The sequence below is a fragment of the Dermochelys coriacea genome, chromosome 1 (assembly GCF_009764565.3).
Source record: "Dermochelys coriacea isolate rDerCor1 chromosome 1, rDerCor1.pri.v4, whole genome shotgun sequence".
Classification (NCBI taxonomy): domain Eukaryota; kingdom Metazoa; phylum Chordata; order Testudines; family Dermochelyidae; genus Dermochelys; species Dermochelys coriacea.
In genome coordinates this window covers 136,439,926-136,512,014 of record NC_050068.2, presented here as the reverse complement: position 1 = coordinate 136,512,014, position 72,089 = coordinate 136,439,926, and the positions used below count along the sequence as shown (strand labels likewise).

General features: G+C 41.8%; 2 protein-coding genes across 8 annotated transcripts in view; both read left to right on the top strand.

Moving 5' to 3' along the window:
* The window catches only part of VEGFD (vascular endothelial growth factor D), a 34,270-nt gene extending 5,788 nt beyond the window's left edge, over positions 1-28,482 (top strand). The window contains exons 2-7 of the mRNA XM_038402354.2: positions 16,356-16,566; positions 20,191-20,381; positions 22,144-22,292; positions 23,263-23,360; positions 26,094-26,289; positions 27,803-28,482. Of these exons, the coding sequence (XP_038258282.1) occupies positions 16,356-16,566; positions 20,191-20,381; positions 22,144-22,292; positions 23,263-23,360; positions 26,094-26,289; positions 27,803-27,929 (972 nt within the window). The 3' untranslated portion in view covers positions 27,930-28,482. The remainder of the gene's footprint in view (positions 1-16,355; positions 16,567-20,190; positions 20,382-22,143; positions 22,293-23,262; positions 23,361-26,093; positions 26,290-27,802) is intronic.
* A 19,557-nt stretch (positions 28,483-48,039) lies between these two features.
* On the top strand, positions 48,040-66,277 carry PIGA (phosphatidylinositol glycan anchor biosynthesis class A). Of its 7 annotated transcripts, XM_038402335.2 has the most exons (7): positions 48,530-48,662; positions 50,386-50,793; positions 51,016-51,170; positions 54,499-54,631; positions 58,314-58,446; positions 59,728-59,934; positions 62,247-66,277. In XM_038402335.2, exons 2-7 carry the CDS (start codon positions 50,456-50,458, stop codon positions 62,508-62,510), a joined length of 1,230 nt encoding a protein of 409 aa, XP_038258263.1. In that variant the 5' UTR covers positions 48,530-48,662; positions 50,386-50,455; the 3' UTR covers positions 62,511-66,277. The 7 variants fall into 7 exon arrangements, with proteins under 7 accessions (XP_038258221.1, XP_038258236.1, XP_043360109.1 ...); XM_038402293.2 differs by lacking the exon at positions 48,530-48,662 and adding an exon at positions 48,040-48,149 and having other exon boundaries at positions 50,386-51,170; XM_038402308.2 differs by lacking the exon at positions 48,530-48,662 and adding an exon at positions 48,076-48,145 and having other exon boundaries at positions 50,386-51,170.
* The last annotated feature ends 5,812 nt before the right edge of the window (positions 66,278-72,089 follow it).

Below are 72,089 nucleotides of genomic sequence, written 5' to 3'. Positions count from 1 at the left end.
GGCTCACTAGATGTAGAAACAGCCTCCAGAGCACAACTGGTATATCCATTCCTGTGGCATGGCCCTCAGCAGTCCACCCAGCTTGCTCTGCTGCACAGTGTGGAGAAAGGAGGCACGGGTCTGCCTTCAATATGATCTTTATCCCCAGGGGCACATAGCTAGGCCACACTGGCACTGTCTTTCAGACAAAAACTATGCATCAGTGCAGTGCCATCTTTAACCCTGCTGTTGAGGTTAGGAAATTGGAAGCGGTGGAGTAAGTGTGTGACGTTAAATTCTGAGGCTGACCTGGTTAAAGATGAGCTTGTAGGCTGCAACACCCTGAAAAACCAAATTCCAATTGAGGAGATTTTACAAATCTAAAACACAGCATCCTAGCTCCTTCTTGAGTGCCAGCTTTGATCAGTGGCTGTGTTCTGCAGAAGATTTTGCCCATCTTTCGTAAAAAGATGAGTCCGTGAATTTCCTATCATATCTGGCTCTTTTCTTGTGGAGGCTACAAGACCTGGCAGCAGAGCCAAGCACAAAATGACCAATAGAAAGGGAGTTTCAAGGCTGCTGGAAAACATTCCCCACTTTTAACTAGACATCTCTTCAGTGTTCCTTACACTTCACTTTCTATAGCAGTTAGCAAACTGTTTGAAACTACCAGTATGAAACAGTGCCTTTTAACGATATTTCTCGCTGTACCTTTCCATGTTGAGTCACGGTGACTGAAGTTGATAGTCACTATGAGCAATAGCTTAAAAATTCTGCAAAATGGTCCTATGCTTTCCCTGGAGAGTGTTTCAGAGTAGCAGCCGTGTTAGTCTGTATTCTCAAAAAGAAAAGGAGTACTTGTGGCACTTTAGAGACTAACAAATTTATTTGAGCATAAGCTTTCATGAGCTACAGCTCACTTCATCGGACGCATCCTCACGAAAGCTTATGCTCAAATAAATTTGTTAGTCTCTAAGGTGCCACAAGTACTCCTTTTCTTCCTGGAGAGTGTGATTTCCCTCCAGTAAGTCATGGAGAAAGCCAGTTTGTTCCTGGCTTCTCTCTCTCATCAACTATAACAGCAACATAGGAAGATTAAAGCAGAATTCTGTTTTATTGCCATCCCACACCGCATCAGTCCTTGACTCTGTTCTTATCAGTTTGGAAAGGAAACTAATAACGCTGTGACCTTAGCTAGCACAGCGCTTGTTCATGAGAAGCAGCTGGGAAAACCCTCCTGACTGCATGGGTCTCAGTAGGAAATGTAATATCTGGAGAGTCCGCAGAACTTCTCTTAATATGATGCGCTGTTGAGGGTAATCAAACACAGGCTGACAGATACTTTCAATCAATCAGCTGTTTGCAATAAAGACAGCAGCTAATTAACCATGGACATCAATCTTGGCCCACAACTGGGAGGCTATAAAACTGGTGGGGAGAGGCTATGATAGATGGGGATTGGAAGACATCTTTAGACAATCATGGGGGTCACCATTCTGCTGGTTGGTGATCACAGTGAAATAAAAATAAGCAAGTAATTTGGACAGAGCAAACATTTACTTATTGATGATCTTCCTCTGCATCCCTTACTCAGGCCTTATCTACATAAGAGATTTGCTTCAGCTGTACCACCAGCAAGCAGTCATCAGTGTTGTTGCACTGGTGCAAACACCTAGAGTAGACAGACAAAGCAGAAACAAGGATAGCCTGCTTGAAAATGGGATAAGCTACTCTGGCACGAATTGGGGCTTGTAGCTAGGATGACCAGGTGACCCGATTTTATAGGGACAGTCCTGATTTTGGGGTCCTTTTTATATAGGATCCTAGTACCCTACACCACCTGTCCCGATTTTTCACACTTGCTGTCTGGTCACCCTGCTTGTAGCAGATTTGCTTGTCTGTCGTGGTTTTGTACTGGTGCAGGTACTCCAGTGGCTTGCTGCAATCCCCAGTGTGGATGAGGCCTGAGTAGTGTTTACTCACATGCACAGTATTGATCATTCGCCATCCACTTGAAGCAGCATATTCTTATGCACTGGTTTAAATCTAGATTTGGTTTTGTTGAAGGCTTTTTAAAAATCATTATCATAAAAACCCTCGCATAGCAGTTGTGGTGTTATAGTGAAGCAACTGGGGACTACGTTTATTTTAAAGCCTTTTGATATGGCAAGTGAGTGAGTGCACTTATAAAAGCCGGCCACTGCTATATCAAAAGGGGCTTTAAAATAAATATTTTCAGTCCTTTAGGGTAACTCCTGCCCTGAAGGCACAGCCATAGTAGGGAGTGGAGGGGTGCCAACTGCCCCAGGTGAGCAGTTGGAGGCATTCTGCTCCAAGGAGGCAGGATTCCTCTCAGAGCTTGCTGGCACACAGTGAAAGCACACGTGCAGAGCTGTCCCTTGGGTAGGGCAAATTGGAGCACTTTGGGAGGGCCCCACTCTTCAATAGAATTGGGACTGTTCTGATATTTAGCCCTTTGTCCAATGTCCCAACCAACGTATGATCGGAATGCCATTTGTCCTGATATTCAGGTGAGGAGGTGAGGTGGGTGGGCGAGCAGGGTGAGGAGGCGAACGGGGAGGTGAGTGGCAGGTGGGAGGGTGGTGAGGAGACAGGCGGGCGGACGGCAAGGAGGAGAGCGGCGGCCGGAGTGGATGCGCTGGACAGACAGTGAGGAGACTAGCGGGGAGGTGAACTGCGGGCAGGCAGGTGAGGAATCGAGTGGCAGGTGGGCTGTGGGGGGGGGCGTTAGGAGGCGAGCGGCGGTCAGGTGCACCAGTTGGATGGCAAGGAGACTAGCAGGAAGGCTGATTTGTCCTGGGCCATGCACCTGCCTAGGGACAGCCCTGCACACAGAGTACTACATCCTTACTCCCCTTGCACTGTGCCCATCCCTTTGGGGCTACTATGGATCTGCCCTGTCTCCCCCATTCCCTTCGGGGTACTGTGCATGCTCCTGAGTGCAAGGTTTGCAGTTTTGCTAAGCTCTAGCACAGACTGTGCAGTGGCAGGGCAGAAGGAGAAAGGTCCTTGCGACATTCCTCTCGACCCAACACTGTGCACCCATGTAAGGGGCCAGGCAAAATTTGGACTTTCATGATGACTATGCAAAGTCATCATGGTTTTGTGTGTAAATAGATAGCAGAGTGAACAAACACAGCATATTAGTTTGCTCTTGTTCGGATTATTCAGTTTGTTGAGCTGCATCTATGCGCCTACTCTTCCTCCCCCAAATACGGTTTCTAGTATATGACTTCTGTCTCCTCAGCTGGTGATACAACACCATCTAGGGTCCTTGGGATCTAAACAGAACTGCAGCAGGTAGACAGCTGGTGACGTGCTATGGAATGGATGATATTTTGCAAGACTGAATGGGCATCACAGTGAGGTTTGGAAAGGGACGATTCCAGGGCTTGTTTTGCAGATGGCTGTATTTCAGCCATAGGCACTTTTCTAGCTGTGGGTTTGAAACACAGCAAGTTTCATGCTGTGCCTGATGACATGCCTGCAGCACCACTGACTGCAATGCTGCTGTTTGCATGGAACTTAGGAGTTAGGTTTGGCTCCTGTTCAAGCGCAAGAAGTTTGTATCCTGTTGGTGTACTCTTTGTAGTGCTGCCAGTAGAGAGTCATGCACACAATTGTCCTTTCATTTGAATTAGGAACGTGATTCAGAAGCTTTTTCCTTTGGATACTTGACTGAACGGCTAGGGAAATATTACTTAAGAAAAATTACAGTTCCAGGAAATTGTATGCATATGGGCGAGGTAACATAAGTTCAGTCAGTGATGGCAGTCACTCTGCATTACAGTGACATTTAGAAATCCTGCTTTCTTGATTGGCTAGTCACAGATCTAAGTCATTTATTAAAGCAACGCAGTTCAGAGCCAGATACTGACAAAACTGCAAAACAACAGAAAGTTCCACGGCATTAAAAGAATATTTGTAATGCATATTCAGAATCTCTAGTTCACTTCTTCATCTCTGGAACAGTCCAAACCCTGAGGCCTTGCAAATAATGGACAGTTACCAAATTGAAATGGCAACACCCTGGAAACATTCATATCCCAGTATAACAGAACATTTTTTGACATGTGTGTCCTGTCACAATATTAAACTAGCTCCTAATATTCTCTGATGCAATATTACTAATTAGTGTCTGGATTGGAATTCTGTACTGTTCCAAGCCTACTAATGTCGATTGGAAAGAAAATATTACAGCATCATAGGAAAGTATGGGTGAATATGGTATTTATACAAACAATGGTCCAAAGAATATCCAAAGAGCTAGAAAGCAGATGGTACCATTTGACTCGTACTGTCTGACTTAGACAATCCCAGTGCGTTTATGATGGAATTCACTGATGCCCCTTCACATCCCAAGCTATTGGATTTTGCATGGGGAACCATGTGTGTGCGTGAGAAAGAGGTATGGAATCCACCACCTCAACTATTGTGGGCAAGTGGGCTGAGACGGGGCAGGTCCCCACCACCTCCAGCCCTGCTTCTTTCCTCTCCCTGCCTCCCCGTAGCTGCCCTTCTTGCTTCTCCTCCCCCATCTTCTCCTTCTCACTGAGCTTGTCAGCTGCTTACCCATTTAGAGGTTTCCCATCCTGGAGCTTTACGAGTCTCCCTCCAGTCTTTCTCTCTGGCTCCCCCAATATAAGTAGGAGGTAGTCTGGTGGCAGTAGCAGCCTCCCCAGCTCTCCTTCTGCCTGCGCAGCTCCTTAGCCCCACAAGGATCTGGACCGAACACTTAGAGGAGGGGGCAGTGAGCAGTACACATACGTTAAAAACAATAATAATTGAGATGAAAAATGGGCCCCAATCAGCCACCAGCCAAGGACGGATGGAATGCAGTTGACATCTTCCCTATTCAGATACAGCCCCTGGAGCCATCCTGAGGGCCACTAAAAGGGCAAAGAATTGCTGGAGCACAGATCCATGCCTGCCACATGCTATCTCTGTCTTGGAATGGTCCCTGCAGCCAGGGCTGTGGTGGTGGTGATCAAGAAGCTCCCCATGGCGGTGGACCTTCCTAGGGGAGAGACTGATGCTGTCCTATGGCTCGTTTGCACCAGTCTAGCTAGAGTATGGGGACAGCGCTGCACTGCTGCACCGGGCCCATTCTTGTTAATTTCATATTTAACTGTGGGACTGCTGTCTCTGTGATTAGCTTCCAGAATGGCATGTGGTTTGTGTTCTTTTGGCTGACTCTGCACTTCAGGAAGAAAACCAAGAGATCTATATTAGAGTGGTGTGAAATGTTTGTTACGAACTCCAAACTCATTGAGAGCTTACTATCATTCATAAACCTCGCAATCTGATTCTGAGAAGTAGTGTTGTTTAAACGGGAGAGCAAACTGACTTCCTAAACCGTCCCCGACTCCTTTCTGCAAGCATACACCCACCTCCCCACCTTTTACTACAAAAGCTACTACTGGCTAATGGGGTGTGGGGGGGAAATATTTGTGAGACTCCTTTTGATAAAATATTAGCAGCACTTAACTGCAGCAAGTGTGACAAAAATTGAATTAACCTGGGTTTATTTATGGCTTTACTTTAAAATCTGGTGAAAATCTGCCGGGTTTTTTTTGCTTAGAGTTTTTCAGTTCATCCAATTCAAAGGCCCAGACTGAAACCCAGAGGTAGGAACCAAAGCACATTACTTTGCATATGTCTCTGAGGGCTTTGATAGCATAAGCATGCTGTTAAAGTGCTAGAAGTCCAATCTGCATTTGCTGTAGCTTTACAAAGGATGCAATTCCAGTGGACCAAATCAATCCAAAATATAGAACAGCTGCTTTCTTGAAATCACAGTGTAACTAATACAGTTTTTCTGTGAAAACACATCACATTCAGCTAACTCAGTAGCCATTTTATGACCATTTTGTAGCTATGAATGCGAAGATTAAGAAGCAGAAGGTTAATTAAACCTCCTACTTCATGGAGTGAGTTACTAGAATATGGGAGATAGGAAGGAACTTTCCCTCATGCATGGGATCGCACAGCTGGAACATGATAAGCATGTTTCCCTGTCTCTGAAGTTTTAGGTATTGGTCCAAGAATGTGCTGCCAAGATTTTAACGAGGGACTCCCTGAAATGTTCCCCCTCTGTCGGTGACACATGTGACATTCCCTGGGTAGAATACTCCCCCTAACACAAATCCATCAATTCCATCCTCCCTCATACAAACTCCAGACAAAACCTGGTTTCAGAGTAGCAGCCGTGTTAGTCTGTATTCGCAAAAAGAAAAGGAGTACTTGTGGCACCTTAGAGACTAACAAATTTATTAGAGCATAAGCTTTCGTGAGCTATAGCTCACTTCATCGGATGCATTTGGTGGAAAAAACAGAGGAGAGATTTATATATATATACACACACACACACACACACACACACACACAGAGAACATGAAACAATGGGTTTATCATACACACTGGAAGGAGAGTGATCACTTAAGATAAGCCATCACCAGCAGCAGGGGGGGGAAGGAGGAAAACCTTTCATGGTGACAAGCAAGGTAGGCTAATTCCAGCAGTTAACAAGAATATCAGAGGAACAGTGGGGGGTGGGGTGGGAGGGAGAAATACAATGGGGAAATATGCCAGGAATTTGTTAGTCTCTAAGGTGCCACAAGTACTCCTTTTCTTCATGGGGAAATAGTTTTACTTTGTGTAATGACTCATCCATTCCCAGTCTCTATTCAAGCCTAAGTTAATTGTATCCAGTTTGCAAATTAATTCCAATTCAGCAGTCTCTCGTTGGAGTCTGTTTTTGAAGCTTTTTTGATTGAAGTATAGCCACTCTTAGGTCTGTGATCAAGTGACCAGAGAGATTGAAGTGTTCTCCAACTGGTTTTTGAATGTTATAATTCTTGACGTCTGATTTGTGTCCATTCATTCTTTTACGTAGAGACTGTCCAGTTTGGCCAATGTACATGACAGAGGGGCATTGCTGGCACATGATGGCATATATCACATTGGTAGATGTGCAGGTGAACGAGCCTCTGATAGTGTGGCTGCTGATGATGGCTTATCCTAAGTGATCACTCTCCTTACAGTGTGTATGATAAACCCATTGTTTCATGTTCTCTGTGTGTGTATATAAATCTCTCCTCTGTTTTTTCCACCAAATGCATCTGATGAAGTGAGCTGTAGCTCACGAAAGCTTATGCTCTAATAAATTTGTTAGTCTCTAAGGTGCCACAAGTACTCCTTTTCTTCAGACAAAACCTGATTAATGTTACATATTTTTTACTCCCAGAAATCCACCCATTACAGACTCCCCCTCCTCCTGCCTGGCTGGCTTGGAGCTGCAGAGACTACACAGTGCATTGCCTGTGTGGACCTATAGCTACAGTGGGGAGATGCAAGAGGTCACGCTGGTAAAGAGCTTATTCAGAGCAGGCTGAATGCTTTAACAGCCTTAGCATTTTGGAGCGTGTTGTGAAACAATTGCTGCTGTCTGTCCATGATTATCACATCACTATGCAGAGGGCCACGCTGGAGAGTTTGGGATATACCCCAAGCACAACTGACACATTTTACATAACCAGTGTGTACAGGGGGGTGTGAGGGGGGTAATCTTTAAGTCTTCCTGCTGCAGAAATTGAACCCAGCTGCATATTCTTGTCAATTCTAGCACTCCATTTGTACACAGCATGTTCACATTTTCAAGGTTACCTTTGCAATGCAAAGAGCTGAAGACTGACTTTTAAAGAAGTAAAGATAAAATTTTCCTTTACAGGGCCCCAAAACTGGCTCTATCAACAAGAGGCTTTTGTGAGCCCCTCCAGTGCATCACTGTAGGGGCCCTGCTGTAAGAATGACAACAAACTATATGTTCTGAATGATACAGTGGAATAGCTTACACTTTAGAAAAAAGTGTTTAGAGGCAAATTTCCTAGCCTATGGCAAGAGAGGTGAGTAGCAATGTTCAAATAACTTAAGTTCAGATTAGTGAGCTAGTGAGTAGCTTCAGAAGTGATTTGGCATAAATATGGCATACCACCGGTAAACTATCAAAGTGGGCACTGATTTACAGTGTGGTCCATAGTTTGCTACTGGTGTGCACTGTCACATTGTGCATTGTCTCATCTTGCAGAGCTGTAAGAGATGACAGCATCTGCTGTGCAAAGTTCTGAAATGGTTCAATGCGGACCATTGTTTCCATGGTAGGTTGAAGCCTGGGAGTTCTTTAGTGGGGTTGGCAATCAGATGTTTGTTTGGGACATTAGCATTATCCCAGAACTCTTTCCAGTGTGCCTCAGAATGGAATGAGGATGCTATAAGAGCTTTAACCCAATCCCCAAAAACCTTGCAAGATTTCAGATGCGTCTTTGGAAGGTTCTGGAGGTAGTCCTGAATTGTTAAGTTCAAGTTGGCCATGGTTTGCCTCTACTCAGAACTGTGTGTGTCTCTCTCCCAATTTTGGGTAGGAGCACATGTGCCACAGTGGGAAACCATTAAACAAGTGTTCATTTTAATCCATCATGGCATGAAGTTGCACATCCAGATATCTGGTAAGCGAGCTGTCCGCCAAACAGGTGCACAATATTGAACAGCCAAATAATGACCATTTAAAGCGAGAATCAGGTAATGCAACTTTACTGTATAAGTATTAAGCCAGGCTTCCTATAACAAAGCAAGAGGCCATCAACTTCAGGATCAGACCATTTCATACAAGACGGCAATGTTAAAATTGGAACTCTATTACTAGGAAGCCAAATTACTTGTTTAGGATCACGTTGGTAATTAGCAAAGTGCTTGATGTGCACATTACTGCAGCTAATGATTATCATGTGTAATGTACACATCAAGTACTTTTATTAATTTATAACATTTATAATACTTATAGGCAAGTACTTCACAGTGGATAGTGTTACAGATGGGAATTCATGTGTCATGATTTCATAGCTGATATAGATTCAGAAATATTGTTGGAATGTCGAGAAATAGAGAAATTTCCATAATGCTACGGAGAAATGACATGCCGTTGCTGGTGATGTCATAATTATTGCAAGCCAGATCCTAGGTTGTCAGCCATATGGTAAAGCTGGACTCTTAATACAGGATTTTATAGGATACCGCAGTTGGTTGTTAATAAGGCTTTGATTTACTTTTGCAAGTCTGATGTTTTCAAGCTGCTCAAGGTTTTCTCTCATAATTTTAGTATAGAGCACTGCAAATGTGAAAGTCACTGTTGCACTATAAGTCTACAAAAAACAGGACGATTCAGCTGCTGGTTTCCCAGACTACTGCCTATCATGCTGACCAATATTGTTCCGTTTCCTTGTACTTCCCCAGCTGCCTATCTGTATCTATCCATTGTCTCTTGTCTTTTACTTAGATTGTAATCTCTTTAGGACAGAGACGTCTTGTTTTGTCTTTGTACAGCACCTAGCACAATGGGTCCTGATCCATGACTAGAGCTCCTAGGCTGTATGGTAATAATAATAATAATTAATAATTATGATGATATTGGAATTCCTCAAATGGCATTCATGCCGCTGCAGAGCCCACACAAGCCTGCCACCACTGCTTAAACCCAAGAGTGGATGGCGAAACAGAGGAGCTTCCACATAATATATGGGTCTTTGTGGTGACTTTACATAAGCTGGTGATGGGGTAGAATGGGAGGGAATTTGCTATTACCCAAGGTTTCCTATTACACAAGTAATACCCAAGTAATTCCATAAGTGGAACTGGGCAAAAAATGTTATGCAAAATATTTTTTGCTGAAAATTTTCAGATTTGGGTCATCCTAAACAATTTGCAGATTTGGGTAAATTTTGGCAAATTGTTTTAGCTGGGTATAAAAAGAAATCAGAAACGTTGCAATGTTTGTCTCCTTTTGAAACGAAACATTTTGCCTTTTCATTCCAGAAAAATGTTTCATTTTGGAATGTCCCACAATTTAATTTTTTAAATGTAAAAACATTTTAAAAACCTCAAAATCAAAAGAAAATATTTCAGTTAATGGGAAACAAACACTTTTGGGACACTTTGTTTCACCAAAAAAATTTCATTCTGTCTGGACACGAAACAAATTCAATTTTTTCAAAAATGTTTCAGTTTAGCCACTGAACTGAAAAATTGATTCTTTGCACAGCTCTACACACAAGTAGCACAGGAGTTCTGTGGCCACATCATCTCATAGGCTCTAGTACCCAGGGGTACCAAGTATCCACAATTCCAGTGGAGGTTGATGGGAGCTACCGGTGCTCCATGTCTCTGCAAACTGGGCCCATAATGGCTATTGACTAATGCATTTTCTGTACATATACATGAAGGAATAAATATGAATAGAAACTAGATTATTTTCAGATACACCACACAAAGACATGCAGCACCAAAGTAACTGGCCATTTCAGTGCAGTGGTGATTAATACACAAATTATTTTAAAGGCTGGATCAGCCAGAATTCTGAGGATAGCATCCAAGCACACTGGAAGCTATAGGACAGATAACGCTAGATAAAAAGATTGTGATTATTTCATCTCATCACCTTCCACATGACTTCTCATGAAGTAACAGTACTTCTACTTACTTACCAGGATGAACAAATTCACATCCAGATTTTTTGTCCCTTTTACATTTTCAAATGTCTGCTGTAAAGTTTGAAATTGTCCAGATGTTCATGCTACATTGTGAGTAGTGCTCTCCCAGGATAAACTGATTAATGTTAAAAGATTTATTTCAAACTTATTTTAAAATGTTTGTAACATGGTATTAACAAGATCTCCACTCTGTTATGCAGATACTTTCTTTGTCGAGATACAGCAGTTGGCTTCTCTTCATAGCTTAGCTACTGAGAAGCTGTATCAGGGTTCCATTAAACAGGGCAATATTAATAAGAGGTATCCCTTTCCCTGGCCTGAGATATAGCATCCATGTCCTGATTCAGGAAAGCACTAGAACGTTTGCTTAGATGTGAAGGTGGTGTGGGTAGGACTTTGGGGAGATGATTTTATCAGTTAAATAAGATTTTCTTGGGTTTTAATGTGTTTGAATATAGAGTGAAAGGTACAAGTGGGGCCATGGTCAAATTAATCAAAATGCAACCTTGTTTTTTAGTTCTGCTTTCTGTCTCTCATTATGCACTGGATAGGCTTCACAATACATTTCCTTAAGTGAAGAGTTGATAGTTGCAGTCCTTAAAGACAGTGGCTTTTGATTTGCAGATACTCTTGTTTCTTTTCCAGTTCCTCACATGAATTTAAGACCTGAGTATGTCTTTCTTTTCTTATTACTTTGCACTCATCTTTTCCCATTTGTGCCAAATTCCTGCATGAGATGCTGAGTGGTCCAAACTCCAAACAAATTAAAAGTGCAAAGTCCATCTGTAACAGCCCAGCAGTTTATTAATCTTAAGCATCCCTGTTAACAGTGTTGATCCTGCTGGGAAAGTGTGAGGTGGGTTCTGCTGACTTACTGGTACAGATGGCTCTACAGAGAGTTCAGATGTAGGGTGTGGGCTGAAAAATCCTTGGGAAGGAAATCTTGGAGCAGATGAGCCTAGGGAGAAGGTGTTATTGATATTTATGTCCTCTGAGTATGGATTGTTTTGTCAGTAAAGCCCAATCTCAGGACAGGGCTGAGTTTGCATTTTATAGATGTACTGTATGGTCTGTGGGCCAGATCCTCATCTGATGTTTATCAGCACTTTATTGAATTCAGTGGAGCTATGCCTAATTCATACTCACTGAGGGCCTGGCCTTGTCTTTGTAGGTCAAGTTGGCAAGGCCTTTGTTCACACCATCTTCTTTTACGTTCCAGTGCTACCTATTTTAGGGTGTTTTAGGGTTCTGGACTCATCTCAAATTATTAGAGAGAAGATAGGGTGGCAGACCCAGACCACTGGTAAACCAAAGAGCCTGGGATCAGTTATGTGAACATAAGACTTTGGTTTGATATTTGTTTTTGGTGTCTTTCTGCAGAACCTCTTACTGCAGGCCATAGCATTTGTGTTTTGTCATTTGTAGTGTGTGCTTTTTGGTATTTGAACATTGTAAAACTTGTCAGAGTCACCATGAAATAGCTTGAAATGTGATTTTGTTAACTTTGGGGTCATGTGTATGAGTCTATCATGACTAGTTTCTCATGACTCTCCCAAATCATTGTCGATGGTAAGCTTTTTGAGGCATGGATAGTGGTTTCATTAGCTGTGTGTACGGTGCCTAGCACAATGGGATTCCAGTCCATGACTAGATACTATCAGAATACAAATAATAACAGTGGAAATGACAGATATTTCCACATCCTCCTGGACTGAGCTTAAGGAAAGGGGAAGACGGTGAGTAAGAGATCCCTCAGCACCAAAATCCTCCAGTCTGACCAACCCACCTGAGACTGAATTACCTGACCACAGGTAAGTCTGATCAGACGCACACCAGACTTATTTCCAAAGGTAGAGCCTTGGCAGAAAGAGTGTCTGACACCAAACTAGAAAGCACAGTGAGTATCAGAGCAGTGTGAGATGGAGGGGGCAGGCAGGAGGTGGTTGCAGAGTGAATTGAAGTGAAAGAAGGTAGAGATGGGGTATCTGGAACAGACTGGGGTATGGACCAGCGGAAGAAGCCATGTCTGGAATGTGCAAAGAGTGCAGAAGGGATGGGATCAGGGCAGTGAGAGGTGAGTGGGAGGTGCCCTCTGCACATTGCTTGAAGTCAGAGATATCCGAGAAAATGCAGCTCCTGTCATCTGCCAAAGCAGAAGGGAGCTCCCCTCCTTTCCCATGCTTTTGGGACTTGATCCTATGCCCACTGAAGTCAATGACAAAGCTCCTATGGACTTTAATGGTTCAAGATCCGGCCCTTGATAAGCAGCACTCCTCAAACCACTCCCCCTCCTCCTGGGCTGTGCGATGAGCACTGCCCTTCTGTTTCAATCAACTTTAAACTTTTGTCCCCAAAGGGAGGCTGTGATGGAGGGAGGAAAAGACATTTGAATAGTAAGCAGGAGGTGGGCTTGGGAAATGCTAAAGCACCCACCTTTTGGGGAGCCTTTCCATGATGTGTCATGTCTAAAACCAGCACAGCTGCACTGTTTTAAGATAAGGCCTTCCGGCCTCTGTGTGTGTGTGTGTAATATGTGTTGTCTGCTGTAGATTTGTAGCAATAAGCTGGCAGGATCTGTCCTCTTCTGCATGTTTTACAGCACCAGGCAACCATATGCTTCATGTATAATATTATTTGAAAGTATTAGTTTTCATGTTTTCACTGTATGGGGTCATTTTTAGAACAATTTCTTTGATGAGAAGTGTATGTTCTTGGATGATTTTGGTATCAAACAATATTCATTGCCTCTATGCCACAAGAAACAGTGCATAATTCTGTAGAATTCCTTCTGTCTCAGAGTTCACAGGGCTATGGATAATTAACAGGTTTGCTGCATTTTCACACTCTCTTTTTAAAAGTTTTTATTTTTGAATGCTCTTAAATTATTAATAACCATGTATACACGATGTGACCTGTATGGAAATAGAAGAAATACAGTCTATTACAATATCCCTGCCAATAGAACTAAGATTTCCATATTACGCTCTCTGAACTGAACTTTTCTGGCTCTTGTTCCACTTGACTCAGAGTGGGAGACCCAACTTGGAAAACCTCCCCAACCTCCAAAGAATCTAGGCTGCTGAATTTTTGTTAGGACTGTGAAATGGCTAGTTAAACATTACCTGAAGTCTGTCTTCCTCTCAATGCTACACAGCCTTGTCCCTTCTCGCGACAGCCTTAAGAAGGCTAGTTCAATCTATGGTTTGAGGGATGATGGCCTTCAAGGTCCCGAGCGCTCTGTCTGTGATCTGGCAAAGTACTTAAGTACTAGCTTAAGGTGTGAGCGGTCCCAGTGAAGTCAAAACATGTTCTTAACTCCCTTAAAGCTAACCACGTACTTAAGTGCTTTTCTGAATAGGGATAGACTTAAGCATGTGCTGAAAGACATGCCCATGCTTAAGTGCTTTGCAGAATAAGGGCAATTATTCTGGAGGGAGCCTTTTCAACTGGAAGGACAATTGTGCATATGGTGGGGCCTTTGAAGATGACGGACAATCTCTGTCAGTAAGTGAAGTGGAAATGGTTATGGAATACGAGATGCTAGGGGCAGTGCTCTTAAGGGAGCAATGGTTTATGTCAGCAGCTGTTGCCTTAGTAGTAAAGTGCTTCAGGGTACCATAGATTAGGATGGGGATTACTGGGGAGAAGAAAATGGCTAAAAAATCTTTCCCACCCCAAAAAGAATCTAATATATGAAAAGACCTGGAACTATTCCATGTGCAGGTACACAGCTGGCTCAGCTGCACTTTAACACTGAGGGACTTGGAACAGTGAAGAGAGTTATACGGGTATAATCAAAGTGGTATGGCTTTCTAGCGTAGACAAGGCCATAGATTCACAGTGATCATGCAGATGTGCTCATTCTTTTCTTTTTATTGTGTTCTTTGGTCTTAGTATTGTCAGCCTTTTTTGCCTGAATAGTAATTTTTAGGAAATCCCTGAGTAAACTCTTTAACACCCTCCCTCCTCCCAAAGAACAAACCAAAAATTCCTCCTCAAACCACTGGCCTTCATGCAAAGTACAGAGCTATCTCTTTGAATTTGCATAATATCATAGTCTCATTTTACAAATTCCCTTTAATTTAATTCTGGTTTAAAAGTCCCAGACACTGTTGATTGGGCTGGAATGACTTATTGCAATAATAAAGGACATCATGGTACTGTTTGAGGGGGTTTACCATTCTATTCCGTTCTACTGCATTTGAGCTACTTATTCATTAACTGCTTTATTATGGGTCTTGCACTCTTAGCGTCTGTGGGATCAAGTAGACAATTTACAAATGGAAAAAAATTGGCAAAATTCTTAGAATTAATTATTTATTAATTTAGCTTTTCTTTCTGCTTTCCTAGATCAGCAGAACTAGGATGGTATTGCAGTTCAGTATTTGTAATAATGATTCACATTTATATTACACTTTGGGGCTAGATTTCCAGAAGGGTTAAAAAGCACTTTTCAGGCTTCACTAAATGTACACAACATCAGAAATCACTTTACTCACCAGTGAAACACAGCAGCCTGTAAGATGAAACATGACCACTGGCCAGAGTACAGAGTAACGCTACATATAGGCTTAGGATAGCAGTGAATAACTTATTTCAAGTGAACTAAGCAGGGAATTTTAGGTAGATGGAAAGTACCTAAAACAAAGTTGGCCAGAACATCCGAGCTAACATCTGTACTCTTGAAAATAAAATTAAAAAAAAATGCCATGGATATTTTGATAATTAACAGCATATGTAGTCAGTCTGTTGGTTTTACATCTTATCCAGAAGACTGCTCCTCATGCAGCATGGTGTCCCCCGACTGTATATGGAGCACTGTCTTAGTACTGATATAGATCTTGGACTATTACCTGCTCAATCACCAATTTCATATATTGGGGTTTCCTTAATGTTCTTTTACTTATAAGAATTGAAGTTTTGCTTATAAGAATTGATAAAATAAGATCCCAGGGACGGCAGCACTTCATCATGTGGCAAAAAATTATTACCATGAGCCCCATCATAGCACAGTATACATGTGTGCACACACACTCGGAGAAATACTGTATGCATCCAGTAAGGAATGCCCACAATAACATGCTAAAGCCATCGCTGTAAATTCACTTGTGAACAATACTCTCTGTGACTACAATAGTTTTGCTTGAGTAAGGTCTGCAGGATTTGGCCAATAATTAATACCGGAAAATAGGTAAGATTGTTGTGAACAGGTAGACTCTCAGCACTGTGCACACCTTGGGTTAATGTCCAAAACTTATCCCCCTTCCTGCGGTTAGCCTTTAACAAACCATGAACCTCAGTCGAAGTTTTCTCCTGAGTTTGGTTTGTTCCTAGGATATCTTCCTGTCTATGGCCTTACACCTGGTTCCCCAGTTCTTTGGAGATATGCGAACCCTTTACCTTCACATTGGTTAGAGCTACTCGGAGTCATCTGTTCTGCTGAGTCAGCAGAAATAATGCTGTAGGCAGGGCACTAATCTTTACATGCGAGCTGAGTCAGCAGAAAACCCCTGTATTTCTATACAGAGTCCTGGAACCTGACACCCTCTCACAAATGGGGGAATTTTATTAATACTGACATCAGGCAACAAGGTGGATTGGGCCCTATAGGTACAATTCTGCCTTTGGGGTGGAAGAGAGTTATATCATTCCAGCAGGAGCTCCAGCAGGCTTTGTGACTCAGGTAAGCGCAATGTCTCCTAGAGCTGCCTCACTGTAAGGAAAGTGCTGTTTTTTGAAAGTATTGTTCTTATATGCTGCATTCTGTACACATTGCAAGTGCACTGCCCTTCTGATGTTCCTCTTTCATCACAGAGGGCATCTCTGTCAGCATTGGAACGGTCAGAACAGCTGATAAGGAACGCAGCCAGTCTGGAAGAACTGCTTCGAATCACTCACGCGGAGGACTGGAAGCTGTGGAAATGCAGACTAAAACTCAAAAGCCTCTCCCATTTAGATTCCCGATCTGCGTCGCATCGCTCCACCAGATTTGCTGCTGCTTTCTATGACATTGAGACACTGAGAGGTAAGTGTGTGGTTGTTCAGGAATCATCAACTTCATCTTCAGGATCACTGAGCGCATCTGTGACTAGGAGTTAAATAAACAGGCATTCTTAGACTAGACCAACTTCAGAGGGGAAATGGTGAACAAGGAAGGCGACATCATATGAAGGAACGTGTTAGGCAACAGCCTGCATACGTCTCACTGGTTTATGGTCAGAGCTGGTTTAGTGCTCTCTGTACACAAGCCAAAGAAAAGATATATGAAATATGGATTTTCCAGTCAACAAAACAAGAGGAGAAGTAAACATGCAGGAATGGCTTGGAAAGGCTGGCTGAGGGGGACTGCCAACAGCAAAATGCTAAGTCCTGGAATTCGCCTGCAGGCAGAAACAAATGAGCTTTACAGAAAGCACTGGAATTCCTACTTTTTATGAGCTGTGTTCTGATACAAGACACCTCATCAGCAGAGAGGTTGCCACCAATATGTATGGGTGAGAGCTACCTAGCAAGGAGGTACTGCCTTGATTTTCTTTAAGAGTCTGAGAAAATCTATCTGGAGAGTGGAAGTAGGTGCTGAAACAAAAACAGACTTAATACCCGAATGAGATGTAGGTTAGTCATAATCTAGATCCGCACTTAGAATGAATTAAAATACAACTCCCTTCAAATGAGAGAATCAAGATCTAATCTAGCTCATTGAACTCAAACAAAGAGACAGTGATTGTTCCTTGATGAAGTGAATAGATATTATATGACAGACCCTTATTATACAAGCTGTGAAGTAACAAGGTGTAAAAGATCTGTTCTTTTTATTGTACAGTCCTGAACTTGATATGATGCGACTACAACCAGAATATTCACTTCCTTGTGTGGAAGCCAGAAAACAGTGATCCTATTCCTGTATGACTTCTAGGATATTTGCAGTCCCTCTTTCACATCTTTGCTGACACTTACACATCTTTTGCTTATTCATTTTAGCTAAACTAAGACTTGGCTGTGTTAGCTGAACCATAATTTGCATCTCTGCCCTGGAGCACAAAGACATAGACCAAAATGCCCTCACTAAATTAGCTTTCAGATGATTGAATGGGATTTAGAGTCAGAGTCAGAATTTAAGGCCAGAAGGGGCTACCAACAGTCTGACCTTCTGTATATCACAGGCCACCAACCGCCACCCAGCTCTCGCACACTAAACCCAACAACTAGAATTAGACCAAAGTACTACAACCCTCAAGCAATTTAACTATTGTGTGCCACAGGCAAAGGACAGGAGGGACCAAATTGCATCAACACCTGAGGCCTCTCCAATGGCAGGGAATTGATTTAGATATGCTTACATGAGCCAAGCAAGCAACCAACAGCGTATGCTGCAGAAGGTGGTGAACCCACCCACCTCCGCACATGATCTTTGCCAGTCTGACCTGGTGGAAAATTTCTTCCTGACCCTGAGTATGACAGTGAGTCCAACTCTGAGCATCTGAGCAAGGCTCATCAGCCAAACACCAGACAGAGAGAATTCTGAGCACCAATCCACCCTATCCTGTGTCCAGTCTCCATCTGTAGCAATCTCTGATGCTTCAGAGGAAGGAGACCAAAAAAAGCAGAATACATTAGCGAAAAAATATCATTTCCTGACCAATGCAGGTGACTGGCTGAAGTTCTGGAGCATGAGATTTAGGAACATAAGACATAAACCAGAGACCCCCCCCCAGGACTACCAAGAGCAGTTGTGCACACCAAAGGCAACCCAGTCACACAATTCCATTCAGATTTATCAAGCCCTGTCTTAAAACTAATTAGGTTGTTTGTTGCCCCCATAATTCCTATTGGAAAGCCATTCCAGAGCGCCTCTCCTCTGATGGTTAGATACCTTCTTCTAATTTCCAACCCAAATTTATTCTTGTGCCAACATTTTTCTTAAACTTCAATAGCTCTTCTCCCTTCCTGGTGTTTACCACCCTGACCTACTTAAGAAAAGTGTTCCCACCACTTGCAGAATTTATTTTAAAGACAATATAAAATCCTAGTACATCATGATCTGAGAACGCCTGGAGGGGATAGTTAAAGGACATGGAATTTATCTATGCACCTTTAAGAATTATGCACAGAAGCATTAGCAGTCATGATCCAGTCATTGTATTGAACTAATGTCCAGGGCCAGTTGCTAGGTTTTTCTATAGAAAACTTGAAATCAACCTTCAGGTTTCTCATTTAGCGAAACAGCAAGATTGCAGACAACTGATAATCCTCCATTTGTCCACACAACGATACAACAGATGAGCCCAGCAAGTGGTACTGGTGCAGTGTATGGCAATAACACCTAAAAGTAACATAACTGCTCAGCTAATAAGGTTAGAAGAACAGTCACCCTCTCAAAAGAGTAGTAAGTGTAAACAGATGACTCAATAGTCTACAGATGTCCTTTACTTGTGCCATCTGGAGGAGCTGTTAGCTTTCTTTTCCCTTTAAACATCTAACTCCAGATACAGAGCTGCCAAATATCCCCACCGGACCCAGGTGAGAAAATAATTTAAATTCAAATAATTAAAATTTGTGGTAGAAAAATCCTGTTAGGTCTTCTTCCCCATCTTCTAAGGCAGAATTATTCCAAGGCCAACTCTATTAATGTTTTAATATGCCCTGAATCACCACAGAATCTGACTGAGCACTTACTAAAATCATACGCATAAACTTACATTTTTCTTCCCCTCTCCCAGTCATCAGGGACTGATCTCTGTCTATGGTGTATGTTTTATTTTAATGTGGTGGTACTGTGTGAAGACTAGGTCAAAGACATAGATGCTCATCACCCCATTGCTTGTCTCTCTTTACTGGTTCCCCATGAACTACCAGGGCAAATTCAAGGTTTTGTTCTTCATCTTCATCTTTATCTTACCTGAGCTCCATGAATATGTAACTCACACATGGAAGAGATCAGAATGACCCCAAACCTCAGTGCTTGCAGAACAAAATGTAAAACCCACTTCTCTGACCTAGTCTCCCTACAACACCTCAGTTTTTCAAAGTGATTAATAGTGGAAGAATATGTGTGCTTGAAGAGTATTTCTGTTATGCAAGTGACATCTTGAATGATTATGTGCACACAGTTAAATTAGTTTGGAGAGCACATTGTTTTCTACTTTAACAGGAAGCCTAAAGTCAGATTCTGATCTTGATACACTGGTATCAAATGGAGTAACTCTAGCAACTCTAATGCAGTTACTCCAGGTTTACACTGCTGTAATGAAAATCAGAATCCATGCCCCAAAGTTCTAATTGCACAATGGCAAATAAATGGATCCTAGGGCCAAGATGTTTAAAAGTGACTGGTGATTTTGGGTGTCCAATTTGAGACATCTTGATGGGGCCTGATTTTAAGAAAGCACTGAGCACCTCCCTCTGAAAATCAGGTTCCTTTAAAGTGCCTCAAGCTGGGTATCCAAAAATGGAGGCACTCAAATACACTGGTCATGTTTTAATGTCTTTCCATATTGGTGAGATCCTGTCCCTATTGAAGTCAATGGGAGTTTTGCCATTAACTTCAGTGGGGCCAGGATTCCACCCCAGACCTGCTTCTTGTGCCTTTTTAACTGAATGCAGTTATTATTTTTTTCAATACTGTTCATAATGATTGTGCTTTCTGCAGTCATAGATGAGGAATGGCAAAAAACTCAGTGTGTGCCAAGAGAGACCTGCGTGGAAGTTGCCAAAGAGCTAGGTACAACCACCAACAAGTTCTTTAAGCCTCCCTGTGTGAATGTGTTCCGATGTGGAGGTTGCTGCAATGAGGAGAGCCTTGGCTGTATGAACACAAGTACAACTTATGTTTCAAAAACGGTAATTGAAACCATTTGTCTTCCTTCTTGCCTGTCACTGGCTCTGAAACAAAGTGAGGGAAGAGGATGCTGGGCCTCTGAAAGCCAGTTATGGAGATACCTGAGGATACAGTTATTCTCTACAATCATAATGATAAGAATACATTTGTACTGATACAGAGTGAATAAGGCCTGGTGAATGATGATTTAGTGCCATTTTATACTCACTTTACACAAGTATACATGATGAAACCCGATTCACAGCAGTGGAGAATAAGTTCATGTGAATGGACTACGGTCTCATGTAGCGTTAATGAGTTTAATTCTTCTTTATTCTATAGTTATTCAGACCTGGGATTTCCTGATGCTAGTGGCTCATGGAGACTCCCGGCACCACTGACCTAATGGATTCTATAGGAAATTCTGATGTGTAGTGCCTCAGAGATAAGTTCTAAATTTTGAAAATTGTGACCAGTGACAAAAGAAAAGTGATTAGTGATTTTCAGTGTCTCATCGTTTGGGTGCCCTGCTTCACATGCCTTAAAGGAGCTTGATTTTTCCAAGTGCTGTGCAACTTCTCTTTGAAAATCAGGTGCCCTCAATACCAATGCCTTAGGTTTTCAGTGCCCAAAATCATAAATTGCTTTTGAACATGTAGGCTTAAATCAATAGGCGGATACTGCTAAGTAGCAACAGGCAGCAAATAACCTGAATTTTGCAGGCAGCACTATTAATTTACAGTTGTTAAAACTTTATGCCTTTATAGAGATGCATTAAATTCTACTTATGAAAAGATTTGCACTGGTACAAAATTCATGGACAAGTGTTTAGAGAGAAAGTTAAAATATTCCTGGAACAAGCATTCTAAACCAGTGGTCTTGATCCACCTCTGTGTTATTCCAGTTGTGTATAAGTGTAATTCCATTGATTTCAGTGGAGTTGTGCTGGAATAAAACTGGAGTAACGCAATGGTGAATCAGGCCAAATACCTTCTATGTAGATGTTTGTTAATCAGTTCTATTTCACATCAAGAGGAGAGCACTCTTATGAGCTGTATGTATACCACAGATGTCTGACCAACTCAGAGGTCTGGGTTAGGCTAGAAATTATTTATTTATTCATGTAGTTATGCTTGGAGCAGTAGTTCGTAAGTCTGTTAAAAAACTAAAGTTTATTCAATTCTGTGAAGTGTAACATTCCTTTAACTTCCTTCAAAATAGCTATTTTCAAAAGCTTTAGAGTACATTCTGTTCTCAAATACAACCATATAAATCCAGAATCATTCTACTAAAGTCAATTAAATTACTCCAGACTTACATCAGTGTTACTGAGAACAGAATTTTTCCCTGAGCTCTTTATTTCTTTACAGAAAAATTGTAGGCTTCATGGCGAAACATCCATTGGAGGTTGAGGCAGAGACAATAAATGAGTCTCTATATAAGTGATTGAGGTTACATTGCTAATGTATGTGGAAAAAAAAGTTCCAGTCATCTACGTTTTTCAGCTTTATTCCTGAAACGTACTGTTGATTGCTCAGCAAATGATATTTACAATATATTATTTTGTTAGCCTTGGGTCGACTAAGCTGACCAGTTCCTAGCTCAGTGGGCATTGCTTAGTTTTCCCTTTTGGTTAACTTAGGTCAGACCTGTGGTGGCTACCAGAAGAAAAGAGGAAGGGCGAGGTGGGGAAATGGCAGTGGGGAGGAAGCTGGCATTTAAAAGATTTTAAGGAATAACAATAGCTGTATAATAGAAACTGAACAGCATATTTCATTCTTCTAGCTCTTTGAGATTTCAGTTCCTTTGACAAGTGTGCCAGAGCCAGTGCCAGTCAAAATTGCCAACCACACACGTTGTAGATGTTTATCAACTGCTCAGCATCACCAATATGCCATTATACGAAGATCTGTCCACTACCCAGAAGAGGATGGGTAAGGCTCTCTAATATTTTGTAAAGACACAGAGTATACTGCATTAACTAGGAAGCTCTTTTATTTTAAGTCATTCACCACTGGGTTTTTTCCATCTTTTGCTTTCCCACTAGTTTTCAAACATCCTGGGTATTCTTCGACTTATAGAGCCAAACTCAAACCTGCTGTAAACAGGTTTAGTCTGCACATATTTGGCAGCCAGATTGAGGCCACAATTCAGCAATTACCTAACTAGAAGCACTTGGGTAAGCCCATTGCAGTTAATGTACCTACTCATCTACTTAAAGTTAGGCCCGTTCCTAACTTGTGCATCATTGGATTGGGACATCAGTGCAGACTGCCACAGTGTTCCTATCTAGGGTAATATGACACCATGCTTAATTTGTAATGAAAGAGGTGCCAGGGCTCAAGCAATTTTTTTACTTTCATAACATGGCAAGCCCAGAGGCGCCCGGGCTATGAACTACCAAGCCTAGAGGTGCAGAGAAGGTGGAAGTTGCCATACAAACTGTAAGAGGCTAATTAAGATGAGCTATTATCATCAGGAGAAAAAAAACTTGTGTAGTGATAATCAAGATGGCCCATTTAGACAGTTGACAAGAAGGTGTGAGGATACTTAACATAGGGAAATAGATTCAATATGTGTAATGACCCAGCCATTCCCAGTCTCTATTCAAATCCAAGTTAATGGTATCTAGTTTGCATATTAATTCAAGCTCAGCAGTTTCTCATTGGAGTCTGTTTTTTGAAGCTTTTCTGTTGCAGAATTGCCACCCTTAAGTCTTTTACTGATTGGCCGAGAGGTTGAAATGTTCTCCTACCAGTTTTGGAACGTTATGATTCCTGATGTCAGATTTGTGTCCATTTATTCTTTTGCGTAGAGACTGTCCGGTTTGGCCAATGTACATGGCAGAGTTCTTGTGAAGTTCTTCTTTTTTCAAATACCTCACCATATTGTTTTTCCTTCTAGTTGTCCCTTTACCAACAAACTTTGTCACAGTGGCTTGATATGGGACAGCAACAAATGTGAATGCGTGGTAGATAAAGAACATCCTGGCAGAAGGGAAGGTAAAAGTAGTATCGTTGACTGACATTTCTGCAGCTACCATCTCTATCCGAAGGGGCTTGATAAAGTTCTCTCCTTTTTCTCACTGAGGTTTCTCTTGGATTCTAAATCCATAGACTGCATTGCCTTATTATCTAGCACTCTAGTTGTAAACACGCATCTCATTCTCTTCTGAGCACTTTTGCCTTTTCATATTAGCAATGGGAATAAGGAATAGCAATGTACTGGAAGGAATTAATGTTGCTGGCAGTCGCTCTAAATTTTCATTGTACACAGATGACTTAGTCGTTTGTTTAGGGGGCTTTCAACTCCGTATCCCCCATCTATTCGACTGTATTCAAGAAATGTTCATGGTTTTTCTGGGTTTAAAATAAATTGGCAAAGATATTACCACACAAATTCGGGGCTACGTTCTACCTTCATATATAGTGCACACATGAAAACCTGACTGAAATCAGTAGGGTCGTATGAATAAAAATGTGCAGAGTGTGGACTTCTGCGCCCAGTAATTCTAGAGTTTGATCCTTCAAACCATTCCTCTCATGATTGGTTCTTATAGGCTAGACATGGCATCAATTGCACTTGAGAGGAAATGTGCTTGAGAGACACCCCTCTGAGGCATAATGCTTCCTGTAGTCCCCTCATGTGTCGGGGAAGGAGGGAATGTTTCACTCAAGCCTTTTTACAGGGCTCTTTGTTCTCTTTCCCCTTGTACCCAGCTAGTTCCCTGGCTGGCAAGTTGGCACTCAGGGTTGAGCTGTGACTTGCTCCCTCTCTCCTAAGTCCTCACCCAGTGCGTGGAGAGAGTTATGCATGCAGGCAAGACCAGGGCAAGCTCTATATGATACCAATGGGGCTACTTGTGAGAGTAAGGCTACTGGATACAAACTGAACAGAATAAAGTTAGTAGTAATGATATGTAGAAGTGACTTCTAAGAAAGCATCCATCTTGGTATAAAACCATACGGTCATTATCAGCTATTGCCTCCTTCCTGTTTTATTGGTGGAGAAGAGTTGAATCCATAAAAGAAATCAACTGAAAACTTTCCTTGGGGAAAATAAACAAACTGCTATAAATCTAAAAAATCTTTCAAGATGAACATATTGAGAGGTATTAAAATCTCCCTAAATACCATACAATATTTATATTCAGGTGGGAAATAATGGAAATCTAATATACCTGGACTACATGGACACAGAAGAAAATCTTGTCTTTCTAGATGATCTTACATTCAACAAAATAAAGAATACAAACCAGTAATAAAAGCAATTTGGCAAGCATTTAAATTCCTAGGCCAGTGACCTAAAATAAAACTGCATAGCTCCATAAACTCTTTCTGTCTAGTACGCTCTCTTAGCATTAATAGACAAGAAAGCAATTTTATTGGGAAACAGATTTGTCATCCTGGATCAGATCATTAGTCCATCAAGTATGGTATCCTGGCTTTATCAGTGCTAAGTATTTGATACTTTACAGGAAGACCAAAGTGTGGGGATGACGGGGGCATCAGGCAAACTCATATTGCACCTAACATCTAGTTGTTTATGCTATGGGCTAACAAAAGGATAAATAGAGTGACTTATAATAACTGTATTATGCCTTTTACTGATGTAAGGCAAACATTTGCAACAATGAACAATCATTTGCTGCAGTTTGACAGTAGCTTAGACAAATTAATTTTAAATAAGACCTTGAGGCTAAAGCAAAGAGAGAATTGAACAATCTACACCAATTAATATATGCCAAGTCTCATCACCCAAGGAAGGGGGTGGGAATCATTTCAGCAGAACCTATGCAGATTTCTGTATCTTTAAATTATATTTGCTTTTTATTTTGTTTGGGTGTTAATTTCTGGTATTAAGTTAACAACAATGGAGGCTTCCCTCAAATAATGAGTATATCCTTTCTGGCCATTGAGGTCAGAGCTCAGATTCCAGAGGTCATAGTCATAGGTTAAATTTCACATTCCATAGGTTAAATCCAAGACCTACTTATAAAATTACAGGAAATTACCATTCCAATGACACATTCTATGCTATGACCTTTAACCAGGATGTGCTGCCAACACTTTACTAAGGGCTCTTATAAAAATGTTCACCTTTTGCCATGATAAATCTCCTGGTATGCCAGGATGTGCATGTTTGCAGAGAAGGGGTGAGGTATTGAGGAGCACAGTCATTTCTTTTCTGCTTTTACCATTGAAACAAAATGTTTTCTCATTGCCCTCATCATATTAACCAAGAAGAGCTGCTTTGCAAACAGACTTAGACTAGGCTGTACCTTGCTAGTATTGCTTATACTTTGTTTCTGAAAAAATATACTGAGTGCATTGATTGAGAAGCATAGTGTTGTGTGTATGTTGTTTGTACTTTGTATGGGATACATGTTTGTTTGTTTTTTTAAATGCCTTAAGTACCTACTGTATTCAAAAATCAAAAAGCTCCTCGCAAATATTTTTTGTAGGCGTCCCAGGGGAGGTTGTTTGTGATGGGGTGATTTAGCAGTATAGGTCTGTCAGAGGCAAGGAAATCATCCCGATCTTCTCTTCAGTCTGGTGGTGGTCTCATCCAGCACATTAACTCATAATAGAAATTCTTAGGACCAGATTCCCTCTTCATGTACACATGCATAAATCCTGGTGGTTTGTTGGAAGTTCCACACATACAATCATATAACCTAAAGCAGAATCTGGGCATGCAGACTTTATTGCCAAAAGATTTGTCTTTTGTTACAGGACTCCCTCCTCTTGCTGAACTGGCTAAGTGTGGACCACATATGGAATTTGATGAAGATAATTGTGAGTGTATCTGTAGATGGAAATGTCCCACCGATTTTTTCCAAAATAAAGAGAACTGCAGCTGCTATTTGTGTAGGGAGAGCCAGGAGAGCTGCTCTCAGAAACACAAGATATTTCATGCAGAAACTTGCAGGTAAGTGTTTCTTTCCTTTCAATTTCATGCCTCTTAACATAGCTGGGCAACATGAAAACCATGTTCTTTTCAATTAAGCGATACATTTGAACTTTGAAAATACAATTCACTTTTGTAGTTTTTGGGGTAGTTGTTTTTTAATGTGTTTGCCAGTTTTCTTTATGGTCCCAATCTATTGATATAGTGTCATTTATTGATGAAACCAGAGGACAGGAAGTCAAGACCCTGGGTTGTATTCTCGACTATCAGATTCTCACTGTGTGACCCAGGGCAAGTCACTTAACAAATCAGTAAAATGGAAATAATACTTACAATATTTACCTTGTAAAGGTGTGAGGTTTGTTTTTAGCTAAAGCACTTTGAGACCCTTGGACAATAGGTGCTACTTAAGTGAAAAGAGGAGTTGCTAATATTTGTTATGTAGTTTCTAAGCACCCTTCATGCACAGAGACGTATTTGTTTCTAATATCTGGGGAACGATTTCTTTAACTATCTTATCTGAAGACAATGTATGGCCCAGAGGGTTTGTGGTGGGATTTGGAGCCTTTCATTTCCAGGTGGTTCAGATTCAGTCCATGTTCCTTGTGACTGACAGTCATTACTATCTGACTGCTGTGAGGGGCCTTTGGGAAATAAGTTAATAGTCTCAATATAATTCATAGTGAACAGGTGTCCATGTGACAAAAAACATCATCACATAATACCTACCATTAAATGAGCATATTTTCTCACCACCTCAGCAGAGTACTCAAGGACTTAATGGGGGTGGGAAATTAACTTTCCTTTCATGCTTAGAGATAGACCCTCTGGGTCAGGGCTGAGGTACCTTGAAGCTGTGAGGGGAAGCCTGCATTGTCTGTGTTGTATCCGTCCTGTCCTGTGGATAAGTAGAGTGCTTCATCTGCAAAGATATCACTTCAGCACCATTTGGGAGTACTGCATTCACATAATTTAAAAGACATTGAACTAGAGTGGCTCCTTCACTGCTCTGAAGGGAACTCAGAAGGAGGCGAGGGGACTGCTAGCTCCACAGTATTGCTCCCTCTCCTGGGATTCTCTGTGATGTGAGGACTTTGCAGGATTTCAAGGTCAAGAGGGTGTGAAGCAAGGAAACAGCTACTCTCTTCAGCATTGCCATCTGGTGGGCCCTTGGGTTTCCACTTAGGAATCTGATTAGAAATTACTTAATTCTTTAAAGTAACATTAACTTGGGGGCACTCTGCTACTGTGCAACTGCTGGGAAATTCAGGCAAAGACATCTTGTTAAAGAGAAGGGATGTCAGCAGAATGATGTGAAAGGGGAAGTACTCCATGCAGATGCCTCTCTCTATCTAGGTTTCCCCTTTCATGTGGAACTACTGGACCTATCCATTCCATGTCTTCCCAATCTCCTCCCATGCAAGGGCATTACATTTTGGGTAAATATGCTAAGATGCTGAAAATGTTGAAGGATATACAAGTGAGAGCTATCACATTATCATGCCCCCTCTCCCTCTCTCTCTTTATTAAACAGTTGTGAGGACAAGTGCCCATTCCAACCCAGAACATGCTCAACTGCAAAGCCAGTGTGTACAAAGCATTGTCGTTGTCCAAAGGAGAAGAGAAGCTCTCATGGGTCACAAAGCAAAGAAAATCCTTGATCTAGCTTTCCCCCTCTCTCCCAAAAACACACTGCTTTGCAAAGTAGCTGTCACTGACTTTTAAATCATTATAAACATGGGACATCTTCCACATTAATCGCAGAAGAATGAATCTAGTCTGCATTTATTTATTAGATTAATCACTAACTATTAGTGGACCCTCTGGGTCATTGATAGCTGTCTTCTAATGGATAACTACAGTAGAAAGATTACCAGCTGTAGGAAAGGAAGAGTGGAAGGAGCCAACTCAACACTGTTATATGGAGGATGAGACTGGTATATGTGTAGTAGAGTGAACGTCACCGTCCAGCAGTTCAGGAATTTGAACTAAATAGTCTTTGAATTCTTAGCTAGTGCATCTCTTTGGTGAAACATTCTTCAGAGCTTCAGTGTACAGGATTTGGCTTCTAATATGTTCAGCACTGAATGATTTAATCTACTGTCCAGCTTTGATTATCATTTTGAGTTTATCATACAACTACTGTCAGATGTGCCATATTTAAATGTATATAAGAAAATAAATACTTCAGTTATTCAAGCTGTTTATTATCCTATGTCATCTCAAACAAATGCATACCAAACAAAAGCAAACAAACCCACCCCACAAAAGGGTCAAGGTATGGCTTCATTGGGTTTGTCCCCACTGGAACTGACCCCAGTTCACACCTAGCTTAGAATGAAGACACTTGGTAAATCTGGTTGTCACAGTAGTTTGAATAAAGGTTTTCATTTCCCACACAGGTGATGGGTTTCAGTTTTGGGGTTTTTTTGGCTCCTGCTGTGGTGTGTTGGTGCCCTACTGGCACTCACACAAATACCAAAATACCCCCAGAGATTTTTTGGGAAGGCAAATTCTGTTGAGGGCTTGTTTTACTTTTAGGCTGTGATGCTGTGGAAATAGAGGGTATCTTCTTAAGGATGGAATTCATTTCACCCACATAAGACCTGAGCAATGGAGCATTACACAGGTTAAGTGTGGGAAAAGGCTGGGAAGCCCAATCATATGAGTCATTTAAACCTGGACTGGACAAGTCTGGAGAAAATAGTCAGGAACAATCCTACATTGGCAGTGGGATGGATTAAATAACCTAACAGATCTTTTCCAGCTCTAAATTTTATGTTTCCATATGCTGTTTTCAGAAGATAGAAGCCCGGGAGGAACAGTGGAAACAAAACTGGACTGCTGAACATGACATAAGAAACAGAAACAAATCTTTGTAATGTGTGGGCTGAGCATTATTTTCTGGATTTGTACAGGCTTAACATTTGGATCTCTTTAAAAAGAAAAGAGCCAAATTCTGCAGTATTTACTCAGTCATGGGACAAATTTCCCATTAACTTTAGTGCATAGGCACGGGGAACTAGTGGTGCAGGAGGTGCTGCAGCACCCTCAGGCTTCCAGCTGCCAGCTCTGTGCCCGGGATCCCGGCCACCGGCCCGACACACCCAGAGTCCCGGTCTCAGCCCTGGGGGTGGGGTGGGGTGGATAGGGGTAAGGGGGCTTGCTTTCAGCACCCCCACTATTAAAAATGTTCCAGTGCCACTGCTTTAGTGGGATTTTTATCTGAGTAAGGGATATTGGATTTGGCCCTAGACAAATGTTCTGAACAGTTACTCCCAGACCCTCTGTCATCTGACTATTGCTGGTGTACTTGTGGATTCTCCTGGACTACTCTTCTCCCTGATAGACTTCAAGTTCATACACATACTCGTTATCGGATAGGTTGTCCTGGCCCCTTCTGCAGGTTCCTCAAGGGGATAGAAGAATGCCACCCCTCCACTTTCCTCAAAATCCAGGGTTGGACATAGCCCCTCAGTTGGACTTGCTGGCAGATTATTATTATTCCAATAGTTATTGCAGCTTTTATATTTCCCCAATACGTCACAGAGCTGTCGGAGAGACTGCACTTCCTGAACACCATGCTGCCTCCCATTTTGGGCCAGGGCCTACATTCACAAAACTTTGTTAGTATAGCATTGTTTGCACAGCTAAACAATTTTTTAAAAAGTCAGGCAATACAATTCTATACCCAACTGACAAGGAAGAGGCCTTGTTAACATTAGGTTTGCTATGATTTAATCCCAAGGAATGATACTCTTGAAAAAAATATTACAAAAATGAAGGCCATGATCCTGCAAAGACTTAAGCAAGTGCTTAATTTTACCAATTCTGAGTCATTCCATTTACTTCCATGGGACTACTGCCAGCGTGCAAAATTAAGCACTTGCATGAGTCTTTGCAGGATCAGGGCTGCCTTCTTGTCCCCCATCCCCATTCCTTCATAATACATAGTATCAAAGTTAACATTAGCAAAAAGAAAAGGAGGACTTGTGGCACCATAAAGACTAACAAATTTATTTGAGCATAAGCTTTCATGAGCTACAGCTCATTTCATTGGATGCATTCAGCGGAAAATATAGTGGGAGTTTTATATACATAGAGAACATGAAACAATTGGTGTTACCATACACACGGTAACCACTTAAGGTGAGCTATTACCAGCAGGAGGGGGGAGGGGAACCTTTTGTAATGATAATCAAGGTGGGCCATTTCCAGCAGTTGACAAGAATATCTGAGGAACAGTCAAGGGCGGGGGAGGGGGAAATTAACATGGGGAAATAGTTTTACTTTGTGTAATGACCCATCCACTCCCAGTCTTTATTCAAGCCCAAATTAATTGTATCCAATTTGCAAATTAATTCCAATTCAGCAGTCTCTAGTTGGAGTCTGTTTTTGAAGCTTTTTTGTCGAAGAATTGCAACTTTTAGGTCTGTAATCAAGTGACCAAAGAAATTGAAGTGTTCTCCGACTCGTTTTTGAATGTTATAATTCTTGACGTCTGATTTGTGTCCATTTATTCTTTTATGTAGAGACTCTCCATTTTGGCCAATGTACATGGCCGAGGGTCATTGCTGGCACATGATGGCATATATCACATTGGTAGATGCGCAGGTGAACGAGCCTCTGATAGTGTGGCTGATGTGATTAGACCCTGTGATGGTGTCCCCTGAATAGGTATGTGGACACAGTTGGCAACGGGCTTTGTTGCAAGGATAGGTTCCTGGATAGTGGTTCTGTTGTGTGGTGTGTGGTTGCTGGTGAGTATTTGCTTCAGATTGGGGGGCTGTCTGGAAGCAAGGACTGGTCTGTCTCCCAAGATCTGTGAGAGTGATGGGTCGTCCTTCAGGATAGGTTGTAGATCTTTGATAATGCATTGGAGAGGTTTTAATCGGGGGCTGAAGGTGATGGCTAGTGGCGTTCTGTTATTTTCTTTGTTGGGCCTGTCCTGTAGTAGGTAACCTCTGGGTACTCTTCTGGCTCTGTCAATCTGTTTCTTCACTTCAGCAGGTGGGTATTGTAGTTGTAAGAATGCTTGATAGAGATCTTGTAGGTGTTTGTCTCTGTCTGAGGGGTTGGAGCAAATGCAGTTGTACCGAAGAGCTTGGCTGTAGACAATGGATTGTGTGGTGTGGTCTGGATGAAAGCTGGAGGCATGTAGGTAGGCATAATGGTCGGTAGGTTTCCGGTATAGGGTGGTGTTTATGTGACCATCGCTTATTAGTATCGTAGTGTCCAGGAAGTGGATCTCTTGTGTGGACTGGTCCTGGCTGAGGTTGATGGTGGGATGGAAATTGTTGAAATCATGGTGGAATTCCTCAAGAGCTTCTTTTCCATGGGTCCAGATGATGAAGATGTCATCAATGTAGCGCAAGTAGAGTAGGGGCATTATGGGATGAGAGTTGAGGAAGTGTTGTTCTAAGTCATCCATAAAAATGTTGGCATAGTGTGGGGCCATGCGGTACCCATAGCAGTGACGCTGATTTGAAGGTATACATTGTCACCAAATGTGAAATAGTTATGGGTGAGGACAAAGTCACAAAGTTCAGCCACCAGGTTTGCCGTGACATTATCGGGGATACTGTTCCTGACGGCTTGTAGTCCATCTTTGTGTGGAATGTCGGTGTAGAGGGCTTCTATATCCATAGTGGCTAGGATGGTGTTTTCAGGAAGATCACCGATGGATTGTAATTTCCTCAGGAAGTCAGTGGTGTCTCGAAGATAGCTGGGAGTGCTGGTAGCATAGGGCCTGAGGAGGGAGTCTACATAGCCAGACAATCCTGCTGTCAGGGTGCCAATGCCTAAGATGATGGGGCGTCCAGGATTTCCAGGTTTATGGATCTTGGGTAGCAGATAGAATACCCCGGGTCGGGGTTCCAGGGGTGTCTCTTGTGCGGATTTGTTCTTGTGCTTTTTCAGGGAGTTTCTTGAGCAAATGCTGTAGTTTCTTTTGGTAACCCTCGGAGGGATCAGAGGGTAATGGCTTGTAGAAAGTGGTGTTGGAGAGCTGTCTAGCAGCCCCTTATTCATATTCCAACCTATTCATGTCATTCGTAAAGCTTCTTTCCTGTCTCTCATGTATACAGTTGGCCAGATTCCCTACAGCTGATGCAGGAATTCAAAAAATCCCTAAACCTGCTAGGCCCCTGATGGCTTGATGGAGATTTACCTGAAAGGACACCATGTCCCAGCACTGCCCTCCCTTGGGCTTCTATGGTGTAGAAGGGTAGATTTAATGGGAACCCTGCTGATGGAAGATGCACTGAATCAGTACATCCATCCTCCTACATCCCTGGTCACCAAAGCCTACTTTTTGAGTGGTGCTGGCTCACTCCTGTCCTTCCAGCACAAGGGAGATGGCAGCTTATTCTTTCTACAGTCAATTCCCATGCTGGCAGATCTTCTGCCACCAAGGTCCTGTGTCAGTGTTTGTGCTGCTGGAAGCTGTCCTTTTCCATACTGCTATCCTATATGAATAGTGAGAAAACAAAACTGGAGCATATTCCCAATATTCATAACATGCCAGATAACAGCAGCATGTGGAAAAGCTGAAAAGTTTAAGCATAACTCTGCAAATGCCAGTTCTGTGGGATGTTCTTGATTATTACAGCCACAAGACGGTCCGGGTGTTGCAAACACCATGGCAAAGACCATAAATCCTCCAAGTCGAAAACAAGGACTAAAAAAAAAACACTGACAGGATCCTTTGTTGCAGATGGAAACACAAGCAGATATGTAACGACGAATTTGATGAGGATTTATAAAAACCCTTTGAGGATATTTTATTTGACAGATACTGAAAATGATCCATTTTGAAATCTTTAATGTACCATAAAAATAAATGCTTTTTATATATCAACTTTCATACCAATATATTATAAAAAGCTTTACAGATTTCATAATAGAGATTTAATATAACAATGCAGAAGACTTAAGTGAGGCATGTAAAACTGATGGCAGATCTGTATTTTGATTGATGTCGTTAGCTCTTCACCTATGACTAAAAGACCTTCACTGCAAAAAGGTTGCTTGAACAGAGGAACATCTCTGTCTGAAATTTGACATGCCTTTTACTACTGTGTTCAGTCTGCATTGCTTTTCAAACATATGGACCTGATCTACAGATCTCATAACCAGAGTAAGAATTCCAAACTTTCCTGTCATAATATGTCATAATTTTTACATAATCAGAAATGTCTACATCTGGATTCTGGCCTTTTCAGTTCTCCTCTATACATTAATATGTACATTAAGATTCAATACATTTAAATAATAATGGCTAATTCCTCATAAAGCCAATATGAAGTTTGATTAGAACACCAGTAATTACTGACTAACCCTTTCGCATCTTCCATGTGTTTTTCTTGGACTGAATGAGAAACATAATAAAGTTTCAACACTGATGCAGCCCCCACCTTTGAAACAGTCAGAAAAGTATTGTCCACTAATGAAAAATTTACTTAAATTCTGGAGGGACAGAAGCATGTGTTCTGCCTACATGGGGAGGTAACAATGAAGAACTCCAACCAAATCTGGTAAGTATAAATAACCTACTTATTTCAAGACAATCCATACTTTGCATACTTGTAGAAGGGCCTGCAGCACATGGAATATGCAATAGAAAGTTGAAAGATCATTAAAAGATTATTGTTTTTTAAACAATATTGCAGTATCTATCCCTGTCTCTCATGTCCTCTCCACTTGTGGATCTCCAGCTCTGTCGTATTCGTTCCCCGGCCCATTCTGCAGACATTGCAGAGTTTGGGATTTGCAAGTAGAAGAACATGAGGGGCAGGATGGCACGGTCTGTACATCATCTCCTCCACCTCAGACTTGTGAGGATTCGTCACCTAAATTAATACTGACTATCACCCCATCAACGAAGGCCTACTCACACTCCACAACCTCCCCTGAAGGAGCTGTCCAGAGCCACTATCCAGTACAAAATACCTTGAAGACTAGAGAGAGGAATGGACAGGGAGATACTGTGGCAGCAGAGATGGTCGTTCAAGGATACTATTGTATGTGGATATTAGTCTGATTCAGAAAGCTGAATATTATCTAAATGTAAGGACTCGTGAATTAGACTAGCAGCCTATTTGTCCATCCCCTTCAAACAAGAAAATTAAAATGATGGTGTTTTCATGCAAAAGATCTGCTTCTCTTCCTTCTTCCACTGGTGTAAATCAAGAGGAACTTTGTTTAAATCAATAATTACACTGAGGTGGCTACATTAGTGTACACAAAAGGAGAATCAAACCTGCTGGAGCAGGTTTGAGTTACCTTCTCCAGGCAATGGGATTCGTCTTTCAACTGCAAAACACGATAGAGGCTATCACCTGGTAATCCATATAGATTTTGGATTCTAGCTGGGAATTACCACATGTGTAACTACAAGTGGGTAACAAGACAAATGAATCTATGCTATTTACATAATCTGTTCTGCACTGAATGATAAACAAACCAGGATGTACACATGATGTCCTATCATCCATTTTCCCTCTGTCAGCCTCCCATATCAATAGCTACAGAAAACATCAACAAGAGGTTTTAACTCAGAGGAAAAAAATCTGGTTTACATTAAGTTTAAAAGGAAACTGTTCCCAGTCAGTTAAATATGATGGGTGGTGTCAGCACTTGGCACCCCATCTCCGAATACCCCTTTTTTTTTTATTCTTACCATATTTTACAATGCCCCTAATTTTTAAAGGTCCTTCATTGGGATGACCCCTCCCTCTAGCAGAGGAAACCTGGAAACTCTTTCTTCCAGACCCTGCCAGCATTTTTCCTTGGAAAGCGATGTAAGATGCCCTCTGCTTCTCAGGGACTGAAAGCATTGAGTCTCTGCAGAACAGCAAGTGCTGCCAGGTTTCTGAAGAGCCAAATCTAACATACTTTACAATGTTTATAATTGGATGGGCAATGACTCCCTGATTCTACATTGTTAGATTTTTTTAAAAATGTGATATTCGGTTGTTGAAAAATAATCTAAGGTTGGGTGACAAGATAGCAATAGATCAGGAAGTGTTTCATCTAGTTTCCTGGCCTGGAGTTTGCTTGGTTACAGTGGTGATTCCTTCTTTATGAAGACTCTGATTCTAATTCTAATGTTTGGTTTATTTTCAGTTATTTCACAAGCCCAGGTGAGAATGTGTTGAACACTAAACTGATTAACACTAAACTGATTAATGATCACATTCTCTCTCATCACATTAACCCAACCATTATCTGAATCCACGGACACTGTTGCAGGGTAAAGTATCTATCTAGGGTTTTCTATTGAGTCCATCACCCAAGTACTTAAATTAATTTACTCCCCTGGAAAATTATATCTGCATGGCAACATCCCTAGTGGATTTCATGGAGGACTTTACTTTTCTTTCTTTCCCGATTAAAGAATTACTTGCTTGTTATGAATGAACCTTACTGGCAAGCATAGGGCATTACTACTGAGAATAATCCCAAGGAAGTTAATTAAAAGGGGTATGGACCCTGTTGATGTGACAACTACTCAGAATTGGAATTGATGTTCAAACATAACTGTACAGTATTTGTCCAGCTCTATTCTTGAAGCAAAAAAGAAAGTATATAAATACTGGTTTCAGAGTAGCAGCCATGTTAATCTGTATCCGCAAAAAGAAAAGGAGTACTTGTGGCACCTTAGATTTGTTAGTCTTTAAGGTGCCACAAGTACTCCTTTTCTTTTTATATAAATATTGTATTACAAAGCAGAGCTCACCAAATTAATAAGAACTATGAAAAATTTGTTTACTAGATGTTACCCATTTAATGAACTTGAACATTTTCTTTAATTGGATTACAAATGTGCTATTATCAAAAGGCCTTTAAATCCATGTAGTCTATCTCCAATCTGGGATTATCCTGTGTATCATTTTAAAAAAATATTTGTTTCATTTTTTATTGATTTTTTTTTTAATTAAAAAGAAAAGGAGTACCCGTGGCACCTTAGAGACTAACAAATTTATTAGAGCATAAGCTTTCGTGAGCTACAGCTCACTTCATCCGATGCATTTGGTGGAAAAAACAGAGGAGAGATTTATATACACACACACACACACACACACACACACACACACACACACACACAGAACATGAAACAATGGGTTTATCATACACACTGTAAGGAGAGTGATCACTTAAGATAAGCCATCACCAGCAGCAGGGGGGGGAAGGAGGAAAACCTTTCATGGTGACAAGCAAGGTAGGCTAATTCCAGCAGTTAACAAGAATATCAGAGGAACAGTGGGGGGTGGGGTGGGAGGGAGAAATACCATGGGGAAATAGTTTTACTTTGTGTAATGACTCATCCATTCCCAGTCTCTATTCAAGCCTAAGTTAATTGTATCCAGTTTGCAAATTAACTCCAATTCAGCAGTCTCTCGTTGGAGTCTGTTTTTGAAGCTTTTTTGTTGAAGTATAGCCACTCTTAGGTCTGTGATCGAGTGACCAGAGAGATTGAAGTGTTCTCCAACTGGTTTTTGAATGTTATAATTCTTGACGTCTGATTTGTGTCCATTCATTCTTTTACGTAGAGACTGTCCAGTTTGGCCAATGTACATGGCCGAGAGTCATTGCTGGCACATGATGGCATATATCACATTGGTAGATGCGCAGGTGAACGAGCCTCTGATAGTGTGGCTGATGTGATTAGGCCCTATGATGGTATCCCCTGAATAGATATGTGGACAGAGTTGGCAACGGGCTTTGTTGCAAGGATAGGTTCCTGGGTTAGTGGTTCTGTTGTGTGGTGTGTGGTTGCTGGTGAGTATTTGCTTCAGATTGGGGGGCTGTCTGTAAGCAAGGACTGGTCTGTCTCCCAAGATCTGTGATAGTGATGGCTCGTCCTTCAGGATAGGTTGTAGATCCTTGATGATGCGTTGGAGAGGTTTTAGTTGGGGGCTGAAGGTGATGGCTAGTGGCGTTCTGTTGTTTTCTTTCTTGGGCCGGTCCTGTAGTAGGTGACTTCTGGGTACTCTTCTGGCTCTGTCAATCTGTTTCTTCACTTCAGCAGGTGGGTATTGTAGTTGTAGGAATGCATGATAGAGATCTTGTAGGTGTTTGTCTGTGTCTGAGGGGTTGGAGCAAATGCGGTTATATCATAGCGCTTGGCTGTAGACAATGGATCGAGTGGTATGATCTGGATGAAAGCTAGAGGCATGTAGGTAGGAATAGCGGTCAGTAGGTTTCCGATATAGGGTGGTGGTTATGTGACCATCGCTTATTAGCACCGTAGTGTCCAGGAAGTGGATCTCTTGTGTGGACTGGTCCTGGCTGAGGTTGATGGTGGGATGGAAATTGTTGAAATCATGGTGGAATTCCTCAAGAGCTTCTTTTCCATGGGTCCAGATGATGAAGATGTCATCAATGTAGCGCAAGTAGAGTAGGGGCATTAGGGGACGAGAGCTGAGGAAGCGTTGTTCTAAGTCAGCCATAAAAATGTTGGCATACTGTGGGGCCATGCGGGTACCCATCGCAGTGCCGCTGATTTGAAGGTATACATTGTCACCAAATGTGAAATAGTTATGGGTCAGGACAAAGTCACAAAGTTCAGCCACCAGGTTAGCCGTGACAGTATCGGGGATACTGTTCCTGACGGCTTGTAGCCCATCTTTGTGTGGAATGTTGGTGTAGAGGGCTTCTACATCCATAGTGGCTAGGATGGTGTTTTTAGGAAGATCACCAATGGACTGTAGTTTCCTCAGGAAGTCAGTGGTGTCTCGAAGATAGCTGGGAATGCTGGTAACGAAGGGCCTGAGGAGGGAGTCTACATAGCCAGACAATCCTGCTGTCAGGGTGCCAATGCCTGAGATGATGGGGCGTCCAGGATTTCCAGGTTTATGGATCTTGGGTAGCAGATAGAATACCCCAGGTCGGGGCTCCAGGGTTGTGTCTGTGCGGATTTGTTCTTGTGCTTTTTCAGGGAGTTTCTTGAGCAAATGCTGTAGTTTCTTTTGGTAACTCTTTTTTAATTTTTTAATTAAAGTTACAGTTGAGTACTCGTTTTTTTATAAAGTAGGCTAGCTTTTAACCAACTGGCTAAATTTTTTACTTCTGCCCTTTAAGATTACATAGTTCATGATACAGTATATATACATCCTTTTAGATGGGAAATGCAGTTTGCTCTTAATCCAAGCCCTGTAGAGGGCATCCGAGATGCTACAGCAATGGGTACCTCAAATGCATGTAGTAGTAGTAGTAATAATGAATTTAATAATCTTTGCACTTTCAGTTAGATAGTTGAAGGAAATAACTATAATATATCACATTGTCACAGAGTCCTTTCACACAGCTGCTGGGTTTACACAACTGCATTCAAGGCAGTGCCTTGATTCGCAACACACTTGGATCAGTAAATTTTAAGGCTCCTCTAGCTCCATCTATTGTTCTAACAGCATTTCCCCTAATTTATAGGAACAAACCACTTTTGTTAACATTTTAATGTGAGAACCATCTTAGAGTTTTTGCCATTTATTTTGTACTGATTTTATGGTATTAATTATAAGGATTATTTTTCTAAAGGGATGATGTCTAATATTGGTTATTTAAATTCAAAATCTGATTTATCATAAAAATAATTATTTTGTAAGATAGGCCTTCCTGGATCTCTGCTAACATTGTTGATGCACAAATGGGGAAAAACATGTGTCCAATCTGTCCAGTTTGGGTCCAGCTCCAGGACTAGGGAGGTAGAGGTTTAGATCCGTACCCTCTCTGCAAGTTAACACACACAAAGCCGTTATTAGGGTGCTCTAAAAGCTCTAGTGAAGAAAAGTGAGCAAAGAAAAGTGTAGGCTGAATATTGGGCGAAATTACATAAGGCAAATTATCAGGATCTGATCCTGAAGTCTTCATGTGGGAGGACTGTAGGATTGGGCCTTCAGATTTTGGAATGGTCTCTTAATGTTGAAAGACTCCTATCTTGAGTCACTTAAATCAGGACTGCCAAAACAAGTGACAGCACACTGAGGGGAACAATCCTGCACTGGCAGGAAGCTAGACAAGGTGACCCAATAGGTAGTTTCCATCTCTAATTCCATGGATGGGGAAAAAAAAAAAAGTAAGTTCAGCAGCATTAGAAACAGTGGATGGCAAGGAGCTGGCTGGGATCTGAGTTTGCAGCATGGAAAGACAACTTATTTTCAGGACTCTGAGAGGGAATTTCAAAACAAGCGAAATAAGTACTTTTTTACTATGTATATGTGTCATTTTATCCATAGATTGTGCTGCTTAACCCCTTGGTTGTTTGTTTAAAATCTTACACCAAAATAAAATCTTGTCCGTGTCCATGAGGTTTTATTATCTATTAAGTCAGAAGATTTACAGGTGGGATTTTAAGGAAAAACAAGTGTTTGGATATAATGTCATTATCCTTCTTGACCAATTGTTGGGCTGTGTCAAGTATTTGATTGGTTCTACATCTACAGCAATGATACTCAGACTGCAGTGGTTCAGGAGCACAATTAGTGATCACCATTACCCAAAAGAACCACAGTAGTGTGAATTCATTGTTTCCTTTACTTTCTCTCTCTCTCAAATTCTCACAGCAAAATGACTGACCAAATATTATTATTTTATGAACTACAATTGGTTAATGATCAAAATGCTTTTACTATGTTGTTGTTTAATAATTAAATCACACAGTTAATATCATGTCCTGCAAAAAGTCGCAGGAGACCCATTAAAGAGCCACTTGTGGCTTGCGAGCCTTAGTCAGAGAACTGCTGATCTACAGAAATAATGCAGCACCAGTCAGTCTAGAGTGTTATAGTAACCTATTACTCTCACACTTTCAAAAATTGCTAAAGTGGACAGTTTCCTCTCTCAATGTCATCTCAGGAAACAATACCAAAAATCTCCACTCTCAATTCTATAGAATACCTCCAGCCAGAAACACAAAATGAAAACCAAGAACAGTTTACCTTTCATTTCAGAGTAGAGGCACAAAATATCAATTCCCTCTTCACCTCAGAGCAGAGGCAAAGCTATCATGACCACAGACCAAAAAACCTATTTTTTCCTCATATGGCTCTTGGTTGTTCTTTACTACTTCCTGCTCAGCTTCACCTAACAATCTTGCTCTATACCTGGCATTTAAGGCCCCGATACACCATTGTGGGACAATTCACAGTAGTAAAGTCAAGCATGTGCATTTAAGTGTTTACAGAATTGGGGCCTAAACCAATCTCTATAGGGCAGAGCCATCAGCTTTCTTCAGTCCAAGGAAGAAATTTAACTTCCTTGATGCCAAACTCTGAGCACAGTACGTACAGCCCATCACAACTCCAGTTGATTTCATATGATTCTTTATTTGTGCATGTTTGTAACAGTGCTGTAGTATAGATGTCAGGAACATCATCACTTGGGCCTGGTCTACACTACGAGTTTGTCAGATTTAGCAGCGTTAAATCGAATTAACCCTGCACCCATCCACACAACAAAGCCATTTTTTTCGACATAAAGGGCTCTTAAAACCTATTTCTGTACTCCTCCCCAATGAGGGGATTAGCACTGAAATCGACATTGCCATTTCAAGTTAGGGTTAATCTGGACGCAATTCAAAGATATTGGCCTCTGGGAGCTATCCCACAGTGCACCATTGTGACCACTCTGGACAGCACTCTGAACTTGGATGCACTGGCCAGGTGTACAGGAAAAGCCCCGGGAACTTTTGAATCTCATTTCCTGTTTGGCCAGGTGAGCTCATCAGCACAGGTGACCATGCAGAGCTCATCAGCACAGGTAACCATGCAGTCCCAGAATCAAAAAAGAGCTCCAGCATGGACCGAATGGGAGGTACTGCATCTGATCACTGTATGGGGAGAGGAATCCATGCTATCAGAACTACATTCCAAAAGACGAAATGATAAAACATTTCAAAAAATCTCTGAGGCCATGAGGGACAGAGGCTACAGCAGGGACACAACACAGTGCTGTGTGAAACTTAAGGAGCTCAGACGAGCGTACTAGAAAACCAAAGAATCAATCAGACGCTCTGGGACAGAGCCCCAGACATGCTGCTTCTACGCTGAGCTGCATGCAATTCTAAGGGGGGCCGCCACCACTACCCCACCCCTGTCCATGGACTCCGATGATGGGGTACTCTCCGCCATGCCTCAGGATTTTGCGGACCGGGAAGATGATGAGAAGGAGGACGAGCTAGAGACCACACAGCACACCGTCAGATCCCTGACAGCCAGGATCTTTTTATCACCCTGACTGAAATACCCTCCCAACCCAACCAAGCTGGAGAAGGGACCTCTGGTGAGTGTACCTTTTTAAATACAATACACGTTATAAAAGCAAGCGTTTTTTAATGATTAAGTAGCCCTGAGGATTTGGGATGCATTCATGGCCAGTACAGCTACTGGAAAAGTCTGTTAATGTGTCTGGGGATGGAGCAGAAATCCTCCAGGAACATGTCTATGAAGCTGTGTGGAGGTACTCTAAAAGCCTTTGCAGAAGGTTTCTGGGGAGAGCAGCCTTATTCCGTCCTCCATGGTAGCACATTTTACCACGCCATGCTAGAGGCAAGTAATCTGGTATCATTGCATGACAAAGCCTTGCAGCGTATGGTCCCGGTGTTTGCTGGCATTCAAGCAACATCTGTTCTTTATCTCTCTGTGTTATCCTCAGGAGAGTGATATCGTTCATGGTAACCTGGTTAAAATATAGGAATTTAATTAAGGAGACATTCAGAGGTGGCCGTTCCTTCTGGGCTGTTTGCCTGTGGCTGAAAAAGAAATCCTCCCCACAGTTAGCCACGCGATGGGAGGTAGGGAGGGGGCATTGGAGCTGAGCTGTTTGGCTAGCAGGGATCTTCCCTGATACCAGCCATGCAGTGAGGTGAGGAGTAAAGCAATCATCCCAGAGAATTGGATGGGGGGGTTAGTTTGGTTTCTGATGCTGCATGTTAACAGGAAAACAGCAGCACTAAATGGCTAACTCAACGTGCTTTGCTTGGTATGGGAGAGGAGGGCAATGAAGGTTGCAGAAGCCAAAAGACTATGGCTTACCATGGCTGCCTACAAGCCAAATTCTGTTGCCTGGCACTGCGTGTATGATCTCTAACACCAAAGCTGCAGCCACTCAATATAAGATGCAAAATGAGACCTTGTACCAAAATCACACGTACTATGTAATGTGAATAGTGTTGTTCACCGTAAAAGAGTAAAGCCATTGTTCTGTAAAATGTATCTTTTAAAATACTTCACTCCCTTTTTTTCCTTCAGCAGCTGCAAATGTTTCAAGCCTCCCTCCTCCATCCCAAAGGCTATCTCAGATAAGGCAGCAAAAAAAACACATGCACGAAGAAATGTTCTCTGAGCTCATGCAGTCATCTGGCACTGACAGAGCTCAGCAGAATGTGTGAAGGGACACAATAGCAGAGTACAGGAAAGCAGCTGATGAACGTGAGGTGGTGGCAGGAGGATCAGAGGAGGCTTGATGCAACACTGGGGCTACTGTGGGATCAAACGGACATGCTCCGGCATCTGGTGGAGGTTCATGAATGGCAGCAGGATCACAGACTGCCGCTGCAGCCCCTGTTTAACCGCCTTCCCTCCTCGCCAAGTTCCATAGCCTCCTCACCCAGATGCAGGGGGAGGCTCCGGGCACCCAACCAGGCCACCCCAGTGGACAGCCCAAGCAACAGAAGGCTGTCATTCAACAAGTTTTGAAGTGGCCTTTTTCTTCCCTCCTCCCACACCCCACCCGGGCTACCTTCTGAGTTATCTCCCTATTTTTATAATCAATTAATAAAGAATACATGTTTTTTAAACGATAGTGACTTTATTTCCTTTGCAAGCAAGCTGTGATCAAAGGGGGGAGGGCAAGTGGCTTACGGGGAATTTAGAGGCAACCAAGGGGGCGGGTTTTCATCAAGGAGAAACAAACAAAAGTGTCACACAGTACTATGGCCAGTCATGAAACTGGTTTTCAAAGCTTCTCTGATGCACAGCACTTCCTTCTGTGCTCTTCTGATTGCCCTGGTGTCTGGCTGCGCGTATTTAGCAGCCAGGCGATTTGCCTCAACCTCCCATCCCACCATAAACGTCTCCCCCTTACTCTCACAGATTGTGGAGCACACAGCAAGCAGCAATAACAATGGGAATATTGGTTTTGCTGAGGTCTGAGCGAGTCAGTAAACTGCGCCAATGACCCTTTAAACATCCAAATGCACACTCTACCACCATTCTGCAATTGCTCAGCCTATAGTTGAACAGCTCCTTACTACTGTCCAGGGTGCCTGTGTACAGCTTCATGAGCCAGGGTATTAAGAGGTAGGCTGGGTCCCCAAGGATAACTATAGGCGTTTTAACATCCCCAACAGTTATTTTCTGGTCTGGTAGTAAATCCCTTCCTGCAGCCGTTTAAACAGACCAGAGTTCCTGAAGACGCAAGCGTCATGAACCTTTCCCGGCCATCCCACTTTGATGTTGGTGAAATGTCCCTTGTGATCCACCAGTGCTTGCAGCACCATTGAAAAGTACCCCTTGCGGTTTATGTACTGGATGCGCTGGTGGTCCGGTCCCAAGATAGGGATATGCGTTCCGTCTATAGCCCCACCACAGTTAGGGAATCCCATTGCAGCAAAGCCATCTTGTATGACCTGCACATTTCCCAGAGTCACTACCCTTGATAGCAGCAGCTCAGTGAATGCGTTGGCTACTTGCATGACAGCAACTCACACAGTAGATTTGCCCACTCCAAATTGATTCCCATCTGACTGGTAGCTGTCTGGCATTGCAAGCTTCCACAGGGCTATTGCCACTCGCTTGTAAACTGTGCGGGCTGCTCTCATCTTGGTATTCTTGCGCTTTAGGGCAGGGGAAAGCAAGTCACAAAGTTCCATGAAAGTGCCCTTATGCATGCGAAAGTTTCGCAGCCACTGGGAATCATCCCAAACCTGCAACACTATGTGGTCCTACCACTCTGTGTTGTTTCCTGGGCCCAGAATCGGCGTTTCATGGCATGAGCCTGCCCCAGTAACACAATGATCTCCAAATTGCCGGAGACCACGCATTTAGAGAAATCTGTGTCCATGTCCTCATCACTGCGCTGCCGTCGCCTCCTCGCCTGGTTTGTCAGGTGTTGGCTCTGCATAAACTGCACGATAATGTGTGAGGTGTTTGCAGCAGTTATGACCATTGTAGAGAGCTGAATGGGCTCCATGCTTGCTGTGCTATGGCGTCTGCTCAGGCAATCCAGGGAAAAGGGCGCGAAATGATTGTCTGCTGTTGCTTTCACAGTTGAATGGAGGGTTGAATGATGACATTTACCCATAACCACCTGGAACAAATTTTTGGTCCCATCAGGTATTGGGAGCTCAGCTCAGAATTCTAATGGGCAGCAGGGACTGCGGGATAGCTACCCACAGTGCACCGCTCGGGATGTCGACGCTTGCCACAGTACTGTGGATGCACTCCACCGAATTAATGTGCTTAGTGTGGACGCATGCATTTGACTTTATACAATCTGTTCCCAAAAATCGACTTCTGTAAAATTGGAGTACTTTCGTAGTGCAGACATGGCCCAAATTATCATCTTTTTACTAATATTTGTTTTAAAATAAATAATATGTATGGTTTAAACATTTGGGTTGGTTTTTTTTAAATGTACATATGTGTGCATATAGAATTAAACAAATTATATATAATAGTATATATAGATTTTATACATTTAATTTTAAAAATCTACTGTGTCCATTCAAAGAACTATGCAGAGGTTGTAGTGCTCCAGTTTAGCAATATAAAAAATCCACCAGAAAACTGTCAGTTTTTCCTCAAGACAGGCATGTACTAGTGGTGATGTTACATATCAGGATGGAGGAAGTGACAAAGCTGTGGGGGAGAAAGAAAGGGGGTAAACTGTTACAGCATTTCAGCCTGAGCTACACTTGGTATAAGCCAGTACTAATAATTCTTCACTTTCAAGAGCCCTGAAGTGATCCCCTTGAGGCAACATGACATCCAGAACTGAATCACATGAGTTGCTTTAATCTTCTCCATCTTCCCTAACACAACCTCTGGACTGCATTAGGGAGCACTCCTAAAGAGAACAACAAACCCAGTGTGCTACCTTCAAGAACCAGGGAAGGGGAGGAATAATCCCTTTCTTGTTTTTTTAAACTCAATGTTTCCCAGCCCTGTGCATGTATCCTATTCATTGGGACAATTAACAGCTTCCCTTCAGGCTAGGGCAGGTTAGAAACAGGATCTCCCCACTAGCTGTAGTTAAAAACATTTCAATGTTAACAATCCAGCAATATGGTTATGGACAAGTAGGAAGTGCTCCATCCTTGTGGAATGGATGGGGACCAGGAAGCAAGTATGGCAAGCCTTACCTTTAAGTCTTTTACTCAGTGGCCAGAGGTTGAAGTGTTCTCCTACCAGTTTTTCAATGTTATGATTCCTGATGTTGGATTTGTGTCCATTTATTCTTTTGCGTAGAGCAGTGGTTCCCAAACTTGTTCCGCTGCTTGTGCAGGGGAAGCCCCGGCCGGGCCGGACCGGTTTGTTTACCTGCCATGTCTGCAGGTTCAGACGATCGCGGCTCCCAGTGGCTGCATTTCACTGCTCCAGGTCAATGGGAGCTGCTGGAAGCGGCGGCCAGTATGTCCCTTGGCCTGCGCCGCTTCCAGCAGCTCCCATTGGCCTGGAGCAGCGAACCGCGGCCACTGGGAGCCACGATCGGCTGAACCTGCGGATGCGGCAGGTAAACAAACTGGCCCAGCCCGGCAGCGACTTTCCCTGCACAAGTGTCGGAACAAGTTTGGGAACCACTGGTGTACAGACTGTCCGATTTGGCCAATGTACATGGCAGAGGGGCACTGCTGGCATATGATGGCATATATCACATTGGTAGATATGCAGGTGAATGAAACATAAGGGTGGCAATTCTGCAACAGAAAAGCTTCAAAAACAGACTCTAACAAGAAACTGCTGAGCTTGAATTAATATGCAAACTAGATACCATTAACTTGGATTTGAATAGAGACTGGGAGTGGCTGGGTCATTACACGTATTGAATCTATTTCCACGTGTTAAGTATCCTCACACCTTCTTGTCAACTGTCTAAACAGGGCTATCTTGATTATCACTACAAAAGTTTTTTTCTTCTGCTGATAACAGCTCATCTTAATTAATTTAGCCTCTTACAGTTTGTCTGGCAACTTCCACCTTCTCTGTATGTGTATATATATATATTTTCTTACTATATGTTCCATTCTATGCATCCGATGAAGTGGGCTGTTGGCCACGAAAGCTTATGTTCTAATAAATTTGTTAGTCTCTAAGGTGCCACAAGTACTCCTAAAAAGAAAAGCAGTACAGACTAACACGGCTGCTACTCTGAAACCTGTCATAAGGACTCCTGTTCTTTTTGCGGATACAGACTAACATGGCTGCTACTCTGAAACCTGTGAGAAAGTATTGCGGGCCCAAAGATCATAGCTGCTAAGGCAGGCTCCTGAATAAAAAGATGTCTCTGAGAGAATGTGGGCATATCCCACTGAAGGTTTTGTAACTCAGGGTCAAACCCGAGTGGCATCTTTTGGATCTGGTGTTGCCCAGGGGTCATTGTGAATTTTCTCAGGCTGAGATAGAAAGAACTGCAGTACTCCAGACAACAAGTGACAAACATATAAACTACTGTGACCAATCAACATCTTAAAAGGATTTGGAGTTTTCTTGATAACTGGTGATTCTCCAGGATCAGCATGATCCCAAGGCTGCATAACAACAAGGCCGGAGATCTGATGAGGTGTTGATGCTGAATAGAACCTTTAAGTGATTACCTCCTTTTACTGGCATTACTTTGCTCTTTCCTGAATTTAAACAACAAGGAGTCCTGTCACACCTTAAAGACGAACAGAGTCTTTAAGGTGCCACCAGACTCCTTGGTTTTTTTGTGGATACAGACTAAGACGGCTACCCCCCCCCCCCGATACTGAATTGAAGACAGCTAGTTTTCATTCAGCCAAGCACTATGCTATCTGTGACCCAATGGTGTCTTCTGCGGTAGGATACAGATATCTGCAGGTAAGAGGCATAGGGGCATTGCAGCCTGTGTCATAGAATATCAGGGTTGGAAGGGACCTCTATCAAAGATTTGCACATAAATATTTGAAGAACAGGACTGAGCCCTGAGGGACTCCACAGGTCAGCACTCTTGGGGCAAGGAGCAGTAGCGATCCTTGCCAATGGGTGGTGGTGGTGGCAGTAGCGGTGTGGACTGGTTGGTAGCAGCCGATTCCAAGGCGAGTGCTGTGGGACGTCAGAAACACACATTAGTTTGGCATCCCTTGGGATTTTAGCACGAGTCTTGCCATTCATGGTGCGATTCTTAGAGCCCCAGCTCCCGGAGTCAGGCGAGTGTGTGAGACTCCCAGCTGTCTCGACGAGTAAGCTTCTAGCCCTCCCGGCTGTAGAGAAAAGCTTGAAGAGGCACCCAGCTGCCGGTTCAGAAACCCGGGGCAGATCACAGGACCCCGCAAACACACACAGACCCCCTCCCCCCCGCGGGCGCAGGCCGGGGGGGTGAGTGTTCCCGCGTTCGCACGAGGAACCCCAGCGCTAGCGCGAGGAAGGGGTTAAAGGGAAGACCAGGCGCTCAGCGCCTCAGAACGGCCGGCCCGCCCCCTCTCAGCGTTCCAGGGCCGAACGGAACCGAGGCTTCCGATTGGCTGCTCTGCCCCGCGTGACTTGAAGCTGCCCGCTGCGTTGGTTGGCTGCTCGGGCGCTGAGGCGGGGCGCCCCGGGAAGCAGCGGGGGCGGGGCCGTTGTCTAGGCGACGGGAGGGAGCGCGAGCGGCTGCCGCGCCCTCCTTCTCGGAAATGGGCGGGCCCGGCCGGCGGCAGGTACGTGAGTGACTCTGTCCCCCTCCCTCCTTTGGGCGGGGGCTGGCCGCGGCTCTCCCCCCCCCACCCCCACCCGGCCGGTCAAGCGGCGGCGGCGGCTGAGGACCCCCCCGCCCCCTCCGGGCCCTTGTGTGGCAGCCCCGTCCCCTGGCCGCGCGCCGCAGCCCCGCGCAGGGGGGCTTGTCTCTCCCCGGGGTAGCGTCGTAAGTGTGGCGCCAAGCGCAGCCGGGTTCCAGCCTCCCCCCGCCGGTCCCATAGAGGCGCGTCGCAGCTGCCGGCTGCTGCCTGTGCAACGGTGTTCGCAGCGCCACGGGAGGCTTCCGTCCTGCAGAGCCTCTGAATGGGGTGAATTTTCTTACCCTGCGGTAGAGGCTCAAGGTCACTTCCCGTTAGCGAGTCATGGGCTCCGAAGTTGCAGAGGAGGGCGGGGGCTGGATGCCCCCTGGTTTTGTGAGCACTGTGCGGGAAGGCCCGAGCCTGTGCGGTTTTGCTGGGAGGAAAGTACAAGGCGGGTGAGGTAATGTCTTTCGTTGGACCAGGGACTGACGTGTCTGCCACGACGCTGCATACACGTATTGAAAGTGCAGCATTTGTAAACCAAGCCCTGGACCCTGTGTCTGGAAGATGTACTTTAGTAAACAAAACAATTTACTGGGCATGATGCAGGTATAGCTGTATTAAGTTTTGTGGTCTGTGAGATACAGTAGTCCAGACTAGATCGGTGGTTTTCAGCCTTTTTTCATTTGTGGACCCCTAAAAATGTTTAAAGGGAGGTGCAGACCCCTTTGGAAATCTTAGACTTACCCTGTGGACCACAATTTGAGAACCACTGAACTGGATGATCAAGTGGTCCTGTGTGGCCTTCAAAACTGTTTTAGATAGGAGTTGCCTCACTTTGTTTTATAGATGTAGTAAAATCATATGATGTTGGTTGGATTTTTTTTTTAAATTGTTATGCAAAAACAGAACCTATGACTGTACAAAATATAGCCTTAGTCCTGCAAAGGAATCTGCGCGTGTGGACACCTGTATGGAGTCCCTGTGAAGTTAATGAGTAACATGAGCATGGACTCCTTTACATGACTGGAGCCAATGATATGAATATGTGGGTCAGAAACTCAGAAAACTGACCAGAATTTTTATGGTCATCATAGTAATTATCCCTGCACTGTGGAAAAAAAAGTCTATGGTATTTTACAATAATTAAGTCCTGGCTTAAAGAGCTTAAAAACTGTTGATGTACAGAAAAGATAACAGGTTTCAGAGTAGCAGCTGTGTTAGTCTGTATTCGCAAAAAGAAAAGCAGTACTTGTGGCACCTTAGAGACTAACAAATTTATTAGAGCATAAGCTTTCGTGAGCTACAGCTCACTTCATCGGATGCATCACTATATGCTTACAAGAGCGGGGGGAACTCTTCTTAATACAAAGTGTAAAGAGTGAATGCCAAGACATGAGATGAACAGACAAGTCTGAGTCTTTGGAGTTTTTACTTTAAGATGGTGTGATAATGATCCTCTTCTCTTAATAGGACTGTAACTATGTGTGTAAAATATATACTAGTATATAATATACTGTACTATACTCACTAGCATTATGTTAATGAAAGGCCAATATACATTTTATAAGATGTATTATTGCTTAAAAGAATGTGGAACATGTTGTTACTGTAATAGTGGCTTTTATAAAATTAAACACTTTTATTGGTCTTTTATTAACAGTGTCTAAGGCACATTGGTAAGTGCTCTGTTGGTATGACATGGTAATTCAGTACTACAATATTGCATATAGTTCTTGAGCTTTTATTGCTAAGCAGAGTTTTGTGGTAACTATGTAAGTGGCCCATCAGCCTGGTATCATCCCCAATTCCCTATCCAATGTCCTGTTCGGTCACAGAAAACTGCAGAAGAGATCAGAGGTTCTGTCTTCCTGCCACTCAGAGCCAAAGAACACCTCTAGCTTCTTGCTTGATGGTCCATGGGATGAGGAGACAGAATCACAAAAGGCCATGGAGCCTCACAAATTCATGAGGGAGGTAGTTACCAAAGGTAGGATGTGGCTGGGAAGGAGGGTGAGTTCTATTATAGGTGGATGGCATAGTGCTCCCCAAAAGCTAGCACCAGCCCTGCGGAAACTAAAATGCTTATATTGCTGTAGCATGAAGCTCCTTGTAGAAGTGACAGTCTTAAGCCCTGCTTCTTTGCTTATTTGTCAATAAATATTTTTTTTTCACCATCTTAGGTAATGAGCAGGTCCAAATCTACAAACTGGCTGGCTACCAGAGGGACTGATTTCTGAACTTTTTCTAAGTATGGCTTGCAGAAGAATAGGAGGCCATGGACACACTCTCTCTTCAGCTTCCTCCATTAACTGTGTAAAAGCCCTAGCAACTGGAATTCGAACACATAGTATATGCATGGTGTCTGATTTTTTTTATCCAAATATGGGAGGAGTGGAAAGTCACATCTACCAGCTGTCACATTGCTTGATTGAAAGAGGGCACAAAGTTATAATTGTCACCCATGCTTATGGAAACCGAAAAGGCATTCGTTACCTCGCCAATGGTCTGAAAGTTTATTACTTACCTTTGAAGGTCATGTACAATCAGTCTACAGCAACAACGCTCTTCCACAGTCTGCCTCTGCTCAGGTACATATTTGTGCGGGAGAGAGTCACCATAGTCCATTCCCATAGTTCATTTTCTTCCATGGCTCATGATGCACTTTTCCATGCCAAGACAATGGGACTACAGACAGTTTTTACAGACCATTCTCTCTTTGGATTTGCTGATGTCAGTTCGGTGCTTACAAACAAACTTCTAACTGTTTCACTGTGTGATACAAACCACATCGTTTGTGTCTCTTACACTAGCAAGGAAAACACTGTACTAAGAGCAGCACTGAATCCTGAGATCGTATCTGTCATCCCTAATGCTGTTGATCCCACCGACTTCACTCCAGACCCAAGTAGGAGGGATGATAGTACGATAACAGTTGTTGTTGTCAGCAGGCTTGTTTACAGAAAAGGTAATGAGGTCCAAACTGTAAGTTGCTTTTCAAATAATTTTTTTCTCATTTTTTTTAAATGGGTGGTAAGAAATGTTCAGTGTTTAAGCAACTGAATACAGACTCCATATCTGTGACCAATTGAAAATGCGTTTAATCTGAAACAGTTGTTTCACTCATTTTCCTCTTTCCACTTCCATGTATTAAGTCTAAGGGCCTGATCCTAAGGGGCTTAATTCTTATTGACTTCATTGGAACAGAAGCTGGCCCTGAACAGCCAATCCTGTGAGTCACCAAGCGACAGGGTACTCAGCAGCTGTCATGGAGTCACAGGGTCTGCGCTATGCCACCAGCTTGTCTCCAGTCCCCTGGGAGTGACCTATGTAGTGAGCCCCAAAGACCCACACAGTTCCACAGGGGAGGTCTGGGGCCTTTAAGACCTCGAGACTGGGCTTTCAACATCTCTGTTCACTGTCTGTCTCCATGCCTCCCCACAGCAAATCCAGCCAAGACAAACTTCTGTGGGAGGCTGGTACAGGGGAATGTTTTTGTTAAAAGAAAAATTAAACCTATGTCCACTGTTTCATGTTTTTTTTTTTTGTTGTTTTTTTTTTTAATTCTCTGGTCTTAGATTTTGAATATGTGTATACTTTGGTCAGATTTATTTAAATTTTGGTCTTGTACAGACTCTACAGTAAGGTCCCATTTCTACAGTCAGTGGAAATGAGCACCTTGCTGCACTCACACAGAACCCCATTGAAGTCAGTGGAGCTCCTGACAGGCACAGTGCTGTCCTGCACATAGTAAATGTGTGTTTATCCTGACAATGTCCCTTTTTAAATAGAAAAATAAATAACTGTATGTATGAAACTACTTAGGTCCCACTCCTATAACAAGTCCTGACCAGTTAAAAAAAAAAAAGTTTCCACTTTTTCCTCTTTAATTGTAGCAATGAGCTGATATTTAAGCAAATAAGCATTGTAATCTTAAAAATCTGAAAGTGAAGCTGTTTAATAAGTGAAAATTGACTCATTTGATTTTCATTGCCCGAGTAGGTAGAAATGAAGAAGTAAACAAAGAATATAAATAAGTGTTGCTCAGACTGAGGCTCACAAGCTGTAAGTGGCTTTTTGATGTGTCTCTTGCAGTTCTTTGCAGCACATGATATTAAAACACTGTGTGACTTAATTATTAACCAATTAGGATGCTTTTACTATGTTGTTAACCAATTGTAGTTGATAAAAATAATAATGGTCAGTCATTTTGCTGCGAGAATAATATATATAAAACTAAATAATTTGCCTGTCATACTGTTTAAATATAAATATATATTACTGTAGTAAAAGAAACAATGAATTCACATTAACTCTTTTGAGTAATGTTGTTTGCTAATTTGGTTCCTGAACCACTGAGGTCTGAGCATCACTGACATAAACTGTGAAAATTGTCATTTTTTTTCCCCTTTCCATAAGCCTAGGTGCGGCTGGTCACAGAGGTAAAGAAATCTGTTTACTACATAATTTTTATTTGACAGTATGCCCTTAATTTCTCCTCTTCAACACTATTTTAATGTTTATCATAGGTCTTTGTTTTCAATTGCTTTTGTTTATTATAATTGTAGAAAAAAAGGAAGAAATGTCTTGATATTATAATAAATCTAAAGGTTCTAAATTTTTAGTTCAGGTTTTACAAAGGCTATATAAAATACAAGATATTGGAATACCAGTAGTGTTGCTGAGTAACTCTTAATATTTGGATCACTCACTTTTTATCATTTAGACTAATATACATACAACATACTAAGTTAGGCTAATATACATACATAACTAAAAATAGTTAAATGAAAATAAATGAAAAATATTGTCTTAATAACAGGTTTCAGGGTAGCAGCCGTGTTAGTCTGTATCCGCAAAAAGAAAAGGAGGACTTGTGGCACCTTAGAGACTAACAAATTTATTTGAGCATAAGCTTTCGTGAGCTACTGCTCGCTTCATCGGATGCATGGAATTCATAAATATTTTTACTGCTACCATGAATTTTTTCTGTTGGAAGGTGGGGGAAGGAACAATATGAGGCACTATTCTAGCCATTAAAACAATATGGCCATCACAAGCATTCAGTGTGATGTTAATGGCGTAGTTCTTTTCTTTCTCTTTAAAAAATAACAACAAAAGCAAACCTGTTGTGGAAGGGACTTGTGGAGATTTGCTCTATAAGGATTCCCTCCTGAAGTTCCTCCATTGCCACCTTACCAGGATTTGTTCCCCTCCCTTGCAGAAAATGGTACAGAGCCGTTAGCTAAATCTGGGGGATCTTTGGGAAGCCAGGGATGTTCATGTGGATTTCCTGTGCCTCTGAACTAGTTTGGCCTCACCCTCACCATGGCTTCATAGAGGCGTGACTCATCAGATCACAAATGTAGGGCATACAATTTGGACTGTTTTAATGTAAATCATCTATCTCTACATTTAAGTACTGAGTCTTTTTTAAAATATCATATCCCTATGACCAATTTTAACTCAATGTTAATTAAAACATTAGAATAATAAAACTGTAGTTTTAGTTTCATTCTTTATTTCTGCTTTTGGGGTTTTTTTTGCTAGTTGATTTGGGGTCCAGTAATTACTTTATAAACTAGTTCAGTTCGGTCATATCCTGGGCTATCCAGAATCTCCACAAAATTGCATGCTTAGGTCCTACCCGTGATATGCCCTTCCTGTCTCCAGCCATCCACCTTTATACTAGGACTTGCCAGGGGGTCCTCAGAGGAAAGCCTGCAGCTGCCCTCTTCAGTTTCTGCACCGAGGGAGTTCTCATCTGACCAGAACTGGGGCTTTTAGGGTCCCTTTATTGGTAAAAGAGGTTGGAACTGTAGTGACAATCTCACAGATTGGCTTCGTGGGTCTACTCATGTGACTAGAGTTGCAGGATTGAGTCTTTGTCATTTGCTTTTTAGCTGTATGAGCATCTCAGTTGTGGCACTTGGAGTTTTGATGCCTTCTGCAGTAATTTTATGTAAAGTTGAAAATGGTTATATGCTTAAAATAATGCCAGTTTTGTTTGAGGCCCTACATTTGCTTTAGATTTTTTTTTTAAATCTGCTTTGAGAAGGAATGTCTTTTTTTTTTAAGTGCGAAACAAAGAGGCTGTGTAATTTAAACACTTCTTACACTCTTGCATTCTGCTAGTTCATCAGTTTTGATATTTTAATAGCCAGTGAATAGCAACCATCTTTCAGAGACCTCTGATTTTACACATGTGAATAGTGTTATAGGAATGGATGGAATCAGAAAGATAAGCTCTAAACACATAAACACAATAATAACTGCTCTACATGTTGTATTTTTAGGTATAGATTTGCTTAGTGGTATAATTCCTGAACTTTGTCAGAAATATCCAGATTTACATTTCTTAGTTGGAGGAGAAGGACCAAAGCGAATCGTTTTGGAAGAGGTACGGGAAAGATACCAACTACATGACAGGTTTGTTCTGTGTGTTTGTGGTTACAATGTAAATCTAAAAAGGAATATGGTGAAACAATGAGGGGGTGGAGGGAAGTGGATTGAGACACAGATAAAACAAGGGAATAAGCAGGCTTTTGCCAACTTACGCCCTGATTCTGCAGGTTGGTTTGTGCAGGCAGATCTGTGCCAAGCCCCAGTGAGTTCAGTGGGACTCTGCACAGGCATAAAGATCTGTCCACACAAATCCAGTTGCATGATCAGCATGTTAGAGTCCTAGCCATCACAAGCAGTATTATACAGTGCAGTAAGGTGTCAGTGGTTAGGCAGCTGGTTTGCTGTGACTGCTGCTTATCAAGCTGACCAATACTGGTTTACCTGGAAAAGAATGTGAACCAGTCACTCCTTGATCTGCACAAGCTGGCAACTGACAAGAATGAGCCTCATTTGTGTGACTTCATTGAAACCCACTTTCCCCCATCTGTGTATCCACCTGTTCTCTCATTTATACTTTTGATTGTAGGCTCTATGGAGCAGTGACTGTCTGCTTGGCATTGTACATACAAACACAGTGTGTCCCTGATTGGCGCTATTGTAATAAAACTATAAATTAATAGAAGTAGGATCTGTTTTCATAGCAAATATTGGTGTGAGTTGGCTCCTTTTTGGGGGGGAGCGAGGGGAGCTTGTTTTTCTATTAGACAACAATATGGGTTGCTGGTTCATTGTTTCTGCATATAATACCAAACAATAGTGCAAAAATCCCTGAAATTGTTTTTCTATCTGTGTCCTTTTATAAAACAAACAGAAATGAAATCCTCACTGAATTAAGATATTGTTTTCTACTTAATTATTTACACTGCATTCACGATTGATGTTTTGGTATATTCAAATTTACACACTCGAAAAACTAAATATATCTTTTCATTTTGCAGCCAAAAGTTTAGTGTGTTTAAAAAAAAGCCCCTCTCTCTATGTGAAAACTACACTAGAGGGTTGCACAGTTCATTGTTTCTGGGTGTGCAGTGAGCTGAACCCACAGAGGCTCCGTTTATTCCTCCAACCCTCTCCCCACAGCTCCCTGTGTGCCACCATCCATGCCCCTCTTTCAGGGCCTCCCTTCAACTTCTTCTCCCCCTCATGGCAGGGGACTCCTTACAACCTGGCACAGCTTCCCTCATGGCTGGGGCTCTGTGCGCCCTCCTACCTGCATTTTTCCACCAAATGCATCCGATGAAGTGAGCTGTAGCTCACGAAAGCTTATGCTCTAATAAATTTGTTAGTCTCTAAGGTGCCACAAGTACTCCTTTTCTTTTTGCGAATACAGACTAACACGGCTGCTACTCTGAAACCTCCTACCTGGGTCCACCATTCCCATGCCAGGGGTTCCGTGAGTGCCCTCCCTCCCCCCTTTATTATTTCTTTTCTTTCTGAGGGAGAAATAATTCAGGGTGTCAGCATGTCTCCCTTCGGTTTTCCTATTCTCCCCCCACCACACCAGATCTAAAGGGTTCTTCCCATTGATGCCTAGAACATTCCCTGAAATTTTGGAATTGATTAGATATTGTGTTCAAAAGTTACTGTTTGGCCAACAGATATGGAACAGCGATAGGTATTTTGTTTCTCTTTTTAAATCTACTGTACATGTGCAGGACATGCTTTCCTAAATACTCTTACTAGAGATGTGTATATCCCTGTTACGTATGACAGACTTCAAATATCTATCTGATAATTACCCAGAAGAAGCCATTTTGATTTCTTTAGTGTGATTTTTATAACTTTCAGAAAAATATTTCCAAAATATTTCCTGTTTTGCATTTAATGTGGGACACAATTTTTATAGTCTCATAGATTTTTCTTTTATAATGCCTAGAAAGGTCTATTGTGAGTCATGTCTTCTGGCTTTCTGCATAACACAGGCCATTGAACTTTCCCTGAATTAATTCCTGCATCAGGTCCGGTAGCAGTGTAGAACATATATTTTAGGAAGAAAAATCCTCCCTCCTCTCTTGCCCACATGATCTTTCCTGAATACATTATAACTAGGGATTTTAACATTTCAATCATGTAGCTCTTCCTACCAGGTTTCAGTAATACCAACTAAGTCAACTTCATGCTCATAAATGATAACTTCCAATTCCTCTTGCTTATTACCTAAGTTCCTAGCATTCATGTATAGGTAATGATTTTAATTCTTCTCTGCATTTACTTGGATCAGTTTTAATCTTGACATCTTGATTTTGTGCTAAATGAGTTGTCATTTGTTCTCCCTTTTCACCCTACCTTTTAGTTATCAGTTTTAACACCTTCCTGACTAGTCTAGCCAGCCAGTCTCCTAGAAGATAGCGACCATCCAGATTGCATGGCTCCCTCTCCCCATAGAAGGTGATCCAGCTTCCACAAAACCAAAATCCTGTACTTTATGCCACTTATCTAGCCAGTGATTTGCTTCCAGAATTTTTTGTTTGCTGTCTTCCTTCACTCAGAGGACTTCCTTCCTCATCTTCGGCACCTTTCTAAGTTCTCTAAAGTCATTTACAATCTGAGTTGTCACATGAAGCAGTATAATTAGCATAGATATGCACCATTGCTAGTGGAGTCTTGCCTATCAACTGCAGAAACATATCTAATCTTGAAGTCACATCTTGTGTCTTGGCTCTGGGAAGACTGCACACCATCCTGTTGTCTGCCTGTCTCTTGCGGAATGTTCTTTCCATTCTGTAGCACAGAATACCTGACAAAGATCATCTGTCTTCTTTGCGAACATGGGGGATTTTCTTATGGGTTGGGATGAGCAGCCATTCTCAGGTATGTCCTGTATGCTCTCCATTCCATTTTACTTGCTGGATCTTCAGACACACTTTTTTTTACCATGTCCATGCGAAGAATCTGGTTATGATTGGCTATTTCTAGCTGTATGGAATTCCTTGTGGTCCTTGCTTGATTGATCACGGTCTGTCCATCTTCTTTTTCCTCCAGCTATGTAGAATGCCACTTTGTTCTTTTGCCCTCTTGTGGTTACGAGCTGCCAATACTGTCTGGTTTCCACTCTTTCTGGTTCCTTGGTCACCAGATCCTTCTTGAACCTGGGATGGTGATGCTTTCAGAGTCTGATTGTCCAGGTACGCAGCCTCTCAGATATGCAGTGTCAATACCTATTCTTTCAAACCATGTATCTTAACTTCCAGCACAACCACTAACTTCCACCTCAGACAAAGTCTTTCTTGCTTCTGGCAGGAAAGAAAACATGGCACATCTGTTGCAGGTCACAGCCACTTTTCCATTGCTGGTCATCATGCTATTGAATGTAGAAACATACCTAGAAAGAGAGCCTCACACTCTCCCGGCAGAACTTCCCTGTTTGCTGCACTTGTTTGAACATGGGAGAGTGGTAAATTTAGAATATTAACCAAATAACACAATCTTTGCTTCTTAACCTAGAAAACATGGTAGAAATATTTTAAAGGCAATTGCCATAAAAACTCAGTTTTTCAAACAGTTTGGTTTTTCTTTTCAAGCTAAATATGGAGGCTTAATTTTTTAACCAAAGTTTAAAGAATTGGAATAAGATAGTGTCCACGCTGCTTTAATACAGTACTATGTATATGCTGTAAACTGTATGTTCCAAAATATTGTGTAATGTTTTGTAGCATTATTACAGTATGTGAAACCAGTGTTTATCTTTTTCTTTAACAATGGCCAGAGTGCGTCTTTTAGGGGCTTTGGAACACCAGGATGTTAGAAATGTCTTGGTCCAGGGACACATTTTTCTCAATACTTCTCTCACTGAAGCCTTCTGTATGGCAATTGTGGAAGCAGCCAGTTGTGGTTTACAGGTAATAGAATCTTTGCTGTATAGAATGCATGCATACATATTTTTACAATGCTTATTTTCATAATATATGCTTATAACAGTGCATTTCATCGGAGGATCTATAAGCAGTCTACCAAGGTGGGCAAATATTAATCCACATTTACGCATCCTCTGGAAACTGAGACAAAGAGAGGTTAACTGATTTGCTTCGCTCCCAGAGGAAGTTCATACAGAATTGGGAATAGCATACAGGCCTCCTAACTCCCTGTTCTCTGAACTAACCAAGCTGCCTCTTCAAAATGCTGTTCTGTATATTTTTTTTGGAACTGTTTTTGGCCAGTTAACTCTCTGTCCATGGACAACTACATCTGCTAGACCTTTGCCTCTACCTTTCATCAGCAATAGGTATTTGAAGAAAAATGTTTGAATATGACTGACCTTTGGTTAATTCACATAGCTGTGAGAGAGCCATTGTTCTTATCACTGTTCTTTGGCTGACTCAAGAACTGACATCCATTTCTTAAGTCAGCTGAGGAAGTATTTACTCTATGTAGAGATTTCACATAAGGAGGAAAGAGGAAAAGAGATTAAAGACTGGGATATTCTTGGTGGAATCCCTTGCTGGCTTGTATACTTTTGTGAGTATTATGAATCCATGTTAGTGCTGTAAGGGTTAAAATAGCAACAGAGCAGAGTCAATGCTGTCACCTTTTTAAAAAAAACCAAAAAAAACGTTTTTTTTTGTTTAAAATTAGTATTCCAAAACTTTCAAATATATTATGTTCTTGTAAATGTTAGTAACACAGAAGCTCGAAACTGTGTGGGAGATAAAACACCCCCCTCACCCCAAATTAGCCTACTGGCCTTTTACCCTTGGGGATGGTCGGGCTGAGGGGGGCACGAAAGAGGTAGTGGGGAGAGAGTCCAAGCCTGATAATACATAATCGTTTGAGTATTGTGACAGGCACCTTTAGGAAACATAATTTCCTTCTTTGAAAAATTCTGTTGTGCATAGTCCTTTCTGCTTCTGTATTTGATATCCAAATATTGATTCTGAACATCCCACAGCTAAGCTATTGCACTAACACCACTTCTAGGGCCCAGACCTACAGTTGTCATGCAGATGAAACTCTTTTTGAAGTCATTTAATGTTGTTCCTGGAAGGCACCTGCAAGGTTGGATCCTTTGTTTTGATCTAAAGTACTCTTGTTGAGCAATTTTGCCTTATTGCAAGTATAACTGCATTTTAGTGAGTTATGTTATACAGTGTGTATGCTGCTGAATTGTTTTGTTGTCTCCAAAGGTGGTGAGTACAAGAGTTGGTGGAATCCCTGAGGTGCTACCAGAAAATCTTATCATCTTATGTGAGCCCTCAGTGAAATCTCTGTGTGATGGTCTGGAAAAAGCTGTTGCCCAGCTCAGGTCAGGAACACTACCAAGGCCAGAAACTATCCATAACAAAGTAAAGACATTCTATACATGGAGAAACGTTGCAGAGAGAACTGCAAAAGTAGGTAGACCTCTGTCTTGAAGTGTGATTTTTTTTTTTTTTTTTTTTTTACTCTGAAAAGTGACTGTCCACAGGTAGTGTTGTGAGAGTCTGTGTATTATTTCAGTGCTATCCATATCAAATGTGCTTGGTTTAACAAATAAAATGTGAATATTTTCTCCTCCAATTACTAGCCCTGTAAATTCGTACTACCACTAGAAAATCAAACTGGATTCTTTCCTTGTCATGCACCATTACCATCAATAAAAATCCAGAAGTGCCGATAATGTCCTCAGTTACATCTGTGCAACCCCATTGTCTTCAGTTGGTTTGTGTACATGTAACTGCTTGACCTTTGAATTGGAAAAGGTACTGAACAAGTCTGATGCACAAGAAGGAATAGAATCTGTCTGTCTGTTGGCTGTGCCAGACTAACAGAAGTAAAACTTAGCAACTAAAATAAGATCTTAACGTCTTCAGATACAATTGAACACACACAAGTTAAGGATATGTTGATAAGAAGTTGTCATGTTTTCACAGCCACTTAGAACTGTACTTTACATGTTAGTACTTTTTTTACATTAGTGACAAACTTTACCTGTTACAGATGACAGTTATAACTTGTTGCAGCGAACACCTCTAGCTGACACTTCTAGAAAAATTGATTTTGGCCTCTAAGGGTTTAGCAAGAAATAAAATAACATGCAACTTTTTGTCAGCTTGGTTTTATCAGTGTCCTATAGAGTAATGATATTTAAAAAAACAAACACAACCATAAGATTGTGAATTGTATTTCTCTAACCATTTCTTTTTAAACTTTGTTTTGAATGTTTTAACTTGCGCTTTAAGAATACCTTGTCGTGCTGAAACATTCTTATTGCACATTGCTCCAGTATTGCTGTTGATGTCAGCATTACTCTTCACACGTGTTATGTTGGTTCACTGTTGTTGCATATGGAAGAACCTTTAAAAAAAAATTACAGAGGCTAGTTTGGTTTAGTTTTTAGAGATGAGCTAAAAGAAACTCTATTCTAAACAAACTAGGAAAATGTTGGAATGAGTAGAAGAGTCCCTTTTTTTCAACCATGAAACAATTCTGGTTCTTTGCAGAACTAACTTCACTTTCTCTCTGAAATAAGTGGCACATGATAGTTGCATCAGGTTTTCAAAGACATGGCTTTTGGGCTGTTTGAAAACTTCCATTATCTGTATGGTGTAGGTATTTATAGTGCTGCCCTTTTAGTATAGCACCATTCTTTAAACAGCAGTTTTGAATAATAGTACTCATTACAAAGAAAGTTAAGTCACTTGTATATTTTCAAGCCTATTCTATTATTGTATTAGTAACTCTTACAAACTTATTTTTTATCAAGAAAGCTATAGCATGCCCCCCATTCCTACTTACTCACTAGCTGCAGGTACAAAGATTAGAATTTAGACAGCCCTACCTGATTTGCATTGATGAACAAAGAGTCTTTCTGCTGCAAATTAGGTAGTTAAATCACTATGGTTTGTTCCTGTGGTGGGGTGGGGGTGTGTGTGTGTGTGTGTGTGTAGGCTTCTAATTTTACATCTACACACACACGCACACCCCCATTACCTTTAATATAAGTATAGCAAAAGAGCTTCTTACTTCCTTTCATAAAGAAAAATAGAATTTCTGATAAAACAGACTCGCAGTGTTCAGCATTCCCACACATTTTTGTGGGCAGGGAAAGTAATAATCTGTTCATTATTTATCATCATTTTGAAGAGTGAGTGAATAGAGTTTGTCTGGATTTTCATGGAAAGTTTTTTCTAACTGGAAATCCTTGTTAAATAGCGAAGTATCTGATTCTTTTTGAATCCCACTAAGCTCTTGCCCTTAGTGATCTCTTGTGGTGATGAGTTCTGCAAGCTAGTTTAAGTTAGAAAAAGTATTTCCTTTTCATCAGTTTTAAAATTGCTGCCTTTCTGTTTGACTATCCCCTTGTTTTTGTATTACGAGAGATCATGCATTACTATTCAGCCTTTCTCTCCTCTGTACCATTTATTATCAAGTTACACACAATAATGTTCCAGTCTTTAAAAATCTGTCTTCCCATGGAAGTTTTTCCACCTCTTTGGTTATTCTCATTGATCTTCTTCTTTTTAAAAAAAAAAAAAAAAAAAAAAAACTAGACAGTCTTTTATATGTAAAACTATTTTTTTGTTGGACATTCCCATCTAAGTTCGGAAGAGGATCATTATTATGTGCAATATGTAGTAAAACACAGTTTTGCCTAATCGTCAGAGATAGTACATCATAAAGATGACTCTGCAAAATTTAACTTTCCTCATTCCCCTCCTTTCAGGTGTATGACAGAGTTGCAGATGAAGTGGTATTACCAATGGACAAGCGGCTTGACAGACTAATATCTCGCTGTGGCTCAGTGACTGGGTGTATTTTTGCTCTTTTTGCTGTATTAAGCTTCCTTTTCCTGGTATTTCTGAGATGGATGACTCCAGATTCTATTATTGATGTTGCAGTAAATGCCACAGGTCCTAGTGGAGCATGGACTCAACAGTATTTTCCTAGTAAAAAAGGAAGCGAGAAAGAAGAGATTCCAGATTGTTAAAAATGTTTTAAGTGGGGAGGAAGGGCATTGCTCTCTAAAAGGTTTTAGTATTTGCTGATAGAATTAATTCCACAAAGAGACATTGTTTTTAAACTCTTAAAAGCTTTCCTAAATTGTCAGAAAGAAACTTGGTAAAATGTGCTACCTCAAGTTAGGATTGTGCCAATTAGTTGTGGGGAAAGACTTAAACATATGCAGTTTATGGACATAGTTCTTTTGCACTTACTTAAAGTAGGGAGGAAAGTGGCAATATGCACAGCTCAGGTGTAAAACTACCTTCAGAGTGACAAGAATACTAGATTTCATCTGCTACTAGTGTATTACACAGAGAATAAGCATGGGTTTGTCATGGCACCCAGGGTGCCAAAACACAAAATTAACTAGCTTTAGATGGTTTTTTGCCAACTCCAGATATTTGTATTGATTTATTGGAGACCTGAGAAGATTTGGCAAAATAAAAATACCTACCCAAATCCATCAAAAAGTGATATGTGAAATCACTTCTATAAAAACAAGCACATTACCATGTAGACTTTCAACATTTGACGTACTGCTAGCCAGCTCTTGTCCAACCAACTGTGTCCCTTAGACAGACACTTCTGGCTGCACAAAACTAATTTTGAAAGGGTTCTTCAATGTTCTGCCTAAATGTGATCAGTATCTCTCTGATCTATCAAAACCCCATTATAGAATTTTTTTTGATATTTTAGGAAATGCTAAATACTGCCTATTTCATTCTTACATGTAAACGTAACGTTTTGTTTTTTTTAAAGTACTTTTTTTACTTCCTTTTTAAAGTGGAAGTGAGGGAATTATATTATTTTTAGAAACCAGCATAATGCAAAGGCACAAGTTTCCAAGAATAGCTCAGGCCTGCCAACTTCTCCAGTAGACCGTGCCAAAATGTATGGTAACATCTGTTTTTGTGAGAGATGTAGATAAACGTCCACTAAGGGCTAGACAAAGACTACCAATGTTTTTCATTTATGACATCAGTTGTATTTGACTTCATCTTCAAAAGAGAAAATGTTAAACAGTTGTCATGCCACCTAGCCTGCACCAAAGATATTCTTAAATGAATCCAGCAAGTTAAGTCTTTTTTTCTGGAAAAAGTTAATGGATCTGGCCAATAGATTTGCACACTCCCTGTGAGGTGAGAAATGTGGTCCCTTGCAGTTGTTGGTTCTATAGCCCTAATCTAAGTAGTCTACACCTATATCAATCAGAAAAACAACTTTGAACACATAAGATGAGAAGAGATGATATTTCACATTCCTGTAAAGCCACTCTCACAAGATGTTATTTGTTGTATGCACTGGATTAATGTCTTGCTCTTCCATTGCTTTAAACTGAAAGGGTTTAACGAATCGGTGCACAATGAAACGCCCAATCATGTAACTGTATTCTGGATGTGCAATATGCAAGGTTATGTTTTCAGAACTTTGCAGGATAACTTAAAACATGCAACCAGTCAATGTTTTGTACAAACATCTTGTAAAATTTAAGTTTATTTTGCTGTGTTGGGGTGCAAAGGTGATAACATTATTTTTATTATTTTACTAAATCTGTTTAACAGTATTTTAATAAAGCACTGATGTGATTATGAGAGACACACTGTTTACAAAGTCTAAGATTTAGTTTCTTCTGTTAGAAAAAATGCTCAGCTCTAGATATTTAACATACAGTAAACATAGTATACATTTGAACATTTTTTTTAAATGTTAAGAAAAAAGTAGAGATTAAATATAGTAGTACTAATAGAGCTTGATATAGTGGGTAGATTTGTAGGTAACACTTCACTGAGAATTTCATAATTTTTAAAATCTGGTGCATTATTTTTTGTAAACAGAATTTCTAAAAAATCACTGAAATTTCAGCTTAATTTTACAATAAGTAGTTTTGAAATGTTATGTTGATTTCAATTTTCTTTTGGAACTTTTCTGTTTTGATTGCTGAAAGTATAATGGAACTTATGTAAAGCGTACCGAACTCAAATGTGGAGTAGAAGGAGAACTACATATAATATTCTTTCTTGTGCCAGAGTATTACACTCTTCTGACTAATACAATAAGGCCTTCTCATAGTCTTGTATAATTTTACAGGTTACCTAAATCTTCTGTACCTTGCAGTAAAGCATCTTTAGTTATAATATGCATACCCAAACACTAGCAACATATATGGAAACCTACTACACTGATGCTGCTGCTTACTATTCTAGCATTGTAAATAGAACTTTCTATGGTAAATAACATATAAAAGAAAAGGGTTTTGGTGTGTTGCAAATGAAGTTTAATCTGACTGGCTTAACTACAGATGTACTGTATCTCAAACAGTGTAGTTTATAATATCCTTCGTTTGCTCTATAGTTTTATATCCATAGATCCCTCTGCTCATTTCCTCTTTTCAAACACTTGACACCTTGACCCTGTCAATGTATCCATGAATAGTTCCACTGAACTCAGTAGGATTACTCTCCTACGTAAAGTTACTCATATACGTAAGTGTTTGCAGATCTGGAGCCTAAAATTGCGGTGTGCAAATTAGATGAGTAAAAGTGGGCAGGATGAAGTCATTGTCGAGCTATGCTGAAAGAGGGACAAGAGACACTTGATATGGTTTTAATTAGGCTACAACTATTATTAGATGTCTGTGACTACCCAGCAGATAAAAGTGTACAGTGCAGATAACCCCATATTCATTCACTATCTACCCAGGGACTTCCTCTAGCTCCGCTCCCTTTTTTTTTTTCCCCATCCAGGACCCCCAGTCAGCCCATTGGTGGGACTTTACCATCTCTTCCCCCTAGCCCGAATGAGGGTTAAGGTGAGCTATAAGAAATGGGGGTTGGCTCCATGCTATACCAGTCATAGGAGCCCCATTCAGAGAGACACCCTCCCCACCCCTCCTGGTTCCACTCCTTTAACCAAAGCCTCCTTTTTAAGTCCCTTACCAAGCCATTTATCTGGTCACGGTACCTTTCCTAGGGAGTACCTGCACTGGACAAGTATACAAGTTAGATGAGTAAAGTGGTCAGGTTAGTGTCACTCCTTTCACAGTCAGTGAGTGATTCAGAAGACAGCAGTGGGGGAAAAATGGGAAAAGGAGAGGAGGTAGAGAGCTATTGAATAGCATATTTGTGGGACTGACGGAGGCATGGAATACTTGAGGAACAAAGTACAGAAAGCCATGCAGAGTTCATGGGTAAATGTAGTATAATAGTAAACAAATCATACTTTTTAAAAAAAAATCTGAAGATACAATTGTGAAATGTGTTTTCCACTTTCACAAATAACATCCATGAAGTGTTACCAAACAGTGAATCAAACCAACTGAAGAAATAATGTGTCTTAAATAGAGCAAAGTCTGAAACAGACCTTTTGAATTAAAGATTACAGAAGACATTTCCCTCTTGATGGAGCGGGTCATCTTGAAAACTTGAGTGGTTTGACCTACTTCCTTATTTCAAAGATGGTGGAAATCTTAAATTGATTTGCATTCTATAGCATGTGAGACCTTGCCTCTTGTGCCTAGACACTCTGTACAGCCACTGAACAAACATTACAGCATGTTGATAACGTAAAATAACCTCCTGTTAAAATCAGAACAAGTATCAAGTGAAGTATGACTGCCTTCTTATTGTATGATATTCAAATGCTTTTTAAGGGTCTGGATAGATCCATAAAGGTATATCAAATTGTAATGTTTAATCATTTTTGTGGTTAAGGCATTCTGTATAATTTTAATATAAATTTATTTTCCTTTTGGTATTTATTGATCTGTTTGGTTACTGTTTCATCTTTCATCCATGCCTGGACTTCTAAGGATTTAAGTTTGTCCCCAAAAACTACTGACTTGCCAGCTTTACTAAATATCCCCCCTGCCTTAAATAGAACAGCAGAATTTCAAAGGGGGAAAAATGCTATACACTAAGCATAGAACACATCAGGAATCATAATATTCAAAAACCAGTCGGAGAATACTTCAATCTCTCTGGTCACTCAATAACAGACCTAAAAGTGGCAATTCTTCAACAAAAAAAACTTCAAAACCAGACTCTAATGTGAAGCTGCAGAACTGGAATTAATTTGCAAACTGGATACCATCAGATTAGGCATGAATAAAGACTGACTAATACAGTTACAAAACCTAAACCTAATTTTCCCAATACTAATTTCTCCCTACTGTTACTCACACCTTCTTGTCAACTGTCTGTAATGGGCCACTCTCATTACCACTTCAAAAGTTACATTTCCTCCCTTGGTATCCTGTTGTTTGTTTTATCTCATTAGACTGACCTCATAGGTGGTAAGGCAACCCCCATCCTTTCATGTATTTATACCTGCTCCTATATTTCCACTCCCTGCATCTGATGAAGTGGGTTCTAGCCCTTGAAAGCTTATGCCCAAATAAATTTGTTGGTCTCTAAGGTGCCCCAAGGACTCTTCGTTGTTTTTATTGAAAATGAGTTGCTGTTGAGGATGTGTCATTCTCCCCTGCCTCCACTGCCCACATTTTTGAGAAGTTAAGAAACTAGTGTTTGAGGTTTGATTTAAAAAACCCTGCTCTTCAGTTAATGCTTTTCAACATGTGCAATGATAGCTTATGATACACAACTATTTAGCTGTCTGCCTTATCTGTGACTATGCAGGCAGTAGTTGATGAGTCCTCTAGCTGAAATCTTGACAAGATGAGGTGAGTTTTCTACCAAGTTTTAAGAACATTTCTGGTTCAGTTTGGGGTTAAATCCTCAAGCCAGGTGGCTAGGATCTGTGCCTAGGGATAATTTTCCCCCTGGGAGAATAGACTTTTTTTTTTAAGCTGTAAATGCTATTTTTTTCCTCCAACAAACAATACTATTGTCTAATAACCTTCCTTTGTTGGAAGTTAACAATGTTTGCATCCTCTTACGTTCACATTGTCCAGCATTGCACAGGAATGGACTTCCTATTTGGCCAGGGCAGAGGAGGGGAGAAGAAATCATTTCAAATCCTCCTTTGATTAGATGCAGCTGTGTATTCCATTTAGGTGTGTGTATGCCCAGCTCACTGGAGCTGGAGAATTTTTTCTAGCAATACCCGTAGGAGGCAACACTCATGTCTCATGACCGTAGCTTCTTCCCTGGCTTTATGAGGTGGCACTGCCTCAAGTCCCCTTCAGTTCCTTCTTACCACCCATGGCGGGAGTCGAAGCTCTGCGTGGTTCTTCACCTCACAATTCCTCTTTGACTTAGTTGTATATAGTTAGTACCCTTAGTAACAGGATTAGTAGTTAGCTTAATTGTTTTCCCTGGTATTGCCCTCGCCAGGGTTAAAACGTTGTGTGTGCATGGGTGACCCCCAACAATGACCCTCTCCCAAGGCGCTCTGCTTAGGTGAGGCTCACCTCAAAGAGTGGAATTCAATCTGTGAATATTCATGGAGTGGGTGGCTAGAGACCTTCGCCTAAAGCAGCACCTTCTCAATCAGGCCACGAGGCTTGTTTTGGCACTGCGAGTGTCATGCGGAATCATCATTTGCAGTACACTGTGTCCTTCCTTTTGCTCTCTCTTCTGCCCCCTGGGTTTTTACCAGATGTATGGTTGTGGTGAAGGCATACCTTGGGAAGAAGGGAATCCATGACTTCCTGTATCTGGACAACTGGTTACTAAGGGATAAGTTCAGAAAAGAAGTTCTCTTTCAAGTACATGTTACACTGCACTTACTTGACCGTCTAGAATTCATCCTAAACACTGGGAGATCAACACTTGTCCCCACTCAGAAAATTGAGTTCTTTGGGGCCTTAACAGACTCTACAATTTTGAGAGTGACTTTACCAACGAACTGTTTTCAGATGATTCACTGACTTTGTCTCAGTCTGTAGTCTCAGCCTTCCATGACAGTTCAAATGTGCCTAAGGCTCTTAGGCCACATATCCACATACACATAAGTGGTTTGGTTCACAAGGTTGTGTCTTTGCGCTCTTCAAATGTGGCTCAAGATAGTTTACCTTCCAACTCTTCACCCCTGGGACAGTTCGCTGTGCCTCCCTGCTGGACTCCTTGCAGCGGTGGATGGTTCAGAGGAATGTATGTCAGGGCATTCCCTTCATCTGGCCTTTACCAACCAGGATGGTTGTCTCTGATGCCTCCCTGATGGGTTGGGGAGCACACCTGGAGTTGCTGAAAGTTCAGGGTCTTTGGTTGGACCAGGAAGCTTCATTTCACTATTTGAGACCGCATCAGGGGCTGAGTGGTTCACATATTTACTGACAATACCACCGTGATGTATTATGTGAACACTCCAGAATGCTCTGCCAAGACGCAATCAAGCTGTGGCAGTTCTTCACTGAGGAGAGTATCACCCTGATAGCCAATCACTTTCCTGGGATCCAAAATAATCTCTCAGAACATCTCGGCAGGAATTTTGACCTGAATCATGAGTGGTCTCTGAAGCCCAGTCATATTCGCAGCTTGGGTCATCCTGATGATTCACCTGTTTGCTACAAAGGAGAACAGGAAATGCCATCTGTTCTGCGACTGAAAGAGCCTCAGTTCAGGCTCATTGTCCAATGCCTTCCACCTCAGCTGACAATTGGCTCTCCTATGCACTTTTCCTCCAAGCCCAATTATTCCACAGGTCATTTCTGAGATGAAAGCAAATCAGGCCAAGCTCATCCTCTTTGCTCTGGCATGGTCGAGATAGTGCAAGTTTTCTGACTTCTCATGTTGTCAGTTCAGCCTCCTGTACTTCTTTTTCTATAGCCCGACCTGCTCACACAGGATCATGGTCACATTTTGCAACCTGTGCTCAGCTCCCTCCATTTCAATGTGTGGCTGCTCTGTGGGTGAATGAGAAGGGTGTTTGGCAGTTGTTTGACAAGTGCTCCTCAACAGCAGAAAGTCCTCTACCAGAAGGGCTTATTCAGCAAAATGGAAGTATTTTTCAATATGATTGTTGGCCCATGAAGTTCAGCCAATGCTGGCTTGTGTCCAGGATATCTTGGGAGTATTTGCTGCACCTTCAGTTGTGAAGCCTAATGTTTAGCTCATTGAAGGTGCATCTGGCAGCAATATCAGCGTTTCATCCTCCCATTTATGGAAGACTGTTATTTTCCAGTGTTATGGTAGCAAGATTCTTAAAAGGGCTTCTTCGTCTCCATCCACTGGTGCAGGACCTTAATACAGTCTCAGTGGCTCTGATGGGACCTCCATTCAAGCCTTTGGCATCTTGTCTCTTTCCCCTATTCTGTCGAAAAACTGCATTTATGATATCATCAGCAAGGAGAGTCTGTGAATTGCAGGCTTTGATGGCAGAGCCTCCTTCCATGCAACTCTCCAAAGACACAGTGAAGTTGCGGTCATACCTGAAATTTGTGGCTAAAGCAGTCTCTCCATTTCATTTGAAACAGGAGCTATATTTGCTTGTGTTCTTTCCTAAATCACATTCATTTCTGGAGGAGCAGCATCTTCACACATTAGATGTCAGATGATGGCTAGCTTTCTATCTGGACAGGACTAAACCCTTTCATGCTTCACCTCATCTGTTTGTGTCATATGCAGATCATATGAAGGGATAGGTGGTCTCTTCACAGATGGTCTCTAAATGGATAAGTTCCTGTATCAAGGCTGCACACGAAATACCTTTGACTATGTCCCCTCAACAGATGCAAGCTCATTCTATGAGAGCGCAAGCTATGTCAATGGCATTCTTAAGTGATGTCTCAGCATTGGACATTTGCAAGGCTTGTGTTTGTTGATTACATTTTTTTATCAACCTTTATGCCATTACTGCAGCATCCAGAGTAGATGCAAACTTTGGGAAGGCAGACCTGCAATCCTTGTTTAAATAGATTCTGAGCCACACCCCCTATGAGTACTGCTTGTGAGTCACCCCAGTGGAATACACAGCTGCATCTACTTGAAGAAGAAACAGTTACTTACTATAACTGGTTCTTTGAGATGTGATGCAAACATGTATTCCTGACTGTGACGGGTTTCCCCCGGAGTGCCACCTGGAACTGTGACTTACCAGCCTGGGCTCCTCTCACACTGTGCTGCCGTGACAAGCTGTATACCACTCCCGGTCTTACACTCCCCCTAGCATTCATACAGGCAGGGACACACCCAGCTGCAGTTGCATGAAAGCTCTAGCCAACCACTGCATGAAGCAACAATAGAGAGGCTACAGCCAAGATAACCCCAGCTCCCCAGACATGCATCCCGCTCAGGAGTATAAACCCAAAATTATACCATCTTGCACTGCATAGGGATTTGTACAATGTAAACTCATAAATAGTTTGCCCCTCCTTCGATGTGGAGAAGAATATGCAACAAACATGTGTTAACCAAGCTGAGATTTCCCCCAGACACTTCAAAAGCATACTGGTTTAGATAAAGCAAAAAACAAGTTTATTAACTAAAAAAGATAGATTTTAATTGATTATAAGTGATAGCAAACAGATCAAAGTAGATTACCGGGAAAATAAACAAAACACAAACTAAGCCTAAAATATTAGGTAGATTGGATATGAATTATCAATTTCTCACCCTGGCTGATGATACAAGCAGTCCACCAGGTTTCCATACACTGGCTAGAAATCCTTTTAGTCTGGGACCAGCACTTCCCCTTGTTCAGCCTTTGTTCCTAAGGTGTTTTCAGGAGTTCTCTTGTGTTGGAAATGAAGCCCCTAGACAGGGCTGAAAGTAAGTTAGAGGACTTACTGGTACGCCGGAGTCCTGAGCAGGGGGCGTGGCCTCAACTGGAATAGGCATGGCCTTAACCGGAAGAGGCAGGGCCTTAAATCCCCGGGCCCTGTAAATCTTGATTTAAAGGGCCCAGGACTCCAGCTGCGGTAGTGGTGGCTGGGAGCCCGGGGCCCTTTAAATCACCCCTGAGCTACCAGCTGCAGAGGCGGCTGGGAGCCCCGGGGCTCGGGGACGATTTAAAAGGGCCAGGGCTCCAGCTGCTGCTACCACAGCGGAGCCCTGGGCCCTTTAAATCACTGAAGAGCCGTGGGGGCTCCCAACTACCACCGCTACCCCGGGGCTTGGGCAGCAGGCTCGGGGGAGATTTAAAGGGCCAGGGCGGTAGCGGCGGCTGGAGTTTTGGGGCCCTTTAAATCCCCACTGCAGCCCCGCCACCACTACCCCAGGGCTTTAAATTGCTGTCTGGGAAAGCCAGTCCTGGTACAGCGCACTGGCTTACTTTCACCTCTGCCCCTAGATGATGTCACACCCCACCTTATATAGCTTCACCATAAGGCAGGAACCCTTTGTTTCAAAACACAGTTCCCAGTCCAGCTTCTGGAAAAATACAGGTAACCAAATGGAGCTCAGGATCATGTGGTCTGGTCACTTGTCCTTGCAGAGTCATAGTAGCCATTATTTACAAGCTGACTGAAACGTTCACAAGAAAGCTAAGTTCTCCCATAGTCCATTGTCTTTGCTGGTGGGCCCATCAACACTGTCTGGCTTCTTCATTGTACCTGAAAGGCTAGTTGTGGATGTCACCCAGAGTAAATACATTTGAAATACAGATACATAGTTAATATTCATAACTTCAGATTAAAAAATGATACATGCATACAAATATGATTTGCTGC

Excerpts from the sequence above, each read along its gene's own strand:
- PIGA (XM_038402293.2), top strand. The coding sequence starts at position 50,456 with ATGGCTTGCAGAAGAATAGGAGGCCATGGACACACTCTCTCTTCAGCT. Across the intron at positions 51,171-54,498 it reads CAGGCTTGTTTACAGAAAAG|GTATAGATTTGCTTAGTGGT; the intron begins GTAATGAGGTCC and ends TTGTATTTTTAG. Across the intron at positions 54,632-58,313 it reads AGATACCAACTACATGACAG|AGTGCGTCTTTTAGGGGCTT; the intron begins GTTTGTTCTGTG and ends AACAATGGCCAG.